This window comes from Girardinichthys multiradiatus, chromosome 23, assembly GCF_021462225.1.
Source record: "Girardinichthys multiradiatus isolate DD_20200921_A chromosome 23, DD_fGirMul_XY1, whole genome shotgun sequence".
Taxonomy (NCBI): domain Eukaryota; kingdom Metazoa; phylum Chordata; class Actinopteri; order Cyprinodontiformes; family Goodeidae; genus Girardinichthys; species Girardinichthys multiradiatus.
The window spans coordinates 46,780,657-46,841,620 of record NC_061815.1 but is presented as its reverse complement, the minus strand read 5'-3'; the positions used below and the strand labels follow the sequence as shown (position 1 = coordinate 46,841,620).

General features: G+C 39.5%; 2 protein-coding genes and 1 long non-coding RNA gene across 12 annotated transcripts; 2 read left to right on the top strand and 1 right to left on the bottom strand.

The window, feature by feature from the left end:
• Positions 1-5,878: 5,878 nt before the first annotated feature.
• Positions 5,879-10,405, top strand: LOC124860652. 6 transcript variants are annotated; one of them, XM_047354130.1, is made up of 7 exons: positions 5,880-6,370; positions 6,477-6,536; positions 6,710-6,847; positions 7,049-7,130; positions 9,661-9,688; positions 9,936-9,989; positions 10,086-10,405. In XM_047354130.1, exons 1-7 carry the CDS (start codon positions 6,275-6,277, stop codon positions 10,096-10,098), a joined length of 471 nt encoding a protein of 156 aa, XP_047210086.1. In that variant the 5' UTR covers positions 5,880-6,274; the 3' UTR covers positions 10,099-10,405. The 6 variants fall into 6 exon arrangements, with proteins under 6 accessions (XP_047210080.1, XP_047210086.1, XP_047210084.1 ...); XM_047354128.1 differs by having other exon boundaries at positions 9,661-9,710; XM_047354127.1 differs by having other exon boundaries at positions 9,661-9,710; positions 9,895-9,989.
• Positions 10,406-10,831: 426 nt separating this feature from the next.
• On the bottom strand, positions 10,832-12,393 carry LOC124860653. The gene is made up of 2 exons (XR_007036407.1): positions 11,684-12,393; positions 10,832-11,309 (listed from the first exon to the last, which is right to left on the bottom strand). It is a non-coding gene; the product is annotated as an uncharacterized LOC124860653 (long non-coding RNA).
• A 4,785-nt stretch (positions 12,394-17,178) lies between these two features.
• LOC124860651 lies at positions 17,179-23,082 on the top strand. 5 transcript variants are annotated; one of them, XM_047354119.1, is made up of 8 exons: positions 17,179-17,308; positions 18,583-19,037; positions 19,144-19,203; positions 19,377-19,514; positions 19,716-22,048; positions 22,338-22,365; positions 22,613-22,666; positions 22,763-23,082. In XM_047354119.1, the coding sequence occupies exons 2-5, from the start codon at positions 18,942-18,944 to the stop codon at positions 20,604-20,606; spliced, it is 1,185 nt and encodes a 394-aa protein (XP_047210075.1). In that variant the 5' UTR covers positions 17,179-17,308; positions 18,583-18,941; the 3' UTR covers positions 20,607-22,048; positions 22,338-22,365; positions 22,613-22,666; positions 22,763-23,082. The 5 variants fall into 5 exon arrangements, with proteins under 5 accessions (XP_047210075.1, XP_047210078.1, XP_047210077.1 ...); XM_047354122.1 differs by having other exon boundaries at positions 22,338-22,387; XM_047354121.1 differs by having other exon boundaries at positions 22,316-22,365.
• The last annotated feature ends 37,882 nt before the right edge of the window (positions 23,083-60,964 follow it).

The following is a 60,964-nucleotide window of genomic DNA, read 5'->3' as shown; positions in this document are numbered from 1 at the left end:
CGTACTGGAACGTCAGAAGCACAGTCAGGGTGATTTACAACTTCATCCATACAACTATTGTCCTCCATCTGCAAAAGCCAGTTCACAGTTTTAGTTTCATTGTCCTATACTTCATCAGGCACAACAGGGTCGGAGAATCCACTTCCTGCTGTGGAAGGGCAAGGGGAATGATCCACATCGTCAGAAACGGCAGCAGCAGTGAGAAAGTTGACAGGAAGGAGAAGATTTCTGTGGAGAACCTTTGTCCTTTATGTGACGGGATCTCTGATGCAATACAAATTTATATCAGGTTTCACAGACACCACTTCCTAAACTGTTGATTCCCATTTGTCTGCAATTTTCCTTTTTCCTCGCTCACCACAATTAGCGACCAAAACTCTATCACCTACATCGAGAGGAGAACCTTTAGCCTTACGGTTGTAGTACATTGCTTGGTGGGCTTGTTCAGATTAACTATTTTGTTGAGCAATGCGGGCAGCCATTGAGAGGTCATGTTTGAGGCGAGAGACAAACTCATGATGGTCTACAACTGGGCCATTTGACAGTGCATGCTGGAAAACCACATCAATAGGCAGGCGCGGGACCCTGCCGAACATAAGGAAAAACGGTGCAAACCCAGTTGTTTCATGCTCAGTGCAATTGTAGCAGAATGTTAGCATTCTGAGCATCTGAGGCCATCTTGCCTTGGACTGGGGGGGGAAGTGCTCGTATCATGTTACCTAAGGTTCTATTGTAACGTTCAACAATGCCATTCCCCATCGGGTGGTATGGTGTAGTGTGAGATTTTTGTATGCCAGCCATTTCCAGCAGTTCTTTGATGAGAAGACTTTCGAAATTTGCTCCTTGATCTGAATGAATGCGTTTAGGAAAGCCATATATGCAAAAGAAGTCATCCCACAGACGACGAGCGACTTGTTTGGCTGACTGATTTTTGCATGGAAACGCATGTGCCATCTTGGAAAAGTGGTCTGTTACAACTAGGACATCCACACAACGCTTATCTGAGAGCTCAGCTGTCCAAAAGTCAATACAGACCAGTTCCATCGGCTCAGAAGTGTGAATACTTTCAAGGGGAGCTCTGTCATTAGGTTCTGGAGTTTTACCAACTACACATCGAAAACAACACCTCACATGGTTAATGATGTCACGTTCCATCCCAATCCAAAAGAATCTCTGTCTGGCGAGAGACAGCGTGCGAGCCTGGCCCTGATGACCAGCTGAATCATGGACTCCTTGGAGGACTTTGGCTTTTAAAGAGTCAGGGACAATAAACTGTCGAGTTGTCATGTTCATTTGATTATCTTTCTTAATTCTGTACATCAGGCAATCCTTAATGACAAGCTTAGGCCAATGTCTCAGCAGGTTCAAAACACCAGGTGACTCACTTGCTCGTTCACGTCTGGTGGGTCTCCTGCGACGCTGCATATAATAGAAAAGTCTGCCCAACACACCATCTTGACCTTGTAAATTAGCAAGGTCACTCTTTGGCATCAAGGCAGGTTGATCAAAGTCATTGAGTTGCAAGACAGTTGGATCAGTGGCTGTCATCTGACTGAAACCTCCGGACTCATGTGCCTCAAGAACCGCTGACACATCTTGTGATGTTAATGATGTCTGGGGAGTCGGTGAGGGCACCTCGGCGTTGTCGTCAGTGCACTCAACAACCAGTTGACAGTTGTTCGTACAACGAAACACATCTTGGACCGTTTTGTCCATCATACCGTTCACCTGGTTAAGTAGTGCGGTATATGGTTCAGTTACAATGCGATGGCTCAAGCATGACTGAACAAATGGTTCTCTACTCAAGGCATCAGCGACAACATTTTTGGTACCAGGAACATAGTTCAGATTGAAACTATAGGCAGCAAGCCTGGAAACCCAGCGCTGTTCACACGCATCTAACCTTGGCTTGGTTAGTATGTATGTCAATGGGTTGTTGTCTGTCCTGACTGTGAAATGACACCCTTTTAGCCAGTGGCTAAACTTGTCGCATATTGCCCATTTAAGAGCAAGAAATTCCAAGCGATGGCAGTTTGGCCCAGTTTGGCCCTCAGCTACTTTAGTAATAATGTCCGGCAGCGCGCTAACAAGTGCGCCCATCGCCGGAAAGGGGGTGGTCGCCGACATCGGGAGGCCCTGAGCCTGGACTGACTTAGTATCTGCCTCCGCGTCCTCCGTCCGGAGGAAGGGAGTGGAGACATCAGTCGCTGTCTCTGGGGAGGAATCGTCCGATTCCCGCCCAACACCAAAGATGTCCAATGCCTCATCGAGGGAGCATTGGTCCGCTATGGGGAATTCCCCTTCTAGCGGGGAGAAAATGGCTAGACGCCGCTGCTTCTCCTCCTGAGGCAGACGCCTGCAGGAAGGGCAGGTGGACCGCGGGGTCAAGGCCAGGCTTGCATGATCCGGACCGAGGCAGCCCTCGCAGATGGCATGCAGGTCGTAGGTCATGATGTACCCTGTGTTGCAAGCCGGGCAAAGGCGGATAGTGCCGACGTTAGCCATGGTTCTTGTAATTAGTGCTGTTAAGCTGTTCGCTGAAGAAAAATGGGAGCCGTTTGTCCGGTCTCACCGTAATTTATACGGACCGGGGTGGGGCCCACACAGCAGGTGGGCGTGGACTAAAGTTTTCAGTGCTGCGCTGCGCGCGAAGGGATAAACCCACTAGCGATAGCCTTAAAGGGCGAAGCCTATACGAAATAGAACAGCAGGTGTCAAGTTACACTGACGCTCTTTGCTGATTGGCTGATTCATTCCTCACTGTTCTATTTATAGCTCTGTGTATCTCCTACTGTAGATGTCTGGATGTGATTCTCTCTTTCTGCCTCTCTGTGTCTCACACACATCCATGGATTACTATCTTTCTGAGGACTTCCATTGACTTTCATTCATTCCTATGGCTTAAACCTGACCTAACCCTTTGACCATCTTCATAGGGGGCAACTACATGGCGGCCATTTGGTGTAGGGTCCTTAAACAGCATGTACTGCTGTTCCAACATCCAGACAACAGTGATTAGTCCTAAAGGGCAATTTATTTCATCAACCTTCAATGGTTACTAATGAGTTTTGAAAGCTGATAATAGCACAGACAATGATTTTAGAATAGCACATGGGTTCTACATAATTAATGGAAGTAACCCAGACCTGACAGGAGAACCATGCTGGATTTTCAAAATAAGACAAAACATGCTCTACAAAATAAAAGCCTTTAAACAATAGATGATTGCAGCACTGGGCTTCACACTAATGTTGGAGCTCACCCAGTGTTGGAAATGGGACCATGCTGGTCCTTTGAAATAAGGCTTAGTGAAACTATCAAAATAAAAGCCCCAATCTTTAATAATTACTAGTGATTGTACAAAAGACAAAAGAAGACAAAAGACTGCCTTCGCTCATGCTTTGAAAATTTTTACAATAGCCTGTATTGCTTTCGATTGCGAAGGATCTGTTCGGACTACTGTTTTGAGTAAATCCTGCTGAATCAAAGGGTCAGAAATGGAGTTCGAAGGCCTGAGCAGTCAATCACACAGCTGTTGGGGTTCATTAATTACCAAAGCAACAGAACACAGCTGCCAGTGAACTTAAGTTAACTCTGACAAAGAGTGGCTCTGAGCATGACCTTAGGCCAGAAGCTGCCATGACTGATCACATTCAAGCCAGCCATAACTGACAGCTACACTGGGCTTTCAAAATAAGACCTACCAATACTATACAAAATAAAAGCCTTCATATTTCCACAGCTGAGCATGGCAGATTTGGCTTTTATATGACAGCTGAGTTTTGGTCTCCAAAAAATGAATCTAATAGGCAGAATGGATTTTATTAGGGGTCTGTATGGACATATTCACAACTTTTTTGATCCTTTTATCACAATAGAACCAACACACAGACAACTGTTGGTTGTTCAAAGGTCTTTATGTGTCTTAATGATCAAACATGAGGCTGACTCACATACAAACTATTTTTTCATAAAAATACAACTCCATTAATCATCATGCATTGTTAGCACAAAAAGCCCCCCAGCCCCAGCCCTAAAAAATCACTGCAGCACCTCTGCTGATTGCACTGCTGTGAGCAATCAGCGGATTGACTGCGTTCTGAGACCAGAGTTTGCCTAGGCAAGTTTAACTGAGAAATAATATTTATGATTCTTGGTATCCTTCAAGAGGATAAAAGTCACAATCAGTAATTGGAGCTGATATTTCTGCATGGATTAAAAACAGGAGCATACTGTTAATTACAAACTACAAATCTACATTTAAAATAAGTACAGAGCATCAGTTTTGTAGGAGATCCATTAAATACCAGAAGCATTTAGGTGTGATTTTAGACCATGTAATGTTGTACTCACGTCTGTGACGTCATGAGCTCTCGCTGGGATTCACTAAACACAATGTAATGACTGGCTCAGTCTGTTAAAAAAAACGTTTTTTATTTTCGTTTTTTATAATGTCTTAAAGTTGATCTATTTACTATAAAGCTTTTAATAAAGTTATTTTATTTTTAAAATGTGTTTTTTGAAAAGCCAAGTCGTCAACAACGACACACCCCTACAGATGTCGCTCTCTGATTGGCTGACGCTGCGCCTAACCCCGGTCTGCTTCTCAGTGTTTTCATTGTGAGTCTGCTCCGGTCGAGGTAAGATGTCTCTGTGCTTTCTCTGTAAAATATCGTGTTTAGCTGCTTTATCAGGGTGAAATATGATTTAAAATGGTTAGGATTGTTAAACCTGATGCGTGTTTATAGACAGCTAGTGTGTTTTTATAAGTTTTGTTGTCGTGAAACGTTCGGTTTTAGCTTGTATAGATGCTAACTTGATAGCATCTGTTTGCTTTGTGTTTGATTTACATAAACACGGAAAAGTACAGAATAAAGGCAAGGGCTTTTCTTAATATTTTGTATGGTATTCACATTTTTTGTGTGGTTTAAAGTGAATTGCTGAGATATAATGAGGTAAAAAAAAAACCCGATCTTAAATCAGTCCGTGTTTACTCATCAGATAGTGTGCTGTGTCTCAAAGGAGCTCTGCATGTCCTGAAAAGCTCAAACATGTTTTGGGGAGGTTTACCCATCTACTTTATAAAGCTGTTTTGCCCTCATATGTCCATTTACATGTTTTTGCCCAAACATGCTGGGCTGCTGCTGGTCCAAAATATAAAATATATCGTTTGTTGAGCTACCACGTGTTACAAACCAGCACAAACATGCGTTGTTTACCGTCTGCTCTGCAGTGAAGCTTTGTTTCTGATGGTGAAAACGTGGATCAATGTAATGCTGGTTCTGTCTTTGTGTGGAACTGCACATTAGTAGAAGAGACGGATCTAAATACTTTTATGCTGATTTTATTTTAACAATAAAGACAGAAATGTATCACTAAAGTATTAAGTTTGTTGGTCTTTTATCACAGAGATCATGAGGAATATTTTCTAATCAACCATATGACTACTTGTAATTTGTTGCCTGATTGTTTGCAACTCTTCATATATGTTGACATTTATTATACTATGTTGACTTGCCATTCAGTATTTGTTCAATATTGTTTAATTTGCCTTTTATTCAGTTATCATATTTGATCAATTAAGATGGACTGGATATACATTTAAGAACAAATTCAACATGTTACAGCTGTGTTTGGTTATTTTAATTAGCTTCTAGAGTGAAAGATCTTGATAATTTGGTGAAACTTTATTTTTGTTTACACAAAAAAATCTTCACTTTGTTTTGGTTTTGATTCTTTTAAATACTACTAATGACCAGGGTTATGAAATGTGTTGATGTTTGAACATGATGTTGGTCCTTTAAGAGCATTAAAGAGCAATTTTGAGCTTTATCCCTGGTTTTAAATATATTTTGGAACTGAATATTTTGATTAGCATTGTTTTTAATGGATATTATTTTTGCTTTTTATTACAGCTTTTCACTTGTGCGAGACTTTGCGATTTGGAAGTTTTCCAGTGCTGCCAGCTGTGATCTTCACCTGTGCTTTACTACACCCACCTTAAATCATCTACACTACTGTTACATCTCAATCAGAAAACAACACACTGACTAGATAAACATATTCAGACACACAAGACATTTATTTTCAAAGCTACACATAATATTCACTAACACACACACTTTCACTCACATACTATCTTCCCACAAACACTGTTTCATTAATTTGGAACATATTTAAATACATTTCACAGTTTGTATTTTCTCTGTTGCTTTGGTCTAGATAACCTGTTTTTCCTCCCCCAGTTTTCTTCTGTTCTCATTGTCTTAACAGGATGCCACGCAAGGGACGACGCTCCGAGGCCACCAAGAAGAGATGGAGGACCCTGGACCTGGAGGACCTGCAGGGCAGCCAGCCGGACGTCGCCAAGGTATCTTGAGTTATAAATCGTAATAGTTTATTTTTGTCCTAGTATAACAGTAGTTGTTGGTAGTTTTGTGCTTTCAACATGGTTGTAATTATCCCTGTGTTTGCAGCCCAGGACATCCCCACCCACCGCGCAGGCTTGGACCCCCACCCAGTCTCCGGAGAAGAAGGTAAAGCTGTAGTTTACTTTTCAGTAATTCAATAGTTGAATAGTAGTGGATGTAAGTTGTCTTAAATTATTTAAAATATATTTGCAACAGAGCCTAAATCAGAGACCTCAAGATGTATAGTTTTGTGCGTCTTCTGTACTTTCTACCACATTTAAAGCTCCTCTTGAATTCAGGTGGAGGGAACTCCGACTGAGAGGACCAGGCCAGCCCGTCGCCAGCCCAGGAGAGCCGCCCCCACGTTGGAGGTTGACGCCCCCGCCGAGTCCTCTCCCGTGCCTCTCGAGGACCATGTCAGGGATGACAGCTGCCAGGTAACTTTCATGAATAATCTACTGTTGAAATGTCAAATATTTTGAATATCTACATCCTGGAAACTAAAGTTTGTTTGAACTGTTAACAGGATAATAAAAGTTTTTGTTTAATACAGTTGTATATTTTTAATTCATTAACTTATGAGCCAAAAAAATTATGCAAAAATGCTAAATTTATGCCATTTTCTGATTATGATTCAGGCTTCTTCGTTGGAACCCTGCGCCAGCGGTCCGCCTGTCCAGACTGTGAGGGCCACACATTGCCAGGCTGACTACAGATACGGTACATTTTCCCGTAATCACCAGTGCACCTGTATGGCTCTGACATTTTTAGCGTACCACAGTGAGGGGTTGCAGTGTGACACAGTGTTACTTGACAGAGTACTTGAGCAAGGAGATGCACTTTATGTTGGCATTAAACAGCAGCTCATGTTGGACGGTAGATTTGTTGATAATCATTTGACAGTTGAAGAGATGCCCCAACGAGTACTGACAGACGGGAACATCTACACTGTACACACAACAGGTGTAAGAGTTGGTCATGTTTTGTGTCAGAATGATAGCCCTCAAAGATCATGGCTAATGGGATTGCCTCTTGCTTCACAACTAGAGTGTCTGTCTGAAAATGTCACCCATGCTTTTCTTTTGGTGAATCCAGAGTGCATTGCAGTTTTCCGGGACAGAGACGGTAGGTTTGGAGTTTTTGATTCTCACTCCAGAAACTCAGCAGGCCTGCCCTATCCTAACGGAACTGCAGTAGTCATGACTTTTAGCGACCTAACGCTCATGGTTGAACATCTGTACAAACTCTTTGAGAACCGTGGCCCCTATGCCACGTATGAGTTTGTACCAGTATCGTTTGTCAGCGACGACATTGGTGATGCCCCTCCTCCGGCCTTGAGCAATCTGAATATTTCACCTGGATCCACACAAGCAAGCACAGGTGTTGAGAAACCAGAGAGCACTTCTGATGAAGAGGAAATGCCAGCTTGGCTTGCTGAAGTTGGAAAGAAGTCTGATGTCAACCAACAGGACGAGATGAAAAAGATCATGCAGGCCTTTTCAAAACAGTTAGTGCTCAAGAGTCAGTAGCCCGTACATGTAGTCTACCCCATAAAAAGTCATCACGCAGTGTCATTTTTATCCAAACTGATGAAGACTGTTTGAAAATGAGCCTTCCCATGAGCAAACGGATGAACATGGCCCCAGATGAATGTTTGGATGACAGGATTGCCTGAAAAATATCTCGTTTGGAATGCGTAGCGGAGCGACCCTCAATCGATGAAAATGAAGAACAAGACCCTGTCCCAGAATACCAAGTTGATGTCAACAGTGGAGCCATGCCAGCAATCGAAATACCCAAATTGAGCCCTGATTTTATTAGACAAATAGTAGTTTAAATGAGACTCAAGCGTCCATCAAAATCCAGACCCGTTCTTTTATTTGTTGACTGGAGGGGCGGGCTGTGGCAAGTCTCATGTTATCAAATGTGTTTACCAGGAAGCAACCAAGCTCTTGCGCCAGCTTCCCAGATTTGGTGATATTGGTGACATGTCTCAGCCCACGGTACTCCTCACAGCTTTTACTGGAACTGCAGCTTACAACATCTCAGGCAAGACTTTACATTCAGTTTTGAAGCTACCCAAAAGCTTAAAGCCACCATACAAAGGACTTGGAAATACACTGGAATGAAGTGAGAGCCGTTCTTTCCAATGTAGAAATCTTAATCAGCAATCAAGGAGTTGTTTGGAAGCAAAGGATTTACTCAACTCATCTCGGATCCAACAACGGAAAGGCAGACTCTCATTGACCACATTTACATATCTCAGCCAGAATATTGTGTTCAGTCAGGTGTGTTGCAGACTTATTACAGTTACCACAACCCTGTATATTGTATTTTGGCTTCATTTTCAGCTGCATCTTCACCCTGACTTGAGAGGAGGGCTGGGAAACAAATTACACTAGGACAATAGTCCTGTCATTTTTAATGGTACTCCATCTTAGGTAAAAACACCAAAGTGAGAACAAATAATCAGAATCAAATGTCCTCAATGATTCGCTTGGATACTGGAAATCCAGTTGATGTATTTAACAGGTAATAAGAATAACGGTGTCGGCTGACGGCCTGTACAGGTCCAGTAACGGCTGTGAAGCTTATTACTCTTGAATACAGCTACTTCAGACGACCACTGAACTAATTTGGAGACCAGTGCATTTTTGAAACATTTTATTTAACTCCCCTAGAGAACCTGCTAGAGTATTATTTATTTTCTGATCATGAGCCAATGCTCCAGTCTGATGGAGCAGTTTTTTCCACACTATGGACATTCTCCACTCCGCTCTGTTTGCTTGGCCATTATGTTAATTTGCTTTGAGTGGAAATAACCGTTTTTTGCCCAGTTTTAGTAAGTTTTTGCAGGCTTGAGAGCATGCAACGCACGGTATGACTCATGAGGGTTTCAAGAAGAGATGGAGGAGGCTGGACCTGGTCGATTTGCAGAGCGGCCCATCATACGTCACCAAGGTATCCAAAATCTAGCTGATGATAGACTATGAACCTAAAAAGTATTTTGTATGTTGCAATTATAGTAGCTGTTGGTAAAAGTTCAAATATAACATGAATCTCATGATTGTAATGATTCATGTATCCATGCTTTTAGCGCAGGACACCCCAACCCACCTGGCAACCAATCCTCCAAGCAGTCTACAGAGAACAAGATATATGGCTTTCATTTTGCTTTTCATTAACTGAGTTTAGGATAAGTTATTTTCTGTGCTTTTCTCATTGAAGTAATTTGTCTCTTTATGTCAAGGTTTCTGGACTCCGTGCCCCATGACCAGGTATGTCCATGACAAGTTCAGGGTAATTTGCAACAACACAATGAAGTTGTGATTGTACATTTTTCTCAAAACTTACTGCAGTTGCAACATCGACCCCTCCTGGGTCACCTACGTAGTTAGAAATCTGCATGTTCATGATTTTAAATGATGATGATTTTTCTTAAGACTTGAAAGTTTTATCATGATGTCTGTGTTTCTTTCAACATGCCGTGGGACGGGTCATCGCCATCAACAACTTGACCAACAGCTGGAGCGTCAACGAGGCGGGAGCAAACACACAGTCTGCAACCTCTGGACTTATGTAAGCTTAATTTCCACTGCATTTGTTAATTATCAAATAAATCAAAAAATGTACCATGTATATTAATGTTTTATTTATTTAAATTGAATTTTACAGGTGGCTATTTTGAACTTTCCTCCACTTCTCACCATGAAGGCTCTGATGTGAAGCAGCAGATCACATCCCAACAGGAAACTAAAGTGTCTCAAGTCAAAGAGCTTCAGAAGAAACTATAGCAGGAGATCACTGAGCTGAACTAATTACATGTATTGCTTTGTCAGACCAAATGTTATTGTTCAAATCCGTTCTGAAGGAAACTAATTGTCATGTTTGTCATCGCTAAGGACTTCAGTCATTTCATGGTGCTTTCTCTTAGTTCTTCAAGTTTATTTGGATCAATAAATGTCTATCAGTCGGTCGTGGCAGATGGCCGCTCACACTGAGCCTGGTTCTGCTGGAGGTTTCCTCCCTTTAAAGGGGAGTTTTTCCTCTCCACTGTCGCTACATGCATGCTCAGTATGAGGGATTGCTGCAAAGTCAACGCCAGTGACTGTCCACTGTCTCTACATGCTCATCCAGGAGGAGTGAATGCTGCAAGTCACTGACTGGATGCAATCTGCTGGGTTTCCTTAGATAGAAAAACTTTTTATCCAATTTGAATAAAAAGCTAACTCTGACTGCACTGTTAAATTGTTAGGATTAATTGTAATGTATGAACCTGACTGTTGTGAAGTGCCTTGAGACAACATGTGTTGTGAATTGGCGCTATATAAATAAAGCTGAATTGAATTGAATTATCTCAAGTATAAGGAAGTGGATTTACTTGTGTAAATTACCATTAAAACTCATGGTACAAACGCATCCTGATTCAGAAAGTTTTTATTTCCTCATCAACATGAATCATACTCTTGGCTACAGAATAAAATTTAACTACAATATTTAATAAAAACATTTAGTCATGTAAATGTAGAATGCTGAATTTGGTTGAACATTATTATTGCTGCTAAACTATTGTTCCCAGCTGTTTTTGAAATGCATTATTATGACAGGTTCCAGTCTGAGGCCATGTTTTAACCTCACGTAATGAAACCTGAATCCTGTTTCAGGTAAATGGAAAACAGTTTTTGGTGACTTTAATTGAACTAACACACAAATTTACAGTTCTTTTAAGCTCTTCATAGTTCTGCCCTGAAACCTGATGGGAGCTAAACCTAACGGCCAGAGAAACTTTGTGGTCCCAGAAGCACGTGTGGCTTATGTGGAACTGGTGCCTTCTCTTGGTGTTGCAATGAATGACAAGGAGCTCAAGTTGGCATCAGATATTTTTCTTTAATTCTCCATCTGCATTTCACACAATGGGCATCAAGATAAGGTCAGTCTCTGGCATAAACAAGCTCCTCGTCAATGATCCTCATGACTGAGGATTACCCATAATACCGTAACTACAATAAAGTCATTGAAAATTACAGTGATCGTATAGTGGATTTTGTCTACAGTAAATGAACAACCAATGAGTGTCTCTTTCAAAGAAAGTAGGGTAATTAAAATGCTAACATTTTATTTACTGGATGCCATTTTTATATTTTAGTTTATATAAACTTGCATCTTGGAACAATGCAAAAACATAAAAAAAAACTATATCTTTATATAAGACTGTTAATATACAACTCAGCCTTATGTTAATCATCTGCTACAAGAGATTTTGTAAAACATACCTGCATTTCACACAATGGGCATCGAGATAAGGTCAGTCTCTGGCATAAACAAGCTCCTGCAAGGAGGAGCCATAGTGTTACCGCGTGGGAAATTCCCATCACACTTTCTCACAAACTAAACGATTCTTAAACACGACAAAACAATATAATAGCAGAACTGGCGTGACCTGGATTAAACATATTTCAATAATATGCAAGAAAACAGAAACCATAAACATATTTTATAAAATGCATGAATAATATTTCTTTATCACAGCAGAGACACGTTACCTCGTCAATGATCCTCATGACTCTGAGGATTACCCATAATACCCCGCTCTTTCTAAGGTGAATACAATACGACTTTTTACCAGCAGATGGTGCATTTTAGCAGGATTTAACCTGAACCATTTTAACTATGTTACATACACCCCCCTTAAATTCTGCTAAAATGGGGTTGTATCAAACAAGTACACACCGCACTAAAATAAAAGTGCAATAAAGAGAGCACATAGTAGTCACATTAGTTCGAAACTTCCCCTAAGGAATAATGTTAGCGAAAGTGCGGCCAACACTCTTACCAACACAGACCCAAAAGATGCCATTTACACCCTTTGATATACAACCATTGCTCTCCAAAGCAATCACTGAGGAAAAAGAAAAAAAAAACAAAAAAACTTCGAAATAACAGAAATCTACCTTGCAAACATGGTCTGTACAAAGGAAAACAGAGAGTTCATAGTTGACATTGAACCATCCACAACCTGTTCGTTCATTTCACATACCAGTCTGGCTGGAGGCTTAACAGGCCTACCCGACCTAATGCATAACCGAAACGGCTGAGTGCAAACAACATCAGTTACGGGCAAGTCCGGTTTTGTGTTAGTACTATGCTCAGTTGAAAGACCATGTTGAACGAGTTCAGAGTGGACAGCTGCAGTTGTAAGGTTGGAAACTGGTTCAGGGGAGTTTGACAGTGCAACAGATTCATGGAGATCAGGTTCTTGCAAATCCTTGGTCACATCACTTGAGACAGGAACCACAATGACCACTGAAGAACCCCGTACTGGAACGTCAGAAGCACAGTCAGGGTGATTTACAACTTCATCCATACAACTATTGTCCTCCATCTGCAAAAGCCAGTTCACAGTTTTAGTTTCATTGTCCTATACTTCATCAGGCACAACAGGGTCGGAGAATCCACTTCCTGCTGTGGAAGGGCAAGGGGAATGATCCACATCGTCAGAAACGGCAGCAGCAGTGAGAAAGTTGACAGGAAGGAGAAGATTTCTGTGGAGAACCTTTGTCCTTTATGTGACGGGATCTCTGATGCAATACAAATTTATATCAGGTTTCACAGACACCACTTCATAAACTGTTGATTCCCATTTGTCTGCAATTTTCCTTTTTCCTCGCTCACCACGATTAGCGACCAAAACTCTATCACCTACATCGAGAGGAGAACCTTTAGCCTTACGGTTGTAGTACATTGCTTGGTGGGCTTGTTCAGATGAACTATTTTGTTGAGCAATGCGGGCAGCCATCGAGAGGTCATGTTTGAGGCGAGAGACAAACTCATGATGGTCTACAACTGGGCCATTCGACAGTGCATGCTGGAAAACCACATCAATAGGCAGGCGCGGGACCCTGCCGAACATAAGGAAAAACGGTGCAAACCCAGTTGTTTCATGCTCAGTGCAATTGTAGCAGAATGTTAGCATTCTGAGCATCTGAGGCCATCTTGCCTTGGACTGGGGGGGAAGTGCTCGTATCATGTTACCTAAGGTTCTATTGTAACGTTCAACAAAGCCATTCCCCATCGGGTGGTATGGTGTAGTGTGAGATTTTTGTATGCCAGCCATTTCCAGCAGTTCTTTGATGAGAAGACTTTCGAAATTTGCTCCTTGATCTGAATGAATGCGTTTAGGAAAGCCATATATGCAAAAGAAGTCATCCCACAGACGATGAGCGACTTGTTTGGCTGACTGATTTTTGCATGGAAACGCATGTGCCATCTTGGAAAAGTGGTCTGTTACAACTAGGACATCCACACAACGCTTATCTGAGAGCTCAGCTGTCCAAAAGTCAATACAGACCAGTTCCATCGGCTCAGAAGTGTGAATACTTTCAAGGGGAGCTCTGTCATTAGGTTCTGGAGTTTTACCAACTCTCTCTGTCTGGCGAGAGACAGCGTGCGAGCCTGGCCCTGATGACCAGCTGAATCATGGACTCCTTGGAGGACTTTGGCTTTTAAAGAGTCAGGGACAATAAACTGTCGAGTTGTCATGTTCATTTGATTATCTTTCTTAATTCTGTACATCAGGCCATCCTTAATGACAAGCTTAGGCAAATGTCTCAGCAGGTTCAAAACACCAGGTGACTCACTTGCTCGTTCACGTCTGGTGGGTCTCCTGCGACGCTGCATATAATAGAAAAGTCTGCCCAACACACCATCTTGACCTTGTAAATTAGCAAGGTCACTCTTTGGCATCAAGGCAGGTTGATCAAAGTCATTGAGTTGCAAGACAGTTGGATCAGTGGCTCTCATCTGACTGAAACCTCCGGACTCATGTGCCTCAAGAACCGCTGACACATCTTGTGATGTTAATGATGTCTGGGGAGTCGGTGAGGGCACCTCGGCGTTGTCGTCAGTGCACTCAACAACCAGTTGACAGTTGTTCGTACAACGAAACACATCTTGGACCGTTTTGTCCATCATACCGTTCACCTGGTTAAGTAGTGCGGTATATGGTTCAGTTACAATGCGATGGCTCAAGCATGACTGAACAAATGGTTCTCTACTCAAGGCATCAGCGACAACATTTTTGGTACCAGGAACATAGTTCAGATTGAAACTATAGGCAGCAAGCCTGGAAACCCATCGCTGTTCACACGCATCTAACCTTGGCTTGGTTAGTATGTATGTCAATGGGTTGTTGTCTGTCCTGACTGTGAAATGACACCCTTTTAGCCAGTGGCTAAACTTGTCGCATATTGCCCATTTAAGAGCAAGAAATTCCAAGCGATGGCAGTTTGGCCCAGTTTGGCCCTCAGCTACTTTAGTAATAATGTCCGGCAGCGCGCTAACAAGTGCGCCCATCGCCGGAAAGGGGGTGGTCGCCGACATCGGGAGGCCCTGAGCCTGGACTGACTTAGTATCTGCCTCCGCGTCCTCCGTCCGGAGGAAGGGAGTGGAGACATCAGTCGCTGTCTCTGGGGAGGAATCGTCCGATTCCCGCCCAACACCAAAGATGTCCAATGCCTCATCGAGGGAGCATTGGTCCGCTATGGGGAATTCCCCTTCTAGCGGGGAGAAAATGGCTAGACGCCGCTGCTTCTCCTCCTGAGGCAGACGCCTGCAGGAAGGGCAGGTGGACCGCGGGGTCAAGGCCAGGCTTGCATGATCCGGACCGAGGCAGCCCTCGCAGATGGCATGCAGGTCGTAGGTCATGATGTACCCTGTGTTGCAAGCCGGGCAAAGGCGGATAGTGCCGACGTTAGCCATGGTTCTTGTAATTAGTGCTGTTAAGCTGTTCGCTGAAGAAAAATGGGAGCCGTTTGTCCGGTCTCACCGTAATTTATACGGACCGGGGTGGGGCCCACACAGCAGGTGGGCGTGGACTAAAGTTTTCAGTGCTGCGCTGCGCGCGAAGGGATAAACCCACTAGCGATAGCCTTAAAGGGCGAAGCCTATACGAAATAGAACAGCAGGTGTCAAGTTACACTGACGCTCTTTGCTGATTGGCTGATTCATTCCTCACTGTTCTATTTATAGCTCTGTGTATCTCCTACTGTATATGTCTGGATGTGATTCTGTCTTTCTGCCTCTCTGTGTGTCACACACATCCATGGATTACTATCTTTCTGAGGACTTCCATTGACTTTCATTCATTCCTATGGCTTAAACCTGACCTAACCCTTTGACCATCTTCATAGGGGGCAACTACATGGCGGCCATTTGGTGTAGGGTCCTTAAACAGCATGTACTGCTGTTCCAACATCCAGACAACAGTGATTAGTCCTAAAGGGCAATTTATTTCATCAACCTTCAATGGTTACTAATGAGTTTTGAAAGCTGATAATAGCACAGACAATGATTTTAGAATAGCACATGGGTTCTACATAATTAATGGAAGTAACCCAGACCTGACAGGAGAACCATGCTGGATTTTCAAAATAAGACAAAACATGCTCTACAAAATAAAAGCCTTTAAACAAGAGATGATTGCAGCACTGGGCTTCACACTAATGTTGGAGCTCACCCAGTGTTGGAAATGGGACCATGCTGGTCCTTTGAAATAAGGCTTAGTGAAACTATCAAAATAAAAGCCCCAATCTTTAATAATTACTAGTGATTGTACAAAAGACAAAAGAAGACAAAAGACAGCCTTCGCTCATGCTTTGAAAATTTTTACAATAGCCTGTATTGCTTTCGATTGCGAAGGATCTGTTCGGACTACTGTTTTGAGTAAATCCTGCTGAATCAAAGGGGCAGAAATGGAGTTCGAAGGCCTGAGCAGTCAATCACACAGCTGTTGGGGTTCATTAATTACCAAAGCAACAGAACACAGCTGCCAGTGAACTTAAGTTAACTCTGACAAAGAGTGGCTCTGAGCATGACCTTAGGCCAGAAGTTGCCATGACTGATCACATTCAAGCCAGCCATAACTGACAGCTACACTGGGCTTTCAAAATAAGACCTACCAATACTATACAAAATAAAAGCCTTCATATTTCCACAGCTGAGCATGGCAGATTTGGCTTTTATATGACAGCTGAGTTTTGGTCTCCAAAAAATTAATCTAATAGGCAGAATGGATTTTATTAGGGGTCTGTATGGACACATTCACAACTTTTTTGATCCTTTTATCACAATAGAACCAACACACAAACAACTGTTGGTTGTTCAAAGGTCTTTATGTGTCTTAATGATCAAACATGAGGCTGACTCACATACAAACTATTTTTTCATAAAAATACAACTCCATTAATCATCATGCATTGTTAGCACAAAAAGCCCCCCAGCCCCAGCCCCAGCCCTAAAAAATCACTGCAGCACCTCTGCTGATTGCACTGCTGTGAGCAATCAGCGGATTGACTGCGTTCTGAGACCAGAGTTTGCCTAGGCAAGTTTAACTGAGAAATAATATTTATGATTCTTGGTATCCTTCAAGAGGATAAAAGTCACAATCAGTAATTGGAGCTGATATTTCTGCATGGATTAAAAACAGGAGCATACTGTTAATTACAAACTACAAATCTACATTTAAAATAAGTACAGAGCATCAGTTTTGTAGGAGATCCATTAAATACCAGAAGCATTTAGGTGTGATTTTAGACCATGTAATGTTGTACTCACGTCTGTGACGTCATGAGCTCTCGCTGGGATTCACTAAACACAATGTAATGACTGGCTCAGTCTGTTAAAAAAAACGTTTTTTATTTTCGTTTTTTATAATGTCTTAAAGTTGATCTATTTACTATAAAGCTTTTAATAAAGTTATTTTATTTTTAAAATGTGTTTTTTGAAAAGCCAAGTCGTCAACAACGACACACCCCTACAGATGTCGCTCTCTGATTGGCTGACGCTGCGCCTACCCCCGGTCTGCTTCTCAGTGTTTTCATTGCGAGTCTGCTCCGGTCGAGGTAAGATGTCTCTGTGCTTTCTCTGTAAAATATCGTGTTTAGCTGCTTTATCAGGGTGAAATATGATTTAAAATGGTTAGGATTGTTAAACCTGATGCGTGTTTATAGACAGCTAGTGTGTTTTTATAAGTTTTGTTGTCGTGAAACGTTCGGTTTTAGCTTGTATAGATGCTAGCTTGATAGCATCTGTTTGCTTTGTATTTGATTTACATAAACACGGAAAAGTACAGAATAAAGGCAAGGGCTTTTCTTAATATTTTGTATGGTATTCACATTTTTTGTGTGGTTTAAAGTGAATTGCTGAGATATAATGAGGTAAAAAAAAAAAACGATCTTAAATCAGTCCGTGTTTACTCATCAGATAGTGTGCTGTGTCTCAAAGGAGCTCTGCATGTCCTGAAAAGCTCAAACATGTTTTGGGGAGGTTTACCCATCTACTTTATAAAGCTGTTTTGCCCTCATATGTCCATTTACATGTTTTTGCCCAAACATGCTGGGCTGCTGCTGGTCCAAAATATAAAATATATCGTTTGTTGAGCTACCACGTGTTACAAACCAGCACAAACATGCGTTGTTTACCGTCTGCTCTGCAGTGAAGCTTTGTTTCTGATGGTGAAAACGTGGATCAATGTAATGCTGGTTCTGTCTTTGTGTGGAACTGCACATTAGTAGAAGAGACGGATCTAAATACTTTTATGCTGATTTTATTTTAACAATAAAGACAGAAATGTATCACTAAAGTATTAAGTTTGTTGGTCTTTTATCACAGAGATCATGAGGAATATTTTCTAATCAACCATATGACTACTTGTAATTTGTTGCCTGATTGTTTGCAACTCTTCATATATGTTGACATTTATTATACTATGTTGACTTGCCATTCAGTATTTGTTCAATATTGTTTAATTTGCCTTTTATTCAGTTATCATATTTGATCAATTAAGATGGACTGGATATACATTTAAGAACAAATTCAACATGTTACAGCTGTGTTTGGTTATTTTAATTAGCTTCTAGAGTGAAAGATCTTGATAATTTGGTGAAACTTTATTTTGTTTACACAAAAAAATCTTCACTTTGTTTTGGTTTTGATTCTTTTAAATACTACTAATGACCAGGGTTATGAAATGTGTTGATGTTTGAACATGATATTGGTCCTTTAAGAGCATTAATGAGCAATTTTGAGCTTTATTCCTGGTTTTAAATATATTTTGGAACTGAATATTTTGATTAGCATTGTTTTTAATGGATATTATTTTTGCTTTTTATTACAGCTTTTCACTTGTGCGAGACTTTGCGATTTGGAAGTTTTCCAGTGCTGCCAGCTGTGATCTTCACCTGTGCTTTACTACACCCACCTTAAATCATCTACACTACTGTTACATCTCAATCAGAAAACAACACACTGACTAGATAAACATATTCAGACACACAAGACATTTATTTTCAAAGCTACACATAATATTCACTAACACACACACTTTCACTCACATACTATCTTCCCACAAACACTGTTTCATTAATTTGGAACATATTTAAATACATTTCACAGTTTGTATTTTCTCTGTTGCTTTGGTCTAGATAACCTGTTTTTCCTCCCCCAGTTTTCTTCTGTTCTCATTGTCTTAACAGGATGCCACGCAAGGGACGACGCTCCGAGGCCACCAAGAAGAGATGGAGGACCCTGGACCTGGAGGACCTGCAGGGCAGCCAGCCGGACGTCGCCAAGGTATCTTGAGTTATAAATCGTAATAGTTTATTTTTGTCCTAGTATAACAGTAGTTGTTGGTAGTTTTGTGCTTTCAACATGGTTGTAATTATCCCTGTGTTTGCAGCCCAGGACATCCCCAGCCACCGCGCAGGCTTGGACCCCCACCCAGTCTCCGGAGAAGAAGGTAAAGCTGTAGTTTACTTTTCAGTAATTCAATAGTTGAATAGTAGTGGATGTAAGTTGTCTTAAATTATTTAAAATATATTTGCAACAGAGCCTAAATCAGAGACCTCAAGATGTATAGTTTTGTGCATCTTCTGAACTTTCTACCAAATTTAAAGCTCCTCTTGAATTCAGGTGGAGGGAACTCCGACTGAGAGGACCAGGCCAGCCCGTCGCCAGCCCAGGAGAGCCGCCCCCACGTTGGAGGTTGACGCCCCCGCCGAGTCCTCTCCCGTGCCTCTCGAGGACCATGTCAGGGATGACAGCTGCCAGGTAACTTTCATGAATAATCTACTGTTGAAATGTCAAATATTTTGAATATCTACATCCTGGAAACTAAAGTTTGTTTGAACTGTTAACAGGATAATAAAAGTTTTTGTTTAATACAGTTGTATATTTTTAATTCATTAACTTATGAGCCAAAAAAATTATGCAAAAATGCTAAATTTATGCCATTTTCTGATTATGATTCAGGCTTCTTCGTTGGAACCCTGCGCCAGCGGTCCGCCTGTCCAGACTGTGAGGGCCACACATTGCCAGGCTGACTACAGATACGGCACATTTTCCCGTAATCACCAGTGCACCTGTATGGCTCTGACATTTTTAGCGTACCACAGTGAGGGGTTGCAGTGTGACACAGTGTTACTTGACAGAGTACTTGAGCAAGGAGATGCACTTTATGTTGGCATTAAACAGCAGCTCATGTTGGACGGTAGATTTGTTGATAATCACTTGACAGTTGAAGAGATGCCCCAACGAGTACTGACAGACGGGAACATCTACACTGTACACACAACAGGTGTAAGAGTTGGTCATGTTTTGTGTCAGAATGATAGCCCTCAAAGATCATGGCTAATGGGATTGCCTCTTGCTTCACAACTAGAGTGTCTGTCTGAAAATGTCACCCATGCTTTTCTTTTGGTGAATCCAGAGTGCATTGCAGTTTTCCGGGACAGAGACGGTAGGTTTGGAGTTTTTGATTCTCACTCCAGAAACTCAGCAGGCCTGCCCTATCCTAACGGAACTGCAGTAGTCATGACTTTTAGCGACCTAACGCTCATGGTTGAACATCTGTACAAACTCTTTGAGAACCGTGGCCCCTATACCACGTATGAGTTTGTACCAGTATCGTTTGTCAGCGACGACATTGGTGATGCCCCTCCTCCGGCCTTGAGCAATCTGAATATTTCACCTGGATCCACACAAGCAAGCCCAGGTGTTGAGAAACCAGAGAGCACTTCTGATGAAGAGGAAATGCCAGCTTGGCTTGCTGAAGTTGGAAAGAAGTCTGATGTCAACCAACAGGACGAGATGAAAAAGATCATGCAGGCCTTTTCAAAACAGTTAGTGCTCAAGAGTCAGTAGCCCGTACATGTAGTCTACCCCATAAAAAGTCATCACGCAGTGTCATTTTTATCCAAACTGATGAAGACTGTTTGAAAATGAGCCTTCCCATGAGCAAACTGATGAACATGGCCCCAGATGAATGTTTGGATGACAGGATTGCCTGAAAAATATCTCGTTTGGAATGCGTAGCGGAGCGACCCTCAATCGATGAAAATGAAGAACAAGACCCTGTCCCAGAATACCAAGTTGATGTCAACAGTGGAGCCATGCCAGCAATCGAAATACCCAAATTGAGCCCTGATTTTATTAGACAAATAGTAGTTTAAATGAGACTCAAGCGTCCATCAAAATCCAGACCCGTTCTTTTATTTTTTGACTGGAGGGGCAGGCTGTGGCAAGTCTCATGTTATCAAATGTGTTTACCAGGAAGCAACCAAGCTCTTGCGCCGGCTTCCCAGATTTGGTGATATTGGTGACATGTCTCAGCCCACGGTACTCCTCACAGCTTTTACTGGAACTGCAGCTTACAACATCTCAGGCAAGACTTTACATTCAGTTTTGAAGCTACCCAAAAGCTTAAAGCCACCATACAAAGGACTTGGAAATACACTGGAATGAAGTGAGAGCCGTTCTTTCCAATGTAGAAATCTTAATCAGCAATCAAGGAGTTGTTTGGAAGCAAAGGATTTACTCAACTCATCTCGGATCCAACAACGGAAAGGCAGACTCTCATTGACCACATTTACATATCTCAGCCAGAATATTGTGTTCAGTCAGGTGTGTTGCAGACTTATTACAGTTACCACAACCCTGTATATTGTATTTTGGCTTCATTTTCAGCTGCATCTTCACCATGACTTGAGAGGAGGGCTGGGAAACAAATTACACTAGGACAATAGTCCTGTCATTTTTAATGGTACTCCATCTTAGGTAAAAACACCAAAGTGAGAACAAATAATCAGAATCAAATGTCCTCAATGATTCGCTTGGATACTGGAAATCCAGTTGATGTATTTAACAGGTAATAAGAATAACGGTGTCGGCTGACGGCCTGTACAGGTCCAGTAACGGCTGTGAAGCTTATTACTCTTGAATACAGCTACTTCAGACGACCACTGAACTAATTTGGAGACCAGTGCATTTTTGAAACATTTTATTTAACTCCCCTAGAGAACCTGCTAGAGCTCTCTAGTATTCTTTTTATTTTCTGATCATGAGCCAATGCTCCAGTCTGATGGAGCAGTTTTTTCCACACTATGGACATTCTCCACTCCGCTCTGTTTGCTTGGCCATTATGTTAATTTGCTTTGAGTGGAAATAACCGTTTTTTGCCCAGTTTTAGTAAGTTTTTGCAGGCTTGAGAGCATGCAACGCACGGTATGACTCATGAGGGTTTCAAGAAGAGATGGAGGAGGCTGGACCTGGTCGATTTGCAGAGCGGCCCATCATACGTCACCAAGGTATCCAAAATCTAGCTGATGATAGACTATGAACCTAAAAAGTATTTTGTATGTTGCAATTATAGTAGCTGTTGGTAAAAGCTCAAATATAACATGAATCTCATGATTGTAATGATTCATGTATCCATGCTTTTAGCGCAGGACACCCCAACCCACCTGGCAACCAATCCTCCAAGCAGTCTATAGAGAACAAGATATATGGCTTTCATTTTGCTTTTCATTAACTGAGTTTAGGATAAGTTATTTTCTGTGCTTTTCTCATTGAAGTAATTTGTCTCTTTATGTCAAGGTTTCTGGACTCCGTGCCCCATGACCAGGTATGTCCATGACAAGTTCAGGGTAATTTGCAACAACACAATGAAGTTGTGATTGTACATTTTTCTCAAAACTTACTGCAGTTGCAACATCGACCCCTCCTGGGTCACCTACGTAGTTAGAAATCTGCATGTTCATGATTTTAAATGATGATGATTTTTCTTAAGGCTTGAAAGTTTTATCATGATGTCTGTGTTTCTTTCAACATGCCGTGGGACGGGTCATCGCCATCAACAACTTGACCAACAGCTGGAGCGTCAACGAGGCGGGAGCAAACACACAGTCTGCAACCTCTGGACTTATGTAAGCTTAATTTCCACTGCATTTGTTAATTATCAAATAAATCAAAAAATGTACCATGTATATTAATGTTTTATTTATTTCAATTGAATTTTACAGGTGGCTATTTTGAACTTTCCTCCACTTCTCACCATGAAGGCTCTGATGTGAAGCAGCAGATCACATCCCAACAGGAAACTAAAGTGTCTCAAGTCAAAGAGCTTCAGAAGAAACTATAGCAGGAGATCACTGAGCTGAACTAATTACATGTATTGCTTTGTCAGACCAAATGTTATTGTTCAAATCCGTTCTGAAGGAAACTAATTGTCATGTTTGTCATCGCTAAGGACTTCAGTCATTTCATGGTGCTTTCTCTTAGTTCTTCAAGTTTATTTGGATCAATAAATGTCTATCAGTCGGTCGTGGCAGATGGCCGCTCACACTGAGCCTGGTTCTGCTGGAGGTTTCTTCCTGTTAAAAGGGAGTTTTTCCTCTCCACTGTCGCTACATGCATGCTCAGTATGAGGGATTGCTGCAAAGTCAACACCAGTGACTGTCCACTGTCTCTACATGCTCATCCAGGAGGAGTGAATGCTGCAAGTCACTGACTGGATGAAATCTGCTGGGTTTCCTTAGATAGAAAAACTTTTTATCCAATTTGAATAAAAAGCTAACTCTGACTGCACTGTTCAATTGTTAGGATTAATTGTAATGTATGAACCTGACCGTTGTGAAGTGCCTAGAGACAACATGTGTTGTGAATTGGCGCTATATAAATAAAGCTGAATTGAATTGAATTATCTCAAGTATAAGGAAGTGGATTTACTTGTGTAAATTACCATTAAAACTCATGGTACAAACGCATCCTGATTCAGAAAGTTTTTATTTCCTCATCAACATGAATCATACTCTTGGCTACAGAATAAAATTTAACTACAATATTTAATAAAAACATTTAGTCATGTAAATGTAGAATGCTGAATTTGGTTGAACATTATTATTGCTGCTAAACCATTGTTCCCAGCTGTTTTTGAAATGCATTATTATGACAGGTTCCAGTCTGAGGCCATGTTTTAACCTCACGTAATGAAACCTGAATCCTGTTTCAGGTAAATGGAAAACAGTTTTTGGTGACTTTAATTGAACTAACACACAAATTTACAGTTCTTTTAAGCTCTTCATAGTTCTGCCCTGAAACCTGATGGGAGCTAAACCTAACGGCCAGAGAAACTTTGTGGTCCCAGAAGCACGTACCAAGAGGCAGGCCCCGTCTAAATTTCTTCTGAAATGTTCTAGTTTTTTGTATTATTGGGGCCTAGGAGAGCAGTGCATTGCGAAGCCTCCCATGCCTCCTATTACTATTCACCTGGTCAAAACCTATCTCCGTTAATGCGGCCCGAACCGCAGCGCGCACCCCACAATATATACATCAAAACGTCCGGCTCGGTCCCGGGAGGTGTGCTATTACTTTTATTCGCGTTTCAAGTTACCGTGGCGACGTAATTAACGAAAAACCACCCCCCAAAATCCTCATAGGAATGAATGGAGTCAGGGGCGGAGGAATCCTCAAAATTCACTGTTTGAGGCTCTACTCTATCGCCATACTTTTGCCTAGAAACACAGTTTGACTTTCAGTTTATAGAAAAATCCGCCGGCTTTTCGGAAGTGAAAACGGTTTGTTGATAACTGCTACGGTTTCTCTAAAATTACACTCCAAGCGACACAAAGTTTGCAAGAAAATCACTCTGGAGATGGCAGTTTAACTAGAGTGTACAAAGGGGATTTTTTCAGGAAAAAATGATTTTTAACTGGCACTCACGGCCACAGATTTCGCTCTAAAGTCACAATTTTCAGTCAGTTTGTAGGGCCGGGCCTCTGCTTTCACACAATAACTTCAACATTGTTCTAGGACTCATAGTTTTCTGTCAAACACCCCCTCAATCGCCAAGAGTCAGCAGATTTCTGTAGGCCTTCTCCCATGTATTTTCAATGACAGTTTGACCAGTAATCCATGAGTGACACCATTTATTTCCATAATCATATTTTATACTGTAAATGACATAGACCTATGAAAATCTCCATGATTGGGGACGAGGGATGGCTTTCGCCCACAGTTTAACAATTATTCAAATACCACGTACGGTTTCCGAGATATTAGACTTTGTTCGGGAGCTCTCTGTTCATCGTTGGTTCCTTGTGTTTGTCATACCCCATTCTCAACCCACGTGTTTGTGCTGAGTTTTTCCATGTTCCTGCAGAACCAATCTTGTAAGTTTTTTTTGGATCTGGACTTTTGTTTGTATCTGCAGTGCCTTGTTTGGTTTCTTTGGAAAATCTCTGGAAATAAAGCTGAAGATTTTTTACAACATGTTGCTGAGTGCCCAGCTCTTGTCTGCACTTTGGTCCAACTCAAAACCACATCTTGACATTACCTTTGTTTAAGACAAGTCATTGCAAATTGATTTCATGTAAAACACAGTGGAAATACTGACAGCAAACATTCTGAAAGTTCAGGGAGTGTCATTATTATTCATGGGAGCTGGGATTTTGGTTTTCATTTGTGTTTTGATCATTTCTGAGTTGTTTTTCACAGGTTCTGTTTGTCCATTTACGTTATTCATGCATGTTAGTGTTAGTCTTATTATTCCTTTGTGTTTTTTAAGTTTCTTCTGTGTTGATAAATCTCCTTCCCTCAGTTCCCCGGCTCAGTCCTCTCCTTTCACAGCTGTTCAGCATTCCCCTGATTAGATCATTTCCATTAATCCTGATGGGTTTATTTGAATAAGTCAAAGAAGTTACCAGTGGATTTGTTGTGCTTCTTCAAGAAACCACACCTGGAGGTCATAGTGTTGGTGTTTTGAACAAAACCATGTCTGAACTTCCTCACTGCCTTTATTTTTTGTCCATATCAGTTCTAAATTTGTTTCATAATCCCAGTTGTTAATTATAGTGTTATTGTATCCTAAAAATCATGTGATAAACCTGTTTTACAGCTCTGTTCAAAAGTTAACATGCTGTCATTTTTGCCATAAATGCCATGCTAGTTTTAGGATTTTTATTGTTTTTCCTGGATGAAATTAAACAACTGCAATGAAATTAAAAAAAATAAAAACTTGGTTTAATTTTGTTGTGCATCTTCTTTAAACCATAGTGTCAGAACTACACACAAAAGCTTAAGACGTTGTACATCTTCCACTATATAAAGTTAAATGTTGCTTAGCGTGTTCCACCCACATATTATATATTATATCCATATCATTTCTGTGTCCATCAAAATGCTTCTTTCTGGATTCTTGATCACTCCTAATGACATCGTTGTGAGAGTTCATTTATATTGGTTGGTTTTCTGCCTCAGATTTGGCTTTTAAGTGTGGTTGTTCAGTTGTTGGGGGCTTTGAGAAGGCCGTTCCATTTTTTCATTTGCTCTATGGATTGTAAAGAGCAGGTTTTTGTTTTTTTGGAAAAAAATTATTGTTACATTTATGTTGATGATGGGGGTGTGTAAACTCACAGGACCTGCACAGGGAAGCTATTAGCTAACAGGCTTGATAGTTTGCACACAGAAATGAAATCTTGCTGCTGACTGTGTGGTTCGATGGTGAGGAAAGGCTCAGTGTAAACAGACTGAACTGGATTTGAAAATGAAGATCAGGATCAGAACCACATGATGCAGTACTTATCAGTTATCCTTCCCATTTTACCAAGCAGTTCTGCAGTCAGCAAACCTTTTCCATATCAGCAGCAAGTCTTACACCCTGGGTGAAGACTTTATGCTGTAAACACATTACTTTACATTCTCTGTAATGGACTATGTGTAGGAAGCATGAAAATCAATAAGTGACTCATTTCCTTATGTGTCCTCAAACACTACGTTTCCCTCCTTTTCATCAACCCCAAAGGATCCTGTTTGATTGCTATCCAAGCTGTAAATATAACTGAGGGCCACACCTTGAGATGCTCTGAATTCAAATGGACCTTTTAAGGGAACAACCACACATGGATTCACTGACAAACCTGACTCACAGTAAGCTCGTTGGCATGCTGAGCGAGAAGGCTGGCCCTCCATTTCAGTGTCCTGAATGGACTAAGTTTTATTAAAAGGTTTCAACCTACTGAAGGGGCAATTTTAACAACAGAAAAATAGTGTAATAGGCCCATTAACAGGTGACATGCCTTGATTTACGACCACACACGCAGTCTGCTGATTTATTGGAATTTCAAATGTGTTTTGTATGAATAATACAGTGCCATCTGGGGACTGTTGCTAAAAATGTCAAAAGTGAAACTGTTAATGCTGCAATATCCAATTTCTCCGTGAGGATCATTAAACTTCCATTAATCTTCTCTTTCAATGTTGCTGCAGCGTAAGCAAAGATTCCTAATTTATTAATAACCTGAAAAATAATCTGACGTGACATTTACAGCAGACGCCTGTTTTACAGACAGTGGCAGAAAGAGAAAAGTTTGCAGTTTTGACCTGTTTTAACCTCATGATAATCTTCTGGAAGAAATTACACATTGAATTCTTTCCTGTTTGATATGAGCTGAGGAAGCGTTTCAGAAAGATTCAATGTTGTCGTGGTGCGACATTCTGGTCTTTGTTTGTGGCTTTGTGTTTGTTTATCTTTTGCTTAGTTGTTCTATTATGGGTTTTGTAGTATGTCTGATTAGTTCTCTTGTCCTTGTATTATTTTAGTCCCCTTGTCTTTCTTGTATTCTTTAGTTTTAATTCTCATTTAGTATCTTTGTGTTTAATTATGGTTTGGTATTGGTTCACCTTGCACTCTTCTTGTTTACTAGTTTGTTCTCTGTTCCTCCTCATCTTGGTTCCCTTTCTGTGTTTTATTCTTTTCTGTGTTAGTTTCTATAGTCCTAGTTCTCCCTCCTGTTAAGTCAACCTTAGTTATTGTTTACATCTTAGTTTTATTTTAGTCCTCTCTTCCTCTGCTTCATGCCCTGTTTGGGTCAGTCAGTGTTTAGTTTTGTTCATGTTTGTACTTTGGATTTCTTTATGGTTTCTTTAGATAGATCTTAGGTTATGTTGTTCTTCTGTTCCCTCTAGTTTCTCTGTTTACTTTAGTTAATCATTATTCTAGGTTCTTATGTTTCTTTGGTTATTTATAGTTTCATTTAGATCTGGTTCCCCGATTCTTGTTTATTCAGTCCTTTACTTAGAGTTTTGTTTTGTTATGTTTCCCCCTGGATTTATGTTCACGTCTATTTCCTCCAATGTTCCCTTTATTTCTAGTTTGTTCTCCATAGCAACTATTCACATTCCCTCAGTTCTCTACTGCCTGGTCCACACATGATCTCTATCTCTCCTGATTACCTGCCTCGGTGTCTCATTGGTTCTTACCTCACTCCCCCTCTGTTTATTAGCTCTCTGGTTCTCTTTGTTCTTCGCTGGCTCCTCTGTCTTGTCACCCTCGTTCATGTCAGTTCTGTCCACGACAGTACCTATGCCTAAGTTTTGTGCTACGTTCCTGCAGTGACTACATGTAAGTTTTGGCTTAGCTCCTGTTACTCCTGCAGTGATTCTTGCTACGTTGTTGGAAACCTTTTTGAATGTGGACTATATAACGTCTTGCTATGTTTTGTGAAGAAGACCTTGAATAAAGAGTTAAAACTTTACAACATGCTGCTACCCAGCTCCTGTCTGTGCTTTGGTCCGCCCGCAAACACGACCGGGACAAATGTAATGTCAAACTGAAAGAAAAATGTAAAATAAACACACAGAATGTTTGTTTGCTTAACAATTTAAGATTATAACTCGATCTAAGTTAATTAAAATATTGATTCAAAGAGAGAATCTCATTATTTAGCTTCATTACACAAAGGGATACATTACCAGCCTTTATTTCTCTTAATTGATGATAATGGCTTACATTAGTGTTTCTCATCCATCCATCCATCCAAAAAAAAATTTTTTAATACAGAAATGTTAGGTATGGCTGAACCATCATGTAGAACACTTATGACTTGAAAGATATCCCTGCTCTATCCAGAGTGCTCTATCCAAGCATGTTAATGGAAAGTTGAGTGGAAGGTAAAAATGTGGCAGAAAGTGTACAAAAGCAGCAGGGATGATGTCAGGGTCTGGGTTAGAGTTTGTGTTTTGTGTGCAACTTTGTTTTCAGTTTCCAGATGGTGCTGGAGTTTCTCAGGTGTGCTGGGTGACAGGTGCAAGTGATCTGCTGATTGCACGGTGGAGTATTTAAGCAGGAGGCTGCCAGCACTTCGATGCCAGAGTGTTTGCCTTCAGTGGTAACAAGCTCAGCCACTTCTAAGCTATGTTACGTTCCTTGTCTCTAAGCTGACTTTGTGTATGTGTCAGGATCTGGTTTGGGTTTGTGCTTCCCACATGTGTTGTGTTTCAGACTGTGGTGAAGTTCTCAGGTGTGCTGGGTGACAGGTGCGACTTGTTCCACTGATTACTTGGAGGAGTACTTAAGCAGGAGGCTGCCAGCACTTCAATGCGAGAGTGTTTTACCTGTTGCAGATTTTGAGAACCTAAGCTTTGGATCTATGACACTGAGTTTCTGGAAGTTATTTCAGAAAGTTATTTCTGGAAGTTATTTCTGGATGATCAAGCATATCTTCATTCTGAGGATTCCTATCTTGTCATCTGCCTTTGTTTGGATTCGCATCAAGTTGGCAGCTTCCTGTCCTCTCCGTCTCCTGAGCCAAGCCACAAGCGTACCCTGTCCGCCCTCCAACGTAATATTGGTCTTATCGGCTCAGAGCAATCTAATCCACATTTGCTATGTCCCCTTCATGGCTTGTGGCAAATTGTTAACCTTTTTGCAGATTGTTTTTAATCATGACCGTCTTGTTGCCACTGATCCATAAAGGCTAGACGGGTTGATCAGTTGAACAGTTATCCTAAAGAACTTAACCCTCCTTTAAATTGCTCCACCACTTTCTCCCTGACCTGTCTCTCTATGTTCTCTAACAAACTTCTGAAGCCTTCACAGAACAGCTACATTTATCCTGAGATTAAATTAAACACAGGTGAACCTTACTTAAACATAAGATGACTTTTGCAGGGAATTGGTTATGAATAATTTTATTTAGGGGTATCAGGGTAAAGAGGGCTAAGTGCAAAATGTGAAAAAGTTGCAGGGGTGTGAATACTTGTGCCAAGCATTACATATTGGCCAACTGAGGTAATGAAAAGGATGACAATGTGCTTTCACTACATATTTTTTGGGGTGATGGCTTCTGCTTGAATAGCAGCAATTTGATCTGACAGAAAACATCCTAATCACAAACCGGGGCTGCTACAATCAAACAAAACCCAGAGATAATGGTGTTAAAAGTGCAAAGATCAAAACTTTCACTGGAAATTAGTTTGATATCATGAAATATTACACTGAAATCAGCTGCTGGTTGTAAAATACATACTTTCTTCTTACGAATGTATAATTAGAATCACTTAACACTAAAACAATATTCTACGTACTTTACTTAGCAATGCAATAAATTAGACTTTAAGACATCACGTCAACACATGTCTTTCCTTTGATGCTTACAAAGTTATTTAGAATCACTATAAGGATTATTCACAGCATCCACGGTACCAGTGGGCGCCTCACCAGGAATCATGCATCCCTACTTATTGAAAGGTGCTGTATTTTCCAGCTGCAGTGACAATCCTGGAAACAATGAGCTGACATTCACCTCCCTAATTGGCTATTAGGCTTAACAGGGTTTGAAGGGCCGCAAACAGTTCATCCTATCGCATCACGTCCGACCTCTGATAGCTCGGCTCATCGCCACACTCCCAGGCTGCTTCATTCATACTGAGGAATAATTGGATGGTAAGAGGGGAAAACCTGTCAAGTCCTGCGTGTGTTTACCTCTTTCTGTGTTTCTGCAGCTATACGATGTGTTTGATTTATTAGCTACCTGACAAAAACAAAATTGACAACAGCAAATAGATTGTCTGCCGCTTTTTTCTTTTTCATGTTTTTTTTTTACCTAATCTCTCCAGGTAGTGAACTTTATGCACTCACTGATAGAATAAATGAAGATAATGATTAATTTCCTTTGTTGTCAAGTTCTAATGATAAAATATTAGCTAAGAATGAAAGTGGTAATTACTAACAATCTGACAGTACTGTGTTGCTAAAGTGTTCATTCCCCTGAAACTTAAGATTTTACCACGCAATCATCAAACTCACAAACTTAAATTTATTTTATTAGAGCTTTGTGTGATAGACCAACACAATTGAATAATTGTGACACGAAAGCTTTTGTAAAAAGAGAAATCTTAAAATAACCATGTACATGGCTTCAGACCCCTTAACTCTGATATCTCTAAATAAAATCAAACTGACTCCAGAAATGACCAAATCAGTAAAAAAGGTCTGCTTGTTTGTAATTTAATCTTAGTATAATTGCAGCCTTTATGTGTTGGCTTCAGAGGTTTGTAAGAGAACATTAGTGAACAAACAGCATCATAAAGACCTCTCAAAGACTACACTGTCCCCATCTTGAAACGTGGTGGTGGCAGCATCATGCTGTGGGGATGCTTGTCTTTAGGAATGTCAGGCAGAACAGATAGAAAGGTGCATGGAGCTAAATCCAGGACAATCCTGGAAGAAAGCCTGTTAGATGCTTCACAAGACTTGAGACTGGGGCGGAGGTTGACCTTCCAGCAGGACAACGAACCTAAGCTGTCATGATCCCGTAGTTTTGTTGCTGCTTTGGATCTGTTCGGTCTCTTTTTGGAGTATTCAGGGTATAAATTTGTTATGTTTCCCCAATTCAATTGGTTTTCCTGGAGCTGCGTGTATTCAATTTATGTTTTTTAGTTAATTTTAGATGTTGATTTGTAGCACATTGTGAAAACCATCTATTTTTGAAGTTAGGATAAACTTTGTGTTGGACTATCAGATGTAATTTCAACAAAAAACCGTGATGTTTGTGGTTGTAAAGACACAAAATGTATGAAAGATAATAAGGTATGAATATTTTTTCCAGGCATTGCATCTTCTGTGGGTGTGTGGCGATTTTAGGGTTAGTTGATGTTGCTGTCAAGTCAACTTAATTTTAAACAAGCAACTTTTATCTCCCTGGTTCACAGACAGCAGATGTCACAGAGACAGATCAAAGCTGGAGAAAATAAAACACAAGATAGGTGTTGATAGAAGTGGAGTACATTAGTGTTTTCATGGTCGAATTCACTGAAAGCCCACATCTAAAATCTAGGACCTGATACACATGAGCAGCCAGTTCAGGCTGAGCAGAAGGTAAACTCACAGGTTAGAACATCTGACAGCTCTTTCATATCTGCGTGCGGCGAGAAGAGAAGTTCGGTCCACACAGAGGGACGTCACAGAAGCTGGGCTGTCACTGCTTCTCAGCACGACTGACCACATTAATCCGAGGCTCATTCTGCACAACATAAAGCATTAGTTCTGCTACTGTTTCTGTCTCCTTCCATGGAAACCAAAATGACTGCAGCCAGGTTTAATTACAGGCTTATTAACTGAGTGGTCCTTTGAGGAGGAAAGTAGTGGTCTGGGGACAAACAGATGTTCCAACTAATGAGTAAAATTATGAATCACTTTACATGCTGCGAAATAAACTAACCATAGATAATTCTGGTTCCTAAACACATCTGACTCACATAAACAGCTATTTGAAACTTCTTCCTAACAACCCTGCAGATTATCTTTATGTCGGTGACTGGAGCAGAACTGAACCAAGGTTAAATTTTATTTTTTTTGCATAGCTGATTTAATCTCAGATGTCATTTTGAAGACTTTGCATAATCAATACTCAACAAGTAATCATTAAAGGATAAGGTGGACTGCCTCCACATCTAATTGTCATTATGCACAAATGTCATACTTCAGAAGGTTCTTGTATTGAAGTTCGATATTTCATCATTAACAGCAAAATGCTGACAGAGCAGTCTGAATATAATACAGATTTTAAATTTCTATACTGCAGGGAAGGGTGAAGACTCATTGCACTGTAGATAAAAGTAAGCGTGAACAAAAGGTCGAAGGTGCGCATATGGTTTGGTGCACTCAGCGAGCCAAAAGCTGTGGGAAAACGTTTGAAGAAATACCTGTAAATCTGAGTGTATGCTTTGCTGAGTATCTCACTCTATCTGCTGCCAGCTTAACAAGTCAATAACCTGAGTTTCAGTGTGTCGATACATGTTCCCTTGCTGTAAACAGATTTTTTCCCCCACTGATTCAAATTCCTACAAAATCCTTTTTTTAACCTGTGGAAAGAATTAAATGCATGTGGACATTTTACTTTATAATTCACGGGGAAAAGCATTTAACTTGATTGGTGTTCTTAACCGCTGCTTTGCAAGTGAGCATCAGCCACTGTTGTGTACAGGCTGTGCTGGGTATACAGCAGCACAGCGGGGGTGGTAGGATAGATCAACAACAAGCTCTGGAAGGCCTGAAGGCATCAACAAAAGGGAGGATAAGGAATAGACATCTTAAGCAACATGTCCCACCTCCTCTGTGGTGGGCTGAGAGCTGCAGACCATCTCCAGCATCTACTGCAGCACTGGCATGCTGGAGTTGAAGTTGTGTAACAGTGAAGTCATTCTCTCATGAGTCGAAGTTCTCTATATCTAAAACATAATTTTTTTATCCAGGGTGTTAAATTGTGTTGAGTCATCCATCCTTTGATTTCTAAAGGTCACACGTTCATCACCATGCCAACACAGGTCCAATGACCTTTCACCCACACACTCAACCATAAGAAGTTTATCAAACAGGTATGTTTGCACAGGATCTTCAAATTTTAGTTGTAGAGTCTAAATTGTACTATGATAAACAAAGAAATCACCCCTTTTGTTTTTATTAATCAATAAATCATATACAACAAAGTAAAAAGTAAATGTCAAAACAAGTTGATTCAATAAGTTGTATCTGACAAGAAAAACAATTCTGTTTTCAAACTCTTTGCAAATGAGAGTTTGGAAAATGTATCTACACAGATAAAGTTGCCTCTGTTGGAGGAGAAACTAAATGTTCTCCTGCATTCAAACTGATTTTCAAATTAAATCTTACACAAATTTTCCTACAGGTTCATTTTTTTCCACGTTTTTTGACCAATCTTATCTAGCAGACTCTGTACAAATCTTCACTTTATTTATAAAAATTTAACTGGTGAAGTTACTTGAACACCCTAAAAACTGCCAGCGAAGTCCAGCTTAAACCAGTTTGTTTTTGGAAGATTTTGTCTGTTCTGCTGATTTTAATTAGCAACACCTGTAACTTCAGTGTCTGACCTGCTCATTTTCCCAAGCACTCAGACTGAAACAGTATCTGCTTAACCTGGAGTTTTAAAGCTTAGTTTTAATAACAAAAGTGCTTTGATCACTTAAAAAGCTGAACTGAGTCTTTAAGCTCCGGCTGTGTCAAAGGATCACAGAAGGAGTCTTACTGAGACTTTCAAAGGCCCTCTTCAAGCTGGAGCTTTCTGTCCTTCTGTCTGCACCTTTTCATCAGGACTTCACTCCAGGGACTCCACGTCTTCCCTTCAAAAAGCTAAGTAATGCTTCACTTGAATGTTTTAATGCTTTCTATATTTGTGTGTGCACTGCTGCTATCCTGCTGATTGTCACAGAGATGCTGTTTGTCTCCTAAATGTTAATTTCTGTTTGGATGCTGCTGCTTTTATGGTTTTATATTATATTAAGTGTTGGATGGGTGCAAAAACTTGTTATCACTCATGTAAAAACTTTGTGTTGCAAGGCACCTGCACTATGCCTTCCTCCCTGTGTGTGTGAGATCATTGTTATCTCTGTGTGAACCAGCCTCCTTTCCGTCTCACACACATACACCCTGTCTGAACTGTCTGTTGAACTGTGTATATAAATAAAGAGATAGGGTGTCAAAACTTTGTAGTTTCACTGCAAAGTGGGCTACCCTTGTCACAAGTAACTCTGACTGTATCGTTCTTACCTCTGAGTTGACTAAATAATACCTAACATTTATTGGTCCTTCGAAGCCGGATTAATTCAATAACCTTATTTCTCTTTGCTTTAACAGTGACTCTGGGATCCGTGGGGGAAGCCTGACGTCGAGCGAAGCACCGCTGCACAGCCTCCTTTAGCCGGAGTGGCTGAAAGTCCCGGTGTGTGTGAATTCACACCTGGCCAGTGGGTTATTGCCTTCCTCTGCACGGGGTGACTCTCACAGGGTCCAAAGAGTCACCAAGAAGTCAACTCCGAGGTGAGACAGTTTTAAAATACAGTTCATAGGAAAAGTACTTAACAGTCGTTGGTAGTGCGTCGCCGGTAAGGACGCTGCATTCGAATGGTTTTATTCCACCGTGAAAGGAATAGTGACAAATTTGGTACAATTCCGCCGTGAAGGGGATTAAAGAAAACGACTGAGGATTATTCTCCTGAGAGGGAATAGAGTAAGCGCTATATAAATAAAAGAAGAAAAGTACTTAAAAGTCGTTGGTAGTGCGTCGCCGGTAAGGACGCTGCATTGGGATGGTTTTATTCCACCGTGAAAGGAATAGTGACAAATTAAGGTAGGGCCCCGCCAAGAAGGGGGCCAAATAAAACGACTAAGGGTTATTCCCCTGCGAGGGAATAGAATAAGCGCTATAAAAGTAAAAAGAACGGAGTAAATTGAGCTCATAAAATAACACCAAGTTAACTTAGAAAAATTACAAGGTACCTGAAACTAACTGTGTGACTGTGTTGTGTGTGTATGGAGGACTAAGCATTTTAATAGAATCATAGCAGGATTCTGCTAGTCCTGTGTTTTCTTTTGCCCAGATTAAAACTACGTACTGGTGACTTTGGAGATTCAGGTCGGATTTCATTCCAGAAAATTAACACCGCTGCGTATTAGTCGCAGTAGAAGGCCGTGTTAATGTCCTCTCCATAAGTCTCATGCCAGTGACCTTTTATCTGGGACATTTATACTATAATTAAACTAACATAAAACATAATGGGGAAGAAACAAAGTAAACTAATTGACTTAGAATGGGAGGTAAAGTTTATGGAGAACTATGTAAAAGGAGCAGGTATGATCTGTCATAGATGGAATAAAAAATAAAAAACATGGGTTTTTGGGCAAATTAGATACAAAGGATGTCTTAAAATTACAAGGGGATCTAAAATTAGCAATAATGAAAACTAAAAAGAGAAAAATAACAAAGAACAATGGGGGAAGAACAGAGAAAAAGCTCTGATTTAACAGAAATATGTGCACGATGGCATAAAAATACGGATTTTCAGGTAACTTAATTATCACTGAAATCCTAAAACTACACGGGGATCTTAAACTGGAGATTATGCATTCAAAAGATTCAAGAGACAATAAAAAACCTTGCCAGGTTATAATTTCAAAGGGGACTTTTCAGTCCCTGAGTGCTCACAGTTGATAAACAGATTAAAACAAAAAGATGAATTTAAAAAAACAACAATAAGGGCAGCTTTTAACTGACATAGCCATAATACTGAGGCCTTAAGAAAAGCACAGAAAAAAAACTTTCAGCTTAACTGAAAACAAATAAAGGGGGGGGCAGACTGCCACCCATCCCAGTTTAGAATACCAAGGTAGCCCCAAATTATAAAGACTAAGAGGTGGTTTTAGAGGACGTGGTAAAAGAAGTTAAAAGAGGAGGTGACAATGTGGACAACATGGAAACTGACCAACTGGACAACCCAGTGAACAATGACTAGAGAAGAGAGAACAGAATGTTGTTAAAGAAGTAATCTGAGAGTAAAAGATTTTGTAGGCAAGCATTAGTGAGAAACAGGTGCTTTAAAAATCATTCTATGGTGTTATACTACCAACAATATCATGATAAAATGCAAAAGAGTCATTTTACAGGGAAATAATTCCATATTTGGCTCAGATTGTTTGCATTCTTGAGTTTTCCTCTTTGAGAGAAGTTAAATTTCAGCTCTGTGAAACGACCTTGACAAAGAGATGCAGCTGCCTGAAAACAAAGATAAAACTTCTGCAAACAGCAGAAGCCTGTCTCTGCTGAAAGGTCTGGAAAAAAAAAAAAAAAAAAAGAATTGTAACTCTACCCTGCATGTGTCAAACTCAAGGTCCGCGGGCCAAAACCGGACCTCAGAAGTTTAGTGATTCTCTAGAAGTAGAGCCTTTTAATATGGTGATTGTGTGCTTGAATGTTATTTTGTCAATCAATAAGCAGTTTTGTCTACATTCTGCCACAATCTGCCTTTTGAAAATGTTTTGAATCTTGCTCTTTATGTATAAAAAAAAAAAGAAAGAAAAGAAAAATTGGCTAAAGTCTGCAGACACAAAATGAACCTGGATTGACGCTCTAACTAAGTTTATTTAATCTGAGATCTTCTCCAAATGCAACAGTATATGTCAGTCTACATGAGATACTAACAACTTCACCTACTGGTATAATATAAAGATGTGATTGAATATGTGAAACAAACAATGATGAAAGTTTTTCAACAGGTGATGCTCATCCAGGAGGAAGACAGTGTTCCTAGGAAATGCAGCTCATTCATTAACAATCAATTTTTCTCCTATAGGTGGAAGTTTTGCTGACTAATCATAGGCTGGATCTATGAAACATTATGTGCACAGACCAAATGACCAAGGTTCTGACTGACTTATGAACCTCACTGACCTGACAATGATAACATGACACCCAACAGATAACACCTTTAAGGTGGACCCACTAAGACCACCTTATTGATTCTTGGTGAATAAAAAAAAGAATTGAAGCGTTCAAAACAGACCTTGTGGAAACAAAAGGGGTTATGAGGAAACAATGTGCATTTTAAGAATAATAGAAGTCAAATTATGTTCAAATCTTTGCAAATAAAAATTACTCTGACAGAGAAATAAGTAAGTAGTGTGTGAATGTGTGTGAATGGGAATGACTGATTTCATTGTAATGCATCTTTGAGGGACATTAAAAGCGCTAATAAAGGTCTGATGTTCTGATGATCTTTGCCAAATTTATATCTTAATAAGGTTTCCAGAATCTTTTTCAAAAAATCATTTAAAGATGGCAAAGGTTCTACCTGTATTGAAAATACTGATAACCATAAGAAAGTTCATAGATCCGTCTTCAATTTTTCACAATTCTTGTACAAACAGGTTATTTAAACTTTCATGTGGCCAAATGTCTGTGTTTGACTTTCTGTTTTTGTGAAATAAATGTCTGTTTCATGTTATGTAAAAATTAGAGTCCTCAACATTACCATAATAATATTAGGTCAGTTCTCTATGGTAAAACAAAAAGATTTTAACAGATGTTTAGACTTTTTCCAGTCAGGTTCAAAATGATTGAATTAGACTCAAACTTAACATAAGATTAAATTAACCTTAATAGAATTACTGAACTGGACTGAAATAGATAAAACTTTAGTTAATTGAAACAAACTTTAGTTACTTGAACTAAATACAAAGCTGACTGAAACTGTATGTTGTATCTATAAAACTGGGTAAGATAAACTAAGATTATAAGATATAATATGCCCTTCATTTTTTGTGTTCATCAGTGAGTGAGTTTTTATTTTTATTTTTAATAAGAACTAAACCAAGCATTATTTATAATAATAGCAATTACCAAAAATAGTGATCTCATTTTTAAATGTAATAAGGACTTACTTTATAATATATGATAAAAAAGAATAATAAGAATTTGGAAAAACAGAGGCTTTAAACCTCTGCAGGAACAGCACTGACACTGTCAAAGGTAGATCCTAATACAGGAATCTGGAAGCTCACTCTAGGGTGGACAGTCAAAGTCCATCCAAGGATACATTTAGATGAGGCAGAGGGACAAATACAGGGCTTAGCTGAGAGCAAAGAGAGCAACATGCATCCTGCCCTAGCTGCTGTCCCACCTGAACTATGGTCCCAATCATCAACTGATGTAGGGCTTATAAAGGGGTTCCCACCATACAAGGTTAAACTAATATCTGAAAAAAGGCCATTAGTCCGTCAATACCCCTTAAAGCCAGAAGCTGAAGAAGGTACTAAGCCAGTAATACAAGATATGTTGAAGTCAGGAATATTAAGAGAAGCACCTGACGCTACATGCAAGACATATCACACTGACATCACTATTATTATCACAGCCAAACATAACTCTAAAAGATGTGCCCTTTAAATCCAAGTACTCTAATACCTACTGCAGAAGATGGAAAACCACATTCTTATAAAGCAAAAGTTGAAGAAGACACCAAACCCAGACAAGACATTTCTCAAACCCTTATACCAGATTCATGTGTTGTGTTTGTAGATGGCTCAGCATCTAAAGATGAATATGGAAAGAATAGAGTTGGTTATGCAGTAACAACCATCGATAGGATAATAGAAGCTAAATCTCTACCCAATACATGCTCAGCCCAAACAGCAGAATTATATGCTGTAGTAAGAGCATGTGAATTACATGAGGGACAAATACTTACTATATACACAGACAGCCAATACGTTTTCGGATCAGTACATCACCATGCTAAGATTTGGCAAAATAGAGGTTTTAAAACATCATCAGGGACAGAACTAACTCATTTCAACCTATTAAAGAGAAAATGTCAGATCTGCTATTTATAGACACAGATGTGCTGAAAGACGCCCAACAGTCAGCACCCAAGACAGAAATAAAGGTCTGGCTAAAGAGAGGAGCAGAGAAAAAAGATGACATCTATCAGATAGAAGATAAACCAATCCTCCCAAAAACATTTAACAACACAGCGGCTACAGTGACACATTGGGAAGACCCACGTGTCAAGGGGGGAATATGTCACATCTGGTAAAGCATTAATGCTACACTATAAATATTTCTGACTATGCAAATCATTTTTGCAGATCATGCATAATTTGTTGCAAACACGGGGGAAGAAATATTGCCTAGTTGTAATAGATGAACCTAGTGACACATTTCTTCCCCACATATGGTATCCCACAGATTATAAGGTCAGATAATGGAACTCATTTTGTAAATAAATTAATATAACTAAGTTCTAGAGCATTAGGGTTTCAGTTAAAGATTAAGGAAAACAATGGAAGAAACAGGGAGGCCATGACCCGAATGCCTATCCCTGGTTAATTATGGATGAGAATAACTCCAAATCAAACTGGTCTTACTCCATTTGCCACCTACTGTACATCATTGTATAACTCCACCCACTGTGTTCTGAGCCTGAGATCACGTGACACCAAGTTGCTGATGTGAATTTGTATTCTCAAAGAAATAGTACATGGCAGACCGTTTTCTCTGCCCTCTGACATGAATGAAATAGAGAAAGCACAACAGGAACCTTCATTAGCTGAGTGGATGAATAAAATGTTGCAGACAAAAGAAGAACAAATGTCCAGTGGTCTGCCGATAATCTCTGCTCCTATCCCACAGAATGAGGCCTGGAGACCTGGTCCTGATTAAGACACTCCACCGGAAGGATTGGAGCACTCCTTGGTGGAAAGGGCCGTTTCAAATACTCCTGACAACGCCCACAGCTCTGAAAATAGCAGAGAGGCCTTCCTGGATCCATAAAAGCCACTGTAAGCCAGTTTTGCCGTTACAGGAGCCAAACCAACCGACGGGGTAGCAGAGGAAGTCCGGGTTCAAAGATGGCCCAGCGTCTCAAACCGGTGAAGAAAACAGCTGATCTGCGCCCAATTATAAAATGGCTCTCTGTAACATGTGGACAGGACTGATAAGCCTGAGCTTAATTCTGGTAGCAGGACTCTTTCTCTATCTAAAGCAGGATCCACAGGAGGTGATACCGAACCAGAAGAGATGGACATCAGACTGGACCCATCTCAGAACACTGACGGAAGAACATGACGCACATCCATTCCTACAGAATTTCTGGTATTGTTCATGGTGGCATATGCAACACTGAACCAGGTAGAAATGCACGAAAATGAAGGGGACGATTATGATGACATGTTGTAAATAAATCACATCAAAAGCCTGAATGTACTCATACATTGTATTTCATAAAATAACCTTACAGCAGAAAATCGGAAGAAGTTGTTGCTTAAGTGAAATGAGAAAAAGTACAATGATGACATAAACAGGGCAGATTTTTTAATTCTTTTATTTTTATGATTTCAAGTATTATTCTTTTATTTTTATGATTTCAAGTATTATTCTTTTATTTTTATGATTTCAAGTATCATTCTTTTATTTTTATGATTTCAAGTATCATTCTTTTATTTTTATGATTTCAAGTATCATTATTTTATTTTTATGATTTCAAGTATTAATCAACATTTAACTTTTAATGGTCGCCGAGGGCGGCGGGGCCGTATGAGTATTTCCCACAAAATATAATCTGTTTACCGTCCGTGGGTTTTCGCTCATACAAAGTATTTTTCTTACTCGTTTTTATATTAAATGTTTTTACTTGTGATAAAAGGAGGGACTGTTGGATGGGTGCAAAAACTTGTTATCACTCATGTAAAAACTTTGTGTTGCAAGGCACCTGCACTATGCCTTCCTCCCTGTGTGTGTGAGATCATTGTTATCTCTGTGTGAACCAGCCTCCTTTCCGTCTCACACACATACACCCTGTCTGAACTGTCTGTTGAACTGTGTATATAAATAAAGAGATAGGGTGTCAAAACTTTGTAGTTTCACTGCAAAGTGGGCTACCCTTGTCACAAGTAACTATGACTGTATCGTTCTTACCTCTGAGTTGACTAAATAATACCTAACATTAAGCATTCATCTACATCGCTGGTGCTTGTTGCTTATTTGTGTTTTGCATGTGTATCATAAGGCTGTGTGTGTTTATGGGAGAAGAAATAGGAATATAAGAGCTATGGGTAGTTCTATTTTTGCAATCTTCTGCTAAATTAGAGAGACTGGCTTATTGGGTTGGTTGCACTGTAGGTTTATATCTCTCTGAGGTTATTATTGTGCTTTATAATGACATGTATTGGATGTAAACATGCCTCCTCTACTGCGCAAAGCAATGCATGTTCAGTTATTATTAGTATTTTATTGAGAAGTTACATTCCTGGAAATCCCTTGGATGCATTCTGTCATGCACAGCATTGGTGTTCATGTTCACATTTTCACCACCTAGTTTATATTACAGTTAGAAAAAAATAACTCAAAGCAATATGACAACTTGCTGTACCATTCTGCATATCATAATTGAATCTAAAATGGGAAGCTGCTGATGTTTTCTCACTGCTTCTTAAAAAACCAAGAAACTGACATATTCTGCTGACCATTTTTCTGTCATCTTGCATATTATTCATGTCAGGGGTGGTTTTTTTTCTATTCTTGGGAAATCTGTAATTGTGCAGTGTGTGGTGTTTTCCTGCTGCTTTTTAGGAGGACTTCTAGATTTAGATTTGTTTAGACACAATTATTTATTCTTCTCAGGAATGTTGTGAAGCTGCTGTGTATTGGTCTGCATTTAGCAGCTATTTTCTTTTAGTAGAATTTGTAGCTTTGACAGAATCATTTTCTGGTTTATGCAACTACATTCTTGCAAAACAAAAGTTGATGTCATACCTCATAACTAGAGGTACTTCCTAAAATGTCCACAATCTTCCACTTAAAACATTCATTACTAATGCAGAATAAATCTTGTTAAAATTATCTGTGATGCTTCAAGCTGGAAGTGTCTCCATGCAGTCTGCAGGTTATTAATGTGCATTCACATTTCCATATAACTTCGTACTTCCAAAGTAAAACAAGAACCAGAAACCACATTTAACTAAGGACAAATCACTATGAACCCAAAATGTTTCATGCCAAAGGTTTTTCTGGTTTCAACCCAACTTCCCTTTCATTCAGCGGAGTCTTGTTGGCAATCATGATTTTTCCACTTGCTTTTCAGACCGTGTGCACATTTCTTCAGTCTGCTGAAAGTTGAGCCATTCTCTCTGATCAGATTATGCTGTCAGATCTATTTGCTGTTATAATCTAACTGAATACCTTTCAGTGACAGAATAGTTTGTAGAAATGTGAAGCTTTGAGGTAACCATTTTGTATATACAGACTATATGAGGTTTCTCTTTAATTTAGATGTTATTTGGTTATTTTATATTTTTTTTAAAACATTAAAATATGAGCAATTGATTTTCTTTGACACATTTAACATCTCCATAAAAATGCTTTACAGGTGACTTGTCAACTAAAATGCAAACCTTCCATCATTCTAGTATTTTTGTAATTCTAAAATAAAAATATGCATTTTTTTTTTCCTTTTGTAAAGGATATTTTATGGACAAAGCTCATGAAGGAAATTGAAATTGGAAGTGAGCTTCAGGAGTGAACGTATTTATCAGGCACATTTGAACCAGAAAGTAGTTCAGATGGGTCTGAGTGTATTTAGAGAAAGAGAATTTTCTGGTCCAAGATGAAGACTGGCTCATGAGTCTCCTTAGGTTTTAGTTGCGACCCGTCTAGATGGGTAGAACAGCTGTGCCCTGCCTCTGTCTATGCAGCTGATGAAACTGCAGAGGTTCTTAACTAAAGGAGCATTTTAGAAGGCCTAGCTGTCACAGTGTGTTTTTGGTTTGGTATTTGTTTACGTTTAGTTTGGTGTTTTGCTGTTTTAAGTATGGTTAGTTTTTGAGTCCTTGTTTCTGGTGTTTTATTTTCTAAGTTATGCTTTGCTCTGTGTTTATGGGTTTGGTGATTGTCTTTAGTTATGAAGTTTATTTCCTGCTCTGTCCTTCTTGTCTCTGTTCTCTCCCATGTGTTCTGGTTCTCTGAGTGTGTTACATGTCCTCGTTTATCCCTATCTGGTTCACCTACTCCCTCTGCCTCCATGTCACACCTGTTCCCTGATTACCTGCCCTATTGTTTCATGTCCACCTTTGTCTGTATTTAAGTTCATCTTTGTCCTTTGTTCCACGCGATGTCGTTACGTCTCTTTGGATTTTTGTCCTTACATTGGATCCTGTTTTCAAAGAGCCTGTAAACTGGATTATCTTGTCACCCTACACCTCGCCTTCATGTGAGTGATCTCCTTAAATTAAAGTAGGAGTTTTGATCCCACTCTGCTTTCTAGGTGCTTGTCTACCTTTGGTCCAGCCTAAACAGCATTATGACACTAGCAGACCAAGCCAGTAGTGCCTGAGATGAGCCATACCAACTTTGTGGTAAAAATCATCCATAAATCAGCCAGGATTTCTATATTCTGTTTTGGAGAACAACCACCAGCTATGTGTCATTAGTACCCATGTTCTCTGCCTTGGATTATTTCCATGTTCTGTCCATCAGATATTTGAGTCCACATTGGTGGTTTCCTATCTTGTTATTCATGTCCAGCTACTTTTACACATTATATCAGCTTCCTAATATGTCATGTCTATCAGTGTTTGCTTTTCTTCTTTTCCTGATTTAATATGGTAAAATATTTAACTTTAGGCAGCAGGTCATATGTTGATTCCGAAATGCTCAGTTTTAAAAAGGACAAAAACATGAGCAACATCCCACAGTAGAGGACAACGAGTTTTTCTTTTTAGAGTACATCCCTGTGGCAAAATGCAGTCTGGAGCACTTTGTGCTGTGTTCATAAAAACCAATAACCGGTAATACTGCTGTGAGACTCTTTCAGTTCTCCTCTGGTGGAGAATTTTTAAAATTAAAAATAAGAACGGATGTTAAAATTGCATTATATTGGGTTTTGGAACAGTGAACAGCCCTGCAGCTCTGAGCATTCGGAAGAAAACATTATTGCACATGGCAAGAAATGCTTATGTTGCCTAATATTAATGCATAACATGTCACTATGATATAATTAATATATCAGGCAAATTACCCTGAGATGGCTGATATTTCTTTCAAGTTTAGAAAAAAAGGTTTGCTGTCTTGTTGTGTACTCATGTTTACTTTTTCCGAGAAAAATCTAGCAAGAGAAATTATGCAAAAAACAAAAAAGGTTTACAGATGGGTCTTAAATATATCTCAGGTATTTTATGGATGCCTTTTAAGAAGATTCTTTTTTTTATTTTTTATCTGGTGCAGCTTTTTATTGTATCTTCAGACTTCTGAAGACAGGAAACTCATGTCCCAACCTTTAGTCTGATCGACAGTCAGTTATTTAGGACGGCCATATTACATACAGTATGTGTATTGACATAAATTATGTAAAGAAAAACTGAAAGGATCCAAAAAACAATGGATGGATAACAATAATGTATAAAATAGAAATGACCTTTCCTCTTACTTCACCCCTCCAATCAGAGTAATGCTTTGAGATCCTGTGTGGAGTTTGATTAACAGCTTGGTAGATTCCTTTAAAGCATTAAGTTTATGCACAATAACATTTGGCTTCCATTGCCACAGATTTTTGCAGCTTGAGGTCAGAGTTTAAACACTTAATGGATGTGTTTGTTTAGTCTTAATAACTAGGGGCTTCTGAAATGCAGAAGTCCTTGGCTTTATCTTTTAACATTTAGTTTTATTGCCTAGTGTAAATATCTCATAGTGTTGATAATCAATGTTTTGAAATGGCTTTCCCGCTGCCTGCTGCCTCCTGCCTCAAAGCCATTTGTCAGGAAAGCAGCATTCCACAGTAATTTAACTCTAAATCAGTCGCTACTGTCACATCTTAAGAGACCACCAAGCAGCAGGGTCCCTCTTTTGTATTGACAGTTTTTTATCAAATTACTAAGTTACTTTGTGGATGTTGGAGAACAGGGTTGCAAGGTTGTGTACACATGTTTTTGGTGCGGTCTGCTTTATAAATTCCTGTTGAATAAAGCACTGGTTGAGTCTTATATTGTGTAACTAGTTAAATCATTCATAATTAGAGCTTTATGCTTTGCACGCTTAGGTTTGGTTTTGAAATATTTCTACATCAGGTTTGTGTTTATTCACTTATCAAATACTGAAGGTTAATATGCCTGCATACAGTGGGTCGCTAAACTATTCATATCTTTTGAATCTTTTCACATTTCATGACTTGAGCAGAAACTTCAATATATATTTTATTGGTATTTTGAGATAGGGCAACACATAGTATTACATTATGGTGAAGTGAAAGAAAAAGGATGGTTTTAAAAATTAAAAATGAAAGTGTGGGATGCATTTGTATTCTGCCTTCTAGTGTCGGTGCATTGCACCTTTTTGATGAATTTGTAGGGCATGTCTCTAACAAAGGTGCATGTTTAGGCGGAACATGTCTGTTTACTATTGCAAAGTAGCTCAAGCTCATTCAGACTGGACGGCAAGAATCTGGACAAACATTTTCAAGTCTTGCCACAGATTTGCAGTTAAATGTATATCTGGACTTTGACTAGGCCATTCTAACACCAAATACGCTTTGATTTAAGTACTTGGCTTGTAGCTCTGGCTGCAAATTTAGGGTGCGCTGGAAGGTGAAAGCTTTTTTTTAATTCAGCAATTAAATGTAAGAAACATTGGCCATAAAAATAAAAATTGTCTGTACGGTTCCTTAATATGTGCAGATGTTTTAAATGAATCCTACAGAACATTAACAAGCAACAAATTCATCACAACTGTATGCATCAAAAGATGTTCTGAACAATTTAGATTTCTTTGTTTGAAATTAAACTAAGAACAAAGTAAATCAAACAACATGTTTTTTGTTTTGCAGAGCGAAAAAAAGGTTTTGATGCATGAATAAGGAAATAAATTTGATGTTTAACTGGCAGATCCAGAGGAAAGTCACTGATTTGGGTCACCGGCCAACTGATAAGTCAATCACTAGTATCTGCTCCATAGTATCTTGACAATGAGAATAATGTTTCTTTCTGATGTGATTTCAATATTACAACAAAACAAACATTTTAATTTTGAATTCTGGGGCAGCAGACATACTCACACTGAACTAGAACCAGGAAGCTGAATTTTGGACATTGCAGGAATACAACACTGTTAAAACTGCCAAAATGTTTTGTAGAAAACTATATTTAGGGGTTTCTCCCACATTATTTTCCTTTCTGAATTTTGCTTTATTTGATTGAGTAAGCCCTTAGGGTAACATATAATGTTCTTTAGACTTCCAAGTCAAATGTGTCACTTAATTATTATAGAATTTAAAAAATAAAAACAGGGCTTCATTCATATATAAATCCTCTAACGGTGCAAACTTGCATCCATCATTTTCTTCAAAATGTTACGTTATTTTTGGAACACCGATTGAAGTTTTGTTGAACTGGGATAAATTATCATGAGTATCTTGGGTAACTCAGACAGGTTAAGGTAAGACTTGCCATATCACTTAATGAGTATTTTCAGCAAGCATTATTAGGCAAAGCAATTGTCTTTGGGAAGTGATTTAACACCTAAACAATACAATATAACTCGAAGTAAATCAAACTTCTGTGAAATCAAACTCTCCACTTAGGAAGCAACACTGATTGATAATCAATTTCTCATGTTGTTGTTCAAATGAAATAGACAACAGGAGGAAATCTTTGGCGATTAGCAAGACACTCAATAAAGGAGTGGTTCTGCAGGTGGGGACCACAGACCACTTCTCAGTACCGATGCTTTCTGGCTGATGTTTTGGTCACTTTTGAATGTTGGTGGTGCTTTCACACTCGTGGTAGCATGAGACGGACTCTACAACCCACACAAGTGGCTCAGGTAGTGCAGCTCATCCAGGATGGCACATCAATGCGAGCTGTGGAAAGAAGGTTTGCTGTATCTGTCAGCGTAGTGTCCAGAGCCTGGAGGCGATACCAGGAGACAGACCAGTACACCAGGAGACGTGGAGGAGGCCGTAGGAGGGCAACAACCCAGCAGCAGGACCACTACCTCCGCCTTTGTGCAAGGAGGAACAGGAGTACTGCCAGAGCCCTGCAAAATGACCCCCAGCAGGCCACAAATGTGCATGTGTCTGCACAAACGGTTAGAAACTGACTCCATGAGGATGGTATGAGGGCCCGACGTCCACAAATGGGGGTTGTGCTCACAACCCAACACTGTGCAGGACGCTTAGCACATCTAGCTGATCTATGATTGCATAACTATAAATATATTGGGTATTACTAAGGATATGCATGTAAGTGACTATAAACTTATATTTTTTACATAGAAGCTTTGAAATTATTTATATAGCCATTTAACATGTAATTCAGCCATTCAGTGTTTTATCAAAAACATCTTTACATTGTTTGTTATATGGCAATAAATCAGAGAAAAATATACTAATTGTTCTTGTAAGTCTTTTTTTGGCTTTGTGTTTAGCATAATATATGCAGATGTGGGGGACTGGATTCTTATCAAAACATAGTGAATTAGTAATCACAATCATGGATAACTATCTTTATTGCTTTTTTATTGTGCTGGTAATTATTTTACAGCCGCATCATTCCACTATAAACTAAAGCAAGGCTCATTAAAGTGTAATTCAAGTTGCAGGTTATTCATTTCATTCTAAAAGAAACTGCCTAAATAAAAAAACCAACATAAGTCCCAAGAAAACTAAGATATGCACAGTTAACATTTTCAGGGATGAATGTTTAGATTAAAACTGTACATTCACATGGAGTAATTGAGACCAACTTGTGGGACTATTCGTGTGAGTGTGGTTGAAACCTGGTAAACAAGTCGACTAGTGTCAGAGACCGTTTTGTTTAAAATAAACAAGTTTCACTATTTTATGCCCTTCTTCATTTGCATCTGCTTGTACTTGTTAATTGGAAACACAAAGTACTCTATAGTTCTTCTTAGAAAAGAAACAAATAATGCCCACTGTGTTGTTCCTGCTATCTATTTGTGTAATCCTGCTGGCTATGAAGCAATGTTTTTTTTTTTTTTTAGGCTGCTGAAGCCAGATCTGGAGGAATTAAATTTCTATTGATTAGAAATCTTGTGTTTTATGACAATATGCTCTGATTCAGTAAAAATTTGACATTCAGTTTGAACTGCTTTGTTTTTCACTTGTTTGTTATGATTTATAGACATTGCATATATAGTTCATTGTTCTTGTTTTTTCACACTACAGGAGCATTTAGCAATATGTTGACGTTCATAAATCTATCAGTCTCCCAATCAATCAAAAATGAATCTGTCTCATGATCTTTAAATCAATCGGAAGGATGAATTATTTTGCAGTCCACTGAGCTTTCCTGATTGCATTAAAGGAAGCAACCATGTTTCTGTATTTCTCAGGATTGAGATTTACAGAAGACCAACCCTAAAATGAACATGTCAGTTATCAGCAGAAACTACTAGTAATAGATTTAATCAGAAATTCCCTTCTGACACTACGTTGACTTTATTAATGAATACCTGAGCTAAAGAAACACATCTAAAGACTAAAGCAGAAAGTGGCAATTCTATTCTAAAATTCTATTCTACAAGCTACAGACAAGGTTTAGGATCAGAATTTAATGTGCAATATATGATCTGAACTGATTAAAGTTTCAACATTGATCTAACGTTTCAGTCTCCAAGGAAGAAAGGAGTTTTTTAGCCTAAATTTGATTCCAATTCTTTAATCAGTGAATAAAAGGGTGAATTCAAAGTCTGAGAACCACCTGGACCTGTCAGCTTTAAGCACCAGAAAAACCACCAGAGTTGAAGATCTTATGGTGGTACACAATTGGGTTGTCTCACTCATGGAACCAACTGGACTTCTTCAGATGTGTTGCTCCTCCACTCCTTTCTCTTGGTTTGGCGGATGGTGGAATCTCATCCATCTGTTGTTTTGGCCTGAAGGTCACTGACTGGAGAGCTGGTTCTGGCCGAAATGCTTTAAATCTCTTCAAGGTTTCTTATTTTGGGTTCGGAACTAGGCTGAATCTAAAGAGGGTTCTACTAATTACTAAGTGACCCAAAAGGTTTTGATACATTTCTGACCATCATAGATTGGGTTGAAATTAGCTGCAAGACTAAAATGAATCTTTTTCAAGTGTGGCTACTGGTCATCAATATTGACTTCTAAAATTATAGTATTGATCAGATGGTTATAATGCTCCATAACCCTACTGGGAGTGATACTGGATTAGAAAACTCACAAAACTTAAACTAGTTTTCTTTGCAGATGAGAAATGGAAATGAGCTTTGAGCTCTGTGGTATGAGTGAGTGTTTCTTCTGTAAACCATCAATAATCAATGTGTCTGAATTAGTAATGACCACAAAATAAAATCAGTGCAGGCAGTACTCCAACAAGGGTGGTGGCCACCCAAAGTTTGGAGATTTGTTTTCAGCAAGTGGGGTTCCACCCATTTTGAAGTGTGAGTAATTAGCCACATGGGTAGCAGCTTAAAAGTCATGGTCTCTCTCAAAGCTGTCGTCTGTTGCATGCTGATAACATTGACGTGCCCTTCTCTTGTCTCCATGTTTTGCTAAATGCCAAACAAAGAGAGGCTGGAGCTTAACGCAACGGAATGGAAGCTCACATAAAAGATAGGATGTTGAGAAAGACAGTGATGGATGAAGAAAGTGGTTGACCTTTTATCATTAGTGAAATGACCTTTTAAAATCAATAACCAGTACAGTTAAAGGTCTGGGCATCAAGTTGACCACTCTGGTAGGGTTTAAAGTCAGCAGCTTTGAGGGTCTTAAATTCAATTGTCTACTTATCTTAGGCATGATCAAGGTTCATATTTATGTCAGGTTTATATGGAAGTTAGTAGGGGTGGAAGTTTGGTGCTACGTCTTGTGATAGACACCAAAATGTTTTTAAAAGTGAAGTCAGTCTCTGAAGTCCTGGAAATAGAGGTGAGTGCTTTAATCTTGACATCCAGCATCTATGTTTGAGAGTCTTATTTTGAAGTAAGAAAGGAAGTTGTTATTGAATTTGGAACATTGTTACAGTACTAAACTAAAGGGTCAAACAAACACAAATGCTCATCTAGTAATGTGCATTTTGGAGTTTTTTAGTTCCATAATGTTGGACATGCAGCTTTAAAATCAAACAACAAAATGAACCTTGTTTTACTAATTAAACAAAACGTATCAAGAAAAATGTGTTTTCTACCTGAGGAAAAACTAAGGACATCCTAAACTGGAATGATTTGAGTTGGGCTTTACATGTAGTACCGCTCCATTTAAGTCACCCAGCAACAAGTTTTGACTCAGCCCAGAACTTTTTATTTCTTAATTCTCTGCCAGTCCCTTAGTAGATTTACTGGTATGCTTTGGCTCATAGTAATATTGCAGGGCCCAGTTTTACTTCAGCTTTGTTTTTAATTTTTTTCTTTTTTTATAGATGGTTGGATAATTTCATCAATCACTCTCTAATACATTATATAATTATTGGTGGAATCTATGATAGTGAGGTGGACAATTCTATGCTGCTGCAAAGCATCCTCAAACCATCACACTTCCAACTCTATGCTTTACGGTTGGTATGAGGTTTTTTTTAGGATTTTTGGAAACTACTGAGCATTTTGCAGTCTGCTCTTGGAGTGAACTTTAAAGCCAGATCTGGCCATGTTGTCCACATTTGTTGGTGATACAGGGGTATGAAAAATTTCAAATTCTTTTGAGATCTCTTAAAATCCCTTTACAGACTCATAACCTTTTACTGGTGGCCTCAGACATGTCTTTTAATCCCACCATGATGTTGAATCTTCAGTCATCAGCATGCCAAACTAAATATCTAAGTTTTCTGTGTGGTTTTTACTATTTTAAGGAGGAATAATTGTGGGGGTGTCCTAATGCAGGGGTTGGACAATGAAACTGAAACACCTGGTTTTAGACCACAATAATTTATTAGTATGGTGTAGGGCCTCCTTTTGCGGCCAATACAGCGTCAATTTGTCTTGGGAATGACATAAACAAGTCCTGCACAGTGGTCAGAGGGATTTTAAGCCATTCTTCTTGCAGGATAGTGGCCAGGTCACAATGTGATACTGGTGGAGGAAAACGTTTCCTGACTCGCTCCTCCAAAACACCCCAAAGTGGCTCAATAATATTTAGATCTGGTGACTGTGCAGGCCATGGGAGAAGTTCAACTTCACTTTCATGTTCATCAAACCAATCTTTCACCAGTCTTGCTGTGTGTATTGGTGCATTGTCATCCTGATACACGGCACCGTCTTCAGGATACAATGTTTGAACCATTGGATGCACATGGTCCTCAAGAATGGTTCGGTAGTCCTTGGCAGTGACGCGCCCATCTAGCACAAGTATTGGGCCAAGGGAATGCCATGATATGGCAGCCCAAACCATCACCGATCCACCCCCATGCTTCACTCTGGGCATGCAACAGTCTGGGTGGTACGCTTCTTTGGGGCTTCTCCACACCGTAACTCTCCCGCATGTGGGCACCATTGAAACCGACATTTGGCATTGGCATGAGTGACCAAAGGTTTGGCTATAGCAGCCCGGCCATGTATATTGACCCTGTGGAGCTCCCGATGGACAGTTCTGGTGGAAACAGGAGAGTTGAGGTGCACATTTAATTCTGCCATGATTTGGGCAGTCGTGGTTTTATGTTTTTTGGATACAATCCGGGTTAGCAGCCGAACATCCCTTTCAGACAGTTTCCTCTTGCATCCACAGTTAATCCTGATGGATGTGGTTCGTCCTTCTTGGTGGTATGCTGACATTACCCTGGATACCGTGGCTCTTCATACATCACAAAGACTTGCTGTCTTGGTCACAGATGCGCCAGCAAGACGTGCACCAACAATTTGTCTTGTTTTGAACTCTGATATGTCACCATAATGTTGTGTGCATTTCAATACTTTGAGCAAAACTGTGCTCTTACCCTGCTAATTGAACCTTCACACTCTGCTCTTACTGGTGCAATGTGCAATCAATGAAGACTGGCTACCAGGCTGGTCCAATTTAGCCATGAAACCTCCCACACTAAAATGACAAGTGTTTCAGTTTCATTGTCCAACCACTGTATATATCTGTCTGTCTATCTCAAGTTTAAAAGCATTAAAACTAATGGGTTTTTAGAAACTGTTAGAATTATGAATCTAAGAATATTATTTAATATTAATATTTTTATATTTTATCAAATAATATTTCAGTCTGTTAAGGGTTGTCCTGTGAATACCAGCCCAGTAAGGCGATTGTATTAGGACAAAATAGAAAGGTGTGAGACGAGCTCTGACATTATTGAACAGCATAATTTCTGCACATATATGGAATGAATTCACACAATTTCTTAAAATACAAGAATTTATTAACAAAAATATGTCAACTCAAGTCAAACATATTTCAATCAACAAACTCTTTACTATGCTAAAACAATCCGACTAACTACCAAGCAGAATTAAAGAATAACGAAGACTAATGGGCTATGTACAATATGAACAAGTTGATTAAAGATGATTGGAAATTATGACCAAAAGAGTGATGCAACATTACCATGCAATGTTTATGTTTGAGAACCAAGGATTATCTTGAAAAATCTGGAAGTGAAGTGAAGTATCAGCAAATGTTTAGACAACCAATCACAATGCAAGATCAGATGAAATATTATTTTAATAAAATAATGTTTTAAATAATGATCTGCTGAATAAAACCAACCTTCTGGATGACTAATTCTCAATGGGGTCTAATTAGCTGCTTTTATTTATTGAAATAATACTTGAAGAAATATTATTATGGGAGTATTTTGGACAAGAGCCAAATCTTTCTGGAGAAATGGGGCTTAATGGTGTTTACTTAGTTATCAAATCTAGTAAATGATGTTCAGGGACTATTATTCACTAGCTTGAAAACTAACAACCTTTCTGTTAAATACTCTTTAGTAGCAAGCACGTGTTCTTACTGGTTAGCAGTTGAGCTAACAAAAGAAGCTAATAGCTTAGCAACAGAAACAAACACATACCTTTTAAAATACCTCAATTAATATAAGGGTTAAAATGCATAAAGGCGGATGGCGCATTATGATCAATGTTCTGTTTAAAATCACCCTTTAAATAACGTTTGTCTTAACTTTAAAAACATACAAAGAACACAAACCGGGCATGTGTGCTGCAGATAGCCTGCTAGCACTAAAATAGCCGAGTTTCACACAAACAAACCAAACTTCATAAAATGACAAACGTTCAGATCATTTCATCCTAAATCTGTCTCTGCCCAAAACACTTAACCTCATGAACCGTGGTGAGGAAACATTGTCCAAGGGCGAAGTTTGAAGAACGTATCCACAGTCAACAAGCGGTTAGCTCGGTAGCTTCGCGGGGGGTTGAAGATGCGTTCGCTCTGAACAAAAGGGTTAGCTCCGGAGCTGTAGCTTGGCGGCCCGTCCCATCCGCTCCTACAGGGCTCGGAAAGAAAGTCAAGCAATGCTTGTACCTTAATTACCCCCGTTCATGAATGAAAATACCGGATACACAGACAGTGTTTCATCCGTACTTATCTTTGCATATGATCGATGATCGTATGATACTCTTGGATCCAGTTTGAAGAGTTTGTCTGTTTGCCAGCAAAGAGAGATCAGCGCGCTTGGCCTCTCCTGACCAGTCCCTCTCGAAGGCCGGGTGGAAAGAGGTCGGCTTGTTGGAGAGGGGATGCTCTTATTCAGACAGTGGCATCATGGGAAGTCTGCTGCTACCCCCCTTTCCTCAGTTGCTGGAAGTCAGTTAAATGCAATTTATTTTGAAAATTCCAGAAGAGTCCGTATCAGAGTTTAATGTTGATATCCATGGCTGTGGGTCCCAACAAAACCTTAGGTTTTGGATGCTTATTCCAGATCATAAATGACGATCTGCATTTACTCTTCCAGATGCATTATAATGCAAAATGTATTTGAATCAAGGTATCAATTTTAATCTCATGATCCATGTTCTCATATTTCTGCTCAGCCTATACATATGCAATCCAAAACCTACCAGAAAGTGCTTGTTTGACCTTCACAGGATCTTGATTATATCGGCAAGGCAAAGTAATGAAAATAAATTTTGTTGCTTTCAGACTAAAAAAGCCTTTGCTCCGACCTGATCTGACTCTGGCAGTGAAGTTGTTTTAAAGTATGCAGCAGAATGAAATAGAATACATTGCCACCATTTCTGCAATGAAAGACACTGAAATCCACAAAAAGTAGGCAGCAGTAAGATAGTGAGATTGATTTCTTATTGAAGGAGCCAAAGATTTTGTAATTTATTCTGCCTATTAATGATTCCCGATTGTGGTCTGTTGGCCCAGCAGATATAAAATAAGTTTAATGGTTTGACTGAACAAAATGTATCACTTCAATACTCAGCTGCTTGAAGTTCTAAGGGAACATTAGGAGGTCTGTGTGGGGGTTTCAGTGGAACATCAGGGCGTCTGCATGACACAAATTGATTATTACACTAAAATAAAGAAAAACGATAAAAAACAGTGATATTATTCAGATTTACATTTAAAACGGGGACAGTGCATTCTAATTAATAAATACACAGTATTTGTAAATGTGTTACATATTTCCATTTGTTTGTCCCTCAGCAGGTTGATGTTAACATACATACACAAGACACTGGGCATATGACAAAAGTCCCCCTGGTAAATACACACAAAACGATGTAAAACAATAAAACACAAGCAGAAAAAACTGACAGAGAATGACAAAATAGGTGAAGCCTGGAATGGCAGTAAAAGTGGCCATATTGAACAAGATTAACAAAGATATGTCCATACATATCACACATTTATGCATAATTGACTAATGCCAAACGTGCTATTGCACACACTAACATTGACATAAAAGCATCGACAAACAGACTAAAATTTTTAATGCAGCAGTGCAAAGATACCCTGAAAAATAAGGAGACTTGAGGGAAACCAAGTGCTGGATGTGGCTAAAAGATGACAAATCCCTGGATACCTTGGAGAAAAAGAGCACTAGAAAGAATAGGATTCAGTATGAAAATGGTTGCATCACCGCAATGGTTAAAAAAACAGTCCATTTACCATTTAATACTATTTCAGTTTCATTACTAAAGACTTTAGTGTATTGGTAAGATACGCTAGTTAATTATTGCTGCTAAAATATTTGATAGATTTAGATTAGCCTAAACCGGCTCAGTTATGGTTGAGGTGCAAACACACCCTCCATTTCTGCTACCTGTGCGACCCTTTCTCTTTTCTAATGGTTATAATCAGTCTGACAGAGAGGTACCCCCAATCTTTGTGGTTTTTAGTATAACAATGGCCACCAGTGGGCTCTAGATGGACAAACTTTATCAGTTTACTTAGTACCCCTACACATAGCCCATTCTAAAATGGCCAAACTTTAACACTCAGTAGTTTAATCTAACCTCCCCAACAACCCGGCACCATTCCAGACCCTTGTGAAGGGCCTTGACACGACATGTGTTGTGAATTGGCACTATATAAATAAAACTGAATTAAATTGAATAGATCTTACAGTAAGGGACCATGGTTTGCTCTGAGGGAAGGAAGAGATGAATCAGAGATAAAGATGAACAAGGAAAGCCATTGAGAGTGTGCAGATAAAGGTAACAGACACAGGTTGCAATGAATGAGGAAAAACACTAATAATCAACCAAAAGTAAAGCTTCAGATCACTCATTGGTAAGAATAATGTCCTGAACAGAGACACACAAGAGAGAGAGTGCAAACTATCAGTTTGTCTTTGTTGGGACCCACAGCCATGGATTTCAACATTAAACTCCGGTACGGACTTTTCTGGAACTTTCAAAATAAAGTGCATTAACCTTCTTCCGGCACAGCCAGGAAACGGGATAACTGCGGACTTCCTGTGACGCCGCTACCCAAATAAAAGCACAGCTGTTGCTACATTCTCCCTCTTCCACGCCGGTGTTCATCGGGATAGGAGGGGAACAAAGCGCGCTGATGTCTCTTTGCTGGCAAACAGACATAAACTCTTCAAACTGGATCCAAGGAAGCCACACGATCATCGATCATATGCAAAGATAAGTACGAATGAAATACTGTCTGTGTATCCGGTATTTTCATTCATGAACGGGGAAATTAAGGTGTAAGAGTTACTTATTTTTTCCTCTGAGGCCTGTGAAGCAAATTGTCCCAGAGAGTTCCCTACAGAGACGCGCAGACCGCGCGTCTCTGTAGGGAACTCTCCGCTCGGCTCTATGAAGCCGAGCGGAGAGTTCTGCCAGTCTGGAAGCAAGACAACAGAGACCCCATCACCGTGCATTGGCGTTGGCGGACAACGAGCCGTTCTTCATACACAGCTGGAGGTTAGCGGGAAGCTAATTCTTTGTTCACTGTGGATACCTTCTTCAAACTTCGCCCTTGGACAATGTTTCCTCACCACGGTTAATGAGGTTAAGTGTTTTGGGCAGAGACAGATTTAGGATGAAATGATCTGAACGTTTGTCATTTTATGAAGTTTGGTTTGTTTGTGTGAAACTCGACTATCTTAGTGCTAGCAGGCTATCTGCAGCACACGTGCCGGTTTGTGTTCTTTGTATGTTTTTAAAGTTAAGATAAACGTTATTTAAAGGGTGATTTTAAACAGAACATTGATCATAATGCGCCGTCCGCGCTTATGCATTTTAACACTTTTATTAACCGAGGTATTTTAAAGGTATGTGTTTGTTTCTGGTGCTAAGCTATTAGCTTCTTTTGTTAGCTCAAATGCTAACCGGTAAGAACACGTGCTTGCTACTAAAGAGTATTTAACAGAAAGGTTGTTAGTTTTCAAGCTAGTGAATAATAGTCCCTGAACATCATTTACTAGATTAGATAACTAAGTAAACACCATTAAGCCCCATTTCTCCAGAAAGATTTGCCTCTTTTCCAAAATACTCCCTTAATAATATTTCTTGAAATATTATTTCAATAAATAAAAGCAGCTAATTAGACACCGCTGAGAATTAGTCATCCAGAAGTTTGGTTTTATTCAACAGATCGTTATTTAAAACATTATTTTATTAAAATAATATTTTATCCAATCTTGCATTGTGAAGGGTTGTCTAGATGTTGCTGATTATTGTCTCAGTTGGATCCAAGACTAACTTAACTTAACTTCCAGATTCTTCAAGATAATCCTTGGTTCTCAAACATAAACATTGCATGGTAATGTTGCATCACTCTTTTTGGTCATGATTTCTAATCATCTTTAATCAACTTGTTTATATTGTACATAGCCCATTAGTCTTCGTTACTCTTTAATTCTGCTTGGTGGTTTAGTTGGATTGTTTTAGCAAAGTAAAGAGTTTGTTGATTGAAATATGTTTGACTTGAGTTGACATATTTTTGTTAGTAAATTCTTGTATTTTAAGAAATTGTGTGAATTTATTCCATATATGTGCAGAGTTTATGCTGTTCAATAATGTTAGAGCTCGTCTCACACCTTTCTATTTTGTCCTAATACCATCTCCTTACTGGGCTGGTATTCACAAGACAACCCTTAACAGACCCAAATATTAGTTGATAACATATTAATATTAAATAATATTCTCAGATTCATAATCCTAACATCTTTTATTCTTTTGTTCATTCTTTTTTACTTTTGAGCACCGGCCCTTTTCGAGATCTCTGCAAATCCCTGATTCACAGTATTTTTTTATGCTAACTCTTGAATAAAAGTGCTTTTTGCAAGTTTTAATCCCCAGCACGTTTCTTTAAACCCATATTTCTTCACCACTACTTTTTGCATTGCCTGTGCTCTTACAGTTTTCTAGAACAATATATACTTAGTCCAATGCCTCTTGATTAGATGTACTCTGGTTGAAAGGTTTTTGAGGCAAACTTGTGATGAATGGCTGAATAAATAGATTGCCTTGAATTTGGATGACATTTAGGAGGTCTGAGTGCTTCCAGCCCTCTCTTCAGAATGACTGCTTCCAGCTCCCCTGTGCTCTGCCACAACAGATGGTCATGTCAGAGCTTCAACTGGGGATTCCGCTAGTGAGGTGAAGAGGGATGGGGTTCTCCCATTGCCACCCAATATATAGATAGTTGATCAGACTGCTGAGGTTGTATTATAAACAGCTGGCAAGTGGGCTTGGTGGCAGTGATTTTTAGATGCTGCGTTGGGTAGTAATATGGGAATTAGATGCATGTCTAAATTGCCTAGAAGGATGCCCTCGGGGAGGGCCCTCGTGTGATGCTACTTCTGGTGTAGGAAAAAACAGATCTGCAACTGACTAAAGGGCTCTTCTTTCAAGCATTACCTACAGCTGATGCTCAAATCTGGGTAATGAGTAACTGATCAATTTATACAGAGCTGCACACTTTCTGTCCTGGGTGTGCTGCTGCTGTGGTCTCTGGAATATTAACTAACCATGTCAACAGAAAGTAATTTAATGAGGTCTGCAAAGCTGGACTCAACTGAGGCAAAGCAAATATGTTTGTGACTTAATATACATTATTAAGCTCTGCAAGTAATTTCTGACCTTTGAGGAATTCCTGTCAAATAGTTTTTTACTGTTATTTTAGATAAACTTGAACTTGTCCCGCCAAGAAACTGATATTTTAATTGGGAAAAAAAGGGTTGGCAGAGAAACTGTACAGTTTACGGCAATTAATAAACACCTAAGCAGACTGGCAGGGCAGCAGGGACTTTGGATCAGCTCTGACCACAACAGATCAGCTCGGGTGGCCAGCTGTTGTCCACCACCTGGCTGCTTCCACAAAGGATACAAACTACAATGCACAGCAAGGACCTTTTAGCCTTCCTGTGCACAACAAGTGTAAGTTAATAATCCAATTATACCTCCAATTTGTATATGCAGCCCGGTTAATGCGAAGAAGTGCTCAACTTTGTAGGATGGATACAAAATGGCAGGGGATGAAATTTAATTATAAGAGCAGGAGATAAGAGAGGCCATTAGCAGAGAACTTGGAACTGGTTCATAGTTGTTGTAAGGTACAGAATCTATCCAAGTATTGCTTCAGCTTGTATATTTCCTTTCATAATAAATTTAATTTTCCATCTTTATGTAAATATGGGATTTGGGGAGATAAAAAAAGATTTAATGTTTAATACTAGCTTGTCGTTGTTGGGATTATGATTATTGATTAATTAATATTTATCAATAATTATAATTAAAAATCATAATTTGAGAAAATTAATTTCTTAACCAAAAATCCTCATTTATGAATCGAAACCAGAGATGTCTTCTGGTGTTGTAATTGTGGCTCAACACCTTTTGATAATTACAACCGTTAAATACTCAGTAATAATTAATAACTATTACCAGAGATGTCACTGTTTAATTGATCGTTTCTGCCGAAACGTGTGGAACTTTAACCTTATTTTGACTGACAAATCACTCTTGCACAAAATAAACCTAAAACGCCTTCTCTTTATCTATGTGAAAATTTATTAAACCAATCAGCCTGATAAAATCAGCTCTTCGATCCAATAATCTTCACCTACTCAAACATGCAAAGTTCTACACAAAAGGGTCAAATATCTAACTAAACAAAATAAAGCAAAACAGCTGTATGGGGTCAAACCAGCAGATATGGCAAAAGTGATAATATGACAAGAGAATATGGTGTTGAACGAAGCTTTGGGAGCGCAGCCCGCCAGAAAGTGTAGCTCAGCAAGATGCAGTCATAAAACTTCCCCCACCGCTGGGGATGTTACAGAACACAAAGGGTTATAAAACTTTTGGTGGCAACTCATAAAACGAAGTTGAAGACAAAGAAAATGGTTGATTTTCACCATAAGGTTATTATAACGGTCCAGTTTCACAGCGCACCTGCTCTCAGGTGTTCACACAGTAAAAGCACAATCTTGCGAGACTTGGTGGCCTCAGAAACCAATAGTAATCACGTTTCAAAAGAACAATGGCATGCACATACAATTCCAAACACATCAGACTCTAAGTGGCGATTCTACAACGCACTAAAACCTACTCTACCCTGCCCACGCTATTGCCAATAAAGAAATAAAAATAAAAGGTGGATTTTACATGTTGAAGTCTTCCTTCTGGGGCAGCGAGTGAGAGAAAAAAGAGGTTGAAGAGTTCCACGCGTCCGCGGATACTCCAAGAAAGTGGTCAATTTCCGTCTTTTGGCCTCCTTGGCGAAAAGGAAAAATATGATCTGACCGTCAGCAGTCAACTAGTACAAAACAAGGAGGGAAAGTTGCCTCTCCTTGAAACTCTTTTTTTTTTGTTACGTATTAAAGTCACATCTTTGATCGGCAAAGTGAAATTTCTGGCCTTCTTATTCCAGAAACCTCTTTCATGAATTGTTTGTTGGCCAACAAAGGAGAATAAATGAAGAATCCACGTGGGACCTCTTCTTCTCCAGAGATGTGCTTCAGTTACTGGTCTGGTTTCCAGCGTGAAAAGCAAAGGTTTTAAAGGGGCCACCTTCATTTATGCTTTCCCGTGACATCAGACTTGGGATGCCCCGTCATGTCAGCCGCGGTGGCCGCTGGGATTCGTAGTAGTGGCTATCCTGGGATACAAAATGGCCGATGACTCCAAACGTCCTGGTAGCGTCCAGCAACGTGCAAATGGTCCAATATTCAGCACAACATGTGGTCCAACATCGTAAAATAAAAA

Bases quoted from the DNA above. Each gene is read 5' to 3' on its own strand.
- LOC124860652 (XM_047354124.1), top strand. From the start codon at position 6,275: ATGCCACGCAAGGGACGACGCTCCGAGGCCACCAAGAAGAGATGGAGG. The intron at 6,537-6,709 runs GTAAAGCTGTAG...TCTTGAATTCAG, and splicing joins CCCAGTCTCCGGAGAAGAAG to GTGGAGGGAACTCCGACTGA. The intron at 6,848-7,048 runs GTAACTTTCATG...ATTATGATTCAG, and splicing joins TCAGGGATGACAGCTGCCAG to GCTTCTTCGTTGGAACCCTG.
- LOC124860651 (XM_047354119.1), top strand. From the start codon at position 18,942: ATGCCACGCAAGGGACGACGCTCCGAGGCCACCAAGAAGAGATGGAGG. The intron at 19,204-19,376 runs GTAAAGCTGTAG...TCTTGAATTCAG, and splicing joins CCCAGTCTCCGGAGAAGAAG to GTGGAGGGAACTCCGACTGA. The intron at 19,515-19,715 runs GTAACTTTCATG...ATTATGATTCAG, and splicing joins TCAGGGATGACAGCTGCCAG to GCTTCTTCGTTGGAACCCTG.